The 67,459-nt window shown below is 37.1% G+C and overlaps 5 protein-coding genes across 5 annotated transcripts; 4 read left to right on the top strand and 1 right to left on the bottom strand.

Moving 5' to 3' along the window:
- Positions 1–10,455: 10,455 nt before the first annotated feature.
- On the bottom strand, positions 10,456–11,724 carry LOC120174789 (photosynthetic NDH subunit of subcomplex B 5, chloroplastic-like). The gene is made up of 5 exons (XM_039181535.1): positions 11,440–11,724; positions 11,252–11,315; positions 11,119–11,181; positions 10,980–11,038; positions 10,456–10,909 (listed from the first exon to the last, which is right to left on the bottom strand). Exons 1-5 carry the CDS (start codon positions 11,650–11,652, stop codon positions 10,679–10,681), a joined length of 630 nt encoding a protein of 209 aa, XP_039037466.1. The 5' UTR covers positions 11,653–11,724; the 3' UTR covers positions 10,456–10,678.
- Positions 11,725–15,442: 3,718 nt separating this feature from the next.
- LOC120174790 (magnesium transporter MRS2-I-like) lies at positions 15,443–18,570 on the top strand. Its single transcript, XM_039181536.1, is given in 12 exon segments — positions 15,443–15,632; positions 15,634–15,810; positions 15,894–15,923; positions 16,529–16,667; positions 16,748–16,869; positions 16,982–17,056; positions 17,492–17,716; positions 17,802–17,846; positions 17,994–18,038; positions 18,119–18,148; positions 18,219–18,338; positions 18,459–18,570. Coding segments are annotated over 12 exon segments (1,167 nt in total). The 5' UTR covers positions 15,443–15,560; the 3' UTR covers positions 18,546–18,570.
- A 9,618-nt stretch (positions 18,571–28,188) lies between these two features.
- LOC120174813 (uncharacterized protein C9orf85 homolog) lies at positions 28,189–28,687 on the top strand. Its single transcript, XM_039181555.1, has 3 exons — positions 28,189–28,335; positions 28,415–28,536; positions 28,606–28,687. Exons 1-3 carry the CDS (start codon positions 28,255–28,257, stop codon positions 28,685–28,687), a joined length of 285 nt encoding a protein of 94 aa, XP_039037486.1. The 5' UTR covers positions 28,189–28,254.
- Positions 28,688–28,932: 245 nt separating this feature from the next.
- Positions 28,933–29,553, top strand: LOC120174791 (electron transfer flavoprotein-ubiquinone oxidoreductase, mitochondrial-like). The gene is made up of 2 exons (XM_039181537.1): positions 28,933–29,107; positions 29,183–29,553. The coding sequence occupies exons 1-2, from the start codon at positions 29,048–29,050 to the stop codon at positions 29,345–29,347; spliced, it is 225 nt and encodes a 74-aa protein (XP_039037468.1). The 5' UTR covers positions 28,933–29,047; the 3' UTR covers positions 29,348–29,553.
- A 1,607-nt stretch (positions 29,554–31,160) lies between these two features.
- On the top strand, positions 31,161–31,742 carry LOC120174812 (cytochrome c oxidase subunit 1-like). The gene is made up of 2 exons (XM_039181554.1): positions 31,161–31,457; positions 31,599–31,742. The coding sequence occupies exons 1-2, from the start codon at positions 31,161–31,163 to the stop codon at positions 31,740–31,742; spliced, it is 441 nt and encodes a 146-aa protein (XP_039037485.1).
- Positions 31,743–67,459: the final 35,717 nt, after the last annotated feature.

Genomic DNA, 67,459 nt, shown 5'->3' with positions numbered 1-67,459 from the left:
AGTCTCCCTTGTTAGATTCGGCTTGAAATTAAGTTGGCAAGTGGAAATTTCATCTTGGTGGTGGTCAACTTATTAGAAATTTCATCTTGGTGGTGGCCAAACTTTGAACAAGTGAATTTCATATTTGGTGGCTAACTTGTACACATTGGAAATTCTTTGGTAGGTGGCCAACTTATTTTCATGTTTAATCCCTAAAATATTAGGTATTTATAAGTTTAGTCCTTTAAAACTCAACTATAAATAGGCCTAAGTATTCATTAGAAATCATCCCAAAAACAAGTTCTCTCTTCCTCTTGTATCTTTATTCTCCCACTTTGGGAATTCTAAAGAACCATTGTTGTAATATTTGTTGATAGTGAAGTTATCATCTGGTGTGGTATCGAGGAGTAGACGATATTCTCGTCGAACCTCGTAAATTTGGTGTGTTCTCTCCTTTATTGTTTTTATTCGTTTTTTTCCATTTTGTTTCAATAGTTTGATAGGTTATCCGTTGTGTAACATTGGTGGTTTGATCTTGACATTTTAGGTCAATTTGAAACTACGTTCGTGTGGGAAAAAACCCGATTTCTCCAACAATTGGTATCAGAGCTTCGGTGAGGTTATCCTGGTGGTTCCGTTGTTGAAAGATACAGTTGTGCTATTGAATATGTTCATTGGAATTAAAATGCCAAAATACGGATCAGTTGAGACATCAAGCTTTCATCCGGACATGTGAGGAGGATGATGTCAAATGCAAATTTCTCGGTTGAGTTGTTCGATGGATCCAGTCATTTTGGCATGTGGCAAGGCGAGGTGTTAGACGCTTTATTCCAACAAGGTCTAGACATCGCATTGAGGAAGAAAAGCCCGAATATATAGAGGAGAAAGAATGGGGAACAATCAATCGTTTGGCGCGCAGCACGATTCGATCTTGTCTTTCCAGGGATCAAAAGTATGGCTACAAGAACGAGACTTCTGCAAGTAAGATGTGGAAAGCATTGGAGGAAAAATTCCTAAAGAAAAGCTCTCAGAATCGTCTCTACATGAAGAAAAGATTGTTCAGATTTGATTATCAACCAGACACTAGTATGAATGAAACACATCACTGCGTTCAATGAGCTAGTGGCAGACTTATTGGGCATGTATGAAACCTTCAAAGATGAATATTTGGCCTGATGTTGTTGTCATCTCTTTCAGATGAATTTGAGCACATTGAGACAACACTACTCATGGGTAAGGATAATGTTACCCTTAAAGATGTAACTGTTGCTTTATAGTTATGAGCTCAGGTAGAAAAACCAATAAGGAGAGCAAGTACAAAGCAGTGGAGGCCATGGTGTCAAGAGGTCGCTCGAAAAGTCAAAAGCCAAAGTGGAGAGGGAGATCAAAGTCGAAGTCCAAACTGGGAAAAGATGAATGTGCTTTTTGTTATGAGAAAGACCATTGGAAGAAAAATTGTCCGAAGTTGAAGAAGAAAGAAAAAGCTACTCCAGATGCATGTGCTGCAGAGCATGATGCAAATGACTCTGACATATCATTGGTGCTTCATCAACAACATTCCATTCAGATGAATGGATATTAGATTCTGGTTGTACCTATCATATGTCCCTAATCGGGAGGGTTCTCCGATTTATTAGAACTAAATGCAGGAGTTATTTATATGGGCAATGACAATGCCTGTAAAACTGTTGGGATAGGTTCAATTCGATTGAAGAATCAAGATGGATCAACTAGAGTTCTGACGGATGTCCGATACGTGCCCAGTTTGAAGAAAAATCTCATCGTTGGGAGCCTGGAATCCAAAGGCTCGGTAGTCACTCTGAGAGATGGAGTTTAAAGTCACATATGGCGCACTTATGATGATGAAGGGCATTAGGAAAAATAATTTGTATTACTATCAAGGTAGTACAATTATTGGAGCAGTTGCAGCAGCTTCTGGATGTGATGATTGGACGCAACCTAGTTATGGCATATGCGGTTGGGACATGCTGGAGAGAAATCCTTGCAATTCTGGCAAAGAAAGGATTGTTGAAAGGTGCAAAGGTTTGCAAATTGAACTTTTGTGACCATTGTGTTCTGGGAAAGCAGAAGAGAGTGAAGTTAGCACCACTATACATAATACAAAAGGTATTGTGGATTATATTCACTCAGATGTATGGGGTCCTTCAAAGACATCGTCTTTGGGAGGAAACCATTATTTTGTAACTTTTGTAGATGACTTTTCCAGAAGAGTTTGGGTGTATCCGATGAAGTCTAAAGATGAAGTGCTTCGAATTTTCCTAAAATGGAAAAATATGATCGAGAACCAGACTGGTAGAAAGATCAAACGTCTTAGGACGGACAATAGAGAGGAATATAAAAATGGCTCATTCTTTGACGTTTACCATGAGTATGGTATTGTTCGACACTTCACTATTAGAAATACACCACAACAGAATGGGGTGGCAGAGCGTATGAATCGAACAATATTGGAGAAAGTTCGATGTATGTGTCTAATGTTGGGTTAGGCAAGGCATTTTGGGTTGAGGCTGTGACATATGCTGGTCATCTTATCAATCGTCTGCCATCATCAGCGATAAGAGAAAAAACACCATTGGAGGTATGGTGTGGAAAACCTACTATTGATTATGATTCCTTAAATGTATTTGGATCCACTGCTTATTATCATGTGAAGGAATCCAAGCTTGATCCGAGAGCAAAGAAGGCTTTCTTTATGGGAATCACCCATGGAGTGAAGGGATTCCGCCTTTGGTGTTTAGAAACCAAGAAGATAATTTGTAGCAGATATGTTACCTTTGATGAATCTTCCCTAATAAAGAAGGTAACAAATGAAGCTGTCCAGATAAGTAGTACCGCAGCAGGTGGAGCATACTCCAAAACAGGTGGAGTTTCTGCAGACGATGATCCCAGAAGCTGATGCAGTTGATTCTTCAACTCCAATAGATGAATCAAAAGATGAAGAGGTTCAACCCAAGAACCATTGGAGACACCATAACCATTTGCAGTTAAAAGACCAAGAAGAGAAATTCATAGACCTGCTCGATTTGTTGATATGGTGTCCTATGCTCTTCCAGTTGTTGATGATGATATCCCTGTCACTTACCAAGAAGCAATACAAAGCTTGGAAAGTGATAAGTGGAAAAGTGCCATGGATGAAGAAATGTAATCTCTCCAAAAGAACAACACTTGGCAACTGGCTCAATTACCGAAAGATAAAAGAGCAATTGGATGCAAGTGGGTATTTGCAAAGAAAGATGGATCTCATAGCAAGAAAGATGTTCACTACAAGGCACGGTTGGTAGCTAAAGGCTACGCTCAAAAGGAGGGGATCGACTACAATGAAGTATTTTCTCCTGTTGTGAAGCATTCCTCCATTAGAATATTGTTGGCCTTGGTAGCACAGTTGAATTTGGAGCTAGCTCAACTTGATGTAAAGACGACTTTCTTGCACGGTGATTTAGAAGAGGAGATCTATATGACTCAGCCAGAAGGATACAAAGATGGTGGTCATGAGAAATGGGTTTGTAAGCTGAACAAATCGATATATGGATTGAAGCAATCTCCGAGGGAGTGGTACAAGATTTGATAGCTTTATGAGGAGGCAAAAGTACACTAGAAGCAAATATAATCATTGTGTGTATTTGCAAAAGCTTAAATATGGATCTTTCATTTATCTTCTCTCGTACGTTGACGATATGTTGATTTGCTTCGAAGAGTCAAAAGGAGATAGACAAATTAAAGGCTCAATTGAATCAAGAGTTTGGGATGAAAGATCTAGGTGAGGCCAAGAAGATTCTTGGTATGAAGATAAGCATAGATAGACAGAGAGGGAAGGTTTGTTTAACACAAAAGCATTATCTGAGAAAGGTATTACAATGTTTTGGCATGAATGAAAATACCAAACATGTAAGTATCCCACTAGCTTCTCATTTGAAACTTAGTTCTCAATTATCTCCTAAAACTAACGAAGAACGAGAGTATATGGCAAAAGTTCCATATGCTAATGCAGTTGGGAGCTTGATGTATGCAATGGTGTGTACACGTCCTGACATTTCACAAGTAGTCAGAGTTGTGAGCATGTACATGCATGATCCTGGAGAAGGACATTGACAAGCTGTGAAATGGATTCTACGGTATCTCCAACAAACCGTGGATATTGGTTTAGTTTTTGAACATGATGAAGCACTTGGTCAGTGTGTGGTTGGATATGTTGATTCCGATTATGTCGGTGATTTGGATAAGCGTCGATCAACTACTGGGTATTTTTTTACTCTTGCTAAAGACTCAGTAAGTTGGAAGTCTACATTGCAATCTACGGTGGCCTTGTCTACTACAGAGGCATAATAAAATGACAGTTTCAGAGGCTGTAAAGGAAACAATTTGGCTTAACGGGTTGATGGAAGACTTGGGAGTTGTTCAAAGTCACATTAGTCTCTATTGTGACAGTCAGAGCGCTATTCACTTAGCGAAAAATCAAGTCTACCATTCAAGGACTAAGCATATCGACACGAGGTATCACTTTGTGCGGGAGATTTTTGAAGAAGGAAATATTATACTTCAGAAAATTGCGACGTCAGAAAATTCGGCAGATATGATGACCATGGTGGTAACAGCAATCAAGTTCAATCATTGTTTGAACTTGATTAACATCCTGAAAGTATGAACACCTTCGGGTGTGTGGCGCTTGTGAGCGCAATTAGAGGCACTACAAATTTGGAGAGTTGAAGAAGTTGAGTAGGCTTAGTAAAAGCCAATGTGGAGATTTGTTAGATTTGGCTTGAAATTAAGTTGGCAAGTTGAAAATTTCATCTTGGTTGGTGGCCAAACTTTGAACATGGGAATTTCATATTTGGTGGGCTAACTTGTACACATTGAAAAATTCTTTGGTAGGTGGCCAACTTATTTTTCATGTTTAATCCCTAAAATATTAGGTTATTTATAAGTTTAGTCCTTAAAACTCAACTATAAATAGGCCTAAGTATTTCATTAGAAAACATCCCAAAAAAAGTTTTCTCTTCCTCTTGTATTCTTTATTCTCCCGCTTTGGGAATTCTACAGAATTCCATTTGTTGTAATATTTGTTGATAGTGAAGTTATCATCCGGTGTGGTGCCCAAGGAGTAGACGATATTCTCGTCGAACCTCGTAAATTTGGTGTGTTATCTCATTTATTGTTTTTATTCGGTTTTTTCCATTGTGTTTTAATATTCAATAGTTTGACAGGTTTATCCGCTGTGCAACATTTGGTGGTTTTGATATTGACATTTTAGGTCAATTTTAAAACTACGTTTGTGTGGGAAATAACCCGATTTCCCCAACATCCCTGAACTCCCAATCACATGGTATAAATGAAGTTTAATCCAGGCAATTGGTGAACGTATTGACAATGTCCTCAAAATTGATTATCAGACTGATAATGGACGACGAGGTCGCTTCGCCCATATGGTCGTTACTTTGAACCTGTACAAGTCGATAATTTCAAAATTTGAAATTAATAGACGCACTTAGTTTGTTGAGTATGAATCACTCCCTGTTGTTTGTTTCACATGTGGTGTTTACGACCTTCACTCTGATGCTTGCCCCACAACTGTTCCATCGCCTGCCCCTTCTGAAAACCCGATGAACACAACTGACCTGCAACCTCCCCCTCTTCCTGTCCAGCACCGTATGGGCCATGGATTGTAGTCAAAAAAAGAAAAAAAAAAAGCAAAAAGATTCAAACACTAGCCAACAAAAGTGAAGCAACTGAGCTTCATCATCCTGATTCTCCCCACTTGAAGATGTTGAAGAAACCTTTCAAGCTACCACTGCTGATCACACCCCGAATCTTATCACCCTCCCCCTCAACCGACTAAACCTCCTGTTAACAAGCCACGACCCTCCAATGCCAATAAAGAAATATTGACCGCTCCTCTGCTGCTCCAAATCCAATGGGAAAGCCCCCATTACCCTCTGAAAATCGCCCGTCACTATCCTCGGGCCAAGAAATGTTTTTGTTCCCTCTTCCCGTCCTCCTTCCATGCCTCCAAATACTATTACGGCTATCACCAACTCTACCAGTTTGAAACCCTTCCAAGCACACTGCCCTTGTAATTTCCCCAGATGCCACCATGAGTGTTCCGGATCTTCCTCGAACCCTGCCACCTTCAAAACCACTTGATGCCGAATGTGTTACCCCTTACTCCGATATGCATGGCTCAGCTGAATCTCAATTGGCTCGTTGTACACAAAATCTTGATGCGTCTGTTGTTGCGGATGACCCTACAGCCACAGCCAAGTAATCTTAGCCTCACGACTTTTCTTTTGTTCCATTGTTTTTTATGGATCTCAAAGTTTTTGTTTGGAATGTTAAAGGTTGTGGTAGCAGGAATTTCCTCCGGGTCACACGACAATACTTATGGGATTCTAAGCCTGATATGTTTGTTGAAACTCGAATAAAAAAGATAAATGTTGACAAAATTATTGCTTCTCTGGGCTTCTCGAATTCCTTTAGAGTTGAAGCTCTAGGTTTCGCGGGAGGGATTTTGCATTGCTGGTATGATCAAATTCAAGTTGATATCTTGCTCCCCCATTTTCAATTTGTTCATTGCCACATTATTGATTTAAGAAGTCAGGCTCAGTCTCCATTCCTTGCTACTTTTGTCTACACCAGCCCATTGGCTCTTAAAAGACGGGTTTGTTGGTCTTATTTGGATTCTCTTGCTTCTGTGTGTTCTGATACATGGGTAATAATGGGAGACTTCAATGCCACCCTTTCTATAGAAGACCGTAATGGGTGTACCCCTTCATCCACTCCAGACGCTGCTTTTAATGATATGGTGCAAAATTGTAATTTGCAGGATCTTGGCTTCCACGGTCCGAACTTTACCTGGTTTCGGGGTAATTGTTCGGTCTGCCTAGATCGAGCATTGGGGAATAACCATTGGCTCGAGTCTTTCTTTGTCCTCTTTGGAGCATCTAACCTGCATGAAGTCCGATCATAGGCCTATCTTGTTAGCTCTCTCCTCCTCATGGCCCTCGTTATCAACCCCCTTTCGATATCTGTCAGGATGGAATCTCCATGAGGATTTTCAGTGACTTGTTAAGGAGAGTTGGAATCCATCGCTGCCTATTGCTGTTTTTTCTAACGCAGTGACTGTTTGGAATAAAGATATATATGGTTCCATCGGTAAGAATAATTTTTTTTTCTCCAAGCTCGTCTCCGTGGGGTTTAAAGGTGTTAGGGCGCTCGGCGTACTAGGCACCTTATTGATTTAGAGGCAAAACTCTTACAGGAGCTTGAATCAGTTCTTGCACAGGAGGAGAAACTGTGGATTCAGAAGTTGAGAACTGATTGGATCAAATTTGGGGACCGTAACACCAAATTCTACCATTCTAGAGCTTCCATTCATCGCCGGCAAAATCGATTTCAAAGTCTCAAAGTCGATAATGAGACATGGTGCTCAGATAACTCGACCCTTTGAATGGAGGTGGTAAATTTCTTTTCTACTCTTTTTTCGACACCTAACGTTGTGCAAGGTCGTTATCCAACATTGGGATATTTTCCTCATCTCGAAGAGCTTACTTCGCCCGCTCTAACAGCCTCTCCTAAAGTTGATGAAATCAAATCTGCACTTTTCAGCATGGCCCCTCTTAAGGCCCCGGGAATTGATGGTATTCACGCCCATTTTTAACCAGACACACTGGGACACGGTTAAGAGTTCTCTTTGCAAATTGATGGAATCAGTCTTTCTCTACAAATCTATTGATCCTGCTGTCTTGCGAACTTCCCTGGTTCTTATTTCGAAAACCAACACTACTGAGAACTTCACTCATTTTTGACATATCAGCTTGTGTTCTGTTTTATACAAACTGATCACAAAGATTATCGTTTGGTGCCTTGGTCATATTCTACCAGCCCTCATCAGTCCGCAACAGACGAGCTTTCTGAAGGGTCGTTGCACTACCAAAAACGTCATCATCAACCAAGGAGTGGTTCATTCTATGCATTTAAAAAAAGGTAAAACTGGTTGGACGATTATAAAAGTAGATTTACAGAAGGCTTTTGATCGTCTTTGATGGGATTTCATTGAAGATACTCTAACTGACGCTGGCATCCCTCAATATCTTATCCGAATTATTATGATTGGGGTCAAAACTTCGGAAATTCAAGTTCAATGGAATGGCTCTTTATGTAGCCCTTTCAAACCTGGGAAAGACATCCCTCAGGGGATCCGCTATCCCCTATTTATTCAATCTTACAATGGAACGTCTGAGTCATTGCATCTCTAATTCTATCTCTTCTAGCATTTAGATAGTTTTCCAATTATCAAGAAATGGCACTCCGATCTCTCACTTATTTTTCGTCGATGATCTCCTCTTATATGCCAAAGCGGATTTGTCTCATGCTGACTGAATTGCCTCGACTCTTGCTACATTCGATGAGCACTCTGGTCACTTGATCAACAAGAAAAAATACGACAATCTTTTTCTCTTCGAATTCCCCAGTTGATCTGCGACTTCGCATTTGCTCCAAACTCGGTTTCACTGAAGTTAGCAACATGGGTAAATATCTCGAGCTGTTGATTCGTCATTCGAGTGCCACTAAAGAACTTTACCAATTCATCCTATAAAGCATCCAAAGGAGACTTGATGGGTGGGCTACCCGTACTCTTTCTTTTACGGGACGTATCATGCTTGCAAAATTCATCCTTCTAAGTATCCCTACTTTTTTCATGCAAGCCTGCAAACTTCCGGTTTCGATTTGTGACAAAATTGAAGGTATGGTGAGGCGATTTATTTGGGGTTCCAATCATAATGGTTTCAACATCTCACTTGTCAAATGAGACACTCTTTGCAAACCTATTGCCCACAGTGGTCTCGGTATCCGCAAAATATGAATCCATAATTTTGCACTTTTGTTTAAAGTGTGTAACACCCTTCTTCAAACCCCGAATGCCCTATGGATCACTCTTTTCCAATAAAAATACAAAGTCGTGTCCCTTTGCCTGACTTCTCTTGCTCGGAATGGTTGTTCTTCGTTCTGGCGTTCTATCGCTGCACTATGGCCTCTCTTTCATAGTCACATTGTGTGGTCACTGGGTAACGGGGACTCTACCCGGTTCTGGCATGATCTCTGGATTCCCAATCTCGGTGTCTTATCAAGCTGTGCTTCTCCTTTAATTCCAATCGACGATGAGCTGAAAGTTGGCGATGTGGCTACCCAGGATGGCTATTGGAATTGGCCCCTGCCATGTTCTTTGTTGGATCCGATTGCATTCCCTCATATTCAAGGTATTCAACCTCCCCTTATTGACGCAGGACTTGACCGTGTTTACTGGTTGGATGCTCCTCGCCATTGCTTCTCAGTTAAGAGCGCCTACACCTCCATTGGCAAGCAAAATTGGAAGGATTGCTGCCTGTGTGCGTACGAGTCATTGCTGCATATCTTACGCGACAAGTTTGGCATCCTTTGGTAACTCGTTATGGTATGGATTCTTTCTTTTTCTTACCTCTCAAGTCCTGGCTTCTCTCAAATCTAAAGGCCTCTTCTGTTTGTGAGGAGATAAATGGGCTGTGGCATGTTTTATTTGCTTCAATAGTTTGGCAAATATGAAAAAACATGAACAATTGGATTTTTCAACAAACTTTAATTGATCCAAGGGCGATTCTTGACATAGCTACCTCATGGAGCCGAGCCTACATAAATGCCCAAAACTCGAGGATCAACAGGATTGCTCTCGTCCCCATATCGGTACAGTGGCCCCCCCCGAATGAGCGTAGTCTTTGTTTGAATGCTGATGGTGTCATCTCCCAGGTAACCAAAACGGGCTCTTGCGGAGGTCTTATTCGGACTTTTGCCGGTGGTTGCTTGGTTTCTTTTCGTAAATATGTTGGCCATGTTTCCGTTCTTGAAGCCGAGCTGTGGGCATTCTTGAGGGCTTCTGCTTAGCTTGGCAGCAAGGCGTCAAACTAGTGATTGTTCAAACGGATAGCAGTGAAGCTTATGCACTCTTGTCTCCTCCGTCAATTGAAAGTTCGTTGACTTTAGTTCGGCTAATAGCAACTCTTTGTCAAAGATCTTGGTCCCTCGATTTCATGAAGATCTACCGAGAGGCTAATTCAGTGGCCGATTTCATTGCTAAAATGGATACCCCTACGGATGGCTCGATTCTTATATTCTATTCTTTTCCTATTCCTTACTTGATGTATTTCATAGGGACATCTTCGGTCCTCCTTTCTTGAGGATTAATAAAGCTCTGTAATGGTGTTCTCGCCTCCTTTACCATTCAAAAATATATATAATTTTCTTAAGAAATTCATAAATAAATACATTAATGATTGTAAAAACTGTATTCTCGTATCAATAGAAGTTTACAAGTGTTAGAAAATATTCTAAAAATCATTAAAAGTGATTTTTTTTATTTATAATTATCATATTTTACAATAGGTTGTGCGAATTTAAAAAAATTCACGTCCACCATACTTACATGACTGTAATAGTATTTGTTATGTCCATAACCGCAATAAACACAATGCGATCGAAAATGTGATCGCAACCATAATTTGAATCCCTGACTCACCCTAAGGCAAACGTAGATCCGATACTGATCAACAAAAGTTTGAGTAACAGTCAATCTTCTCAAATGCAAGGGGAAAAAACTATACTTTCCATGCTCACATGGCTATATATGGCTAATAATTACAAATTAGAAGAGAAGTTAACGCTTTGTGATATCATCTTTCTTGATAGTGAAATCCCAGAGATCTCCATATTTCTCATTAAAATCCCAAATGCTCATGGTGTTGTAGTCATTGATTAACTTATCACGAGCTCCCCTTTCCATGTTATATATCTGAGGCTCAAAGTGGTGAGGCTTATCTGGTTTATCCATCTCTATTATACAGAATATAACCGTAAACACTCCAGCTCCAATGAACAAGTACTCCCCCTACACCATTATTAAATTCATCAAACACGAAAACATTTGGTAATAATCTTATCTACTAAATTAGTTTTACCGGAACATTGAAGAACATTCCAGCTGCAACTGCGGGGAGGAAGAGCCATGAAAGAAGGCCTGCAAGTAGTTGAAAACAATCAATTACAAAATTAATGTATGAAAAGACAAAAAGAGTAATAAAGAATGAAGAGATTTACCTTGGAAGCCTGTGGGTGGTTCAATAGCTTGAATATCATCAGCAATGGCTCCCCAAAATGTTACTGCAACTAAAAACCTTTAACACTACTGTTTAAACAGAAACAACATCAAATTAGGCTCTTTCTAAGTTACCTTTCTCCTCCTCTCCTTCAAAGTAAGTATGGTGCCCATCATACTCTCCATACTTAAAATCTTCCTATAAACCAACAAAACACACATGCATTCAAATCAACCGACACATTTACATAACAAACGCAAATACGGGTATATCCTTGAAGTTTTTTTATGAAGAAATTAAAGTAGAGATGAAATGAACTGACGGAGCTGACGCCATTGGTGGCCCATCTGTCAACAGGGTCTTCATTAAGATCAGGTTCAATCTCGGACAACCCTGCAGCACTCAATCTCGTGAAGCTGATTCGGTTTCTAAGCAGCTTGAAATCAACCTCTCTTTCTCTCTTTTCAAGCTTCTTAAAGCTGATTTTGGGCGCCCAATTTACTGAGACGACTGAGAGTGGTGCATGAATTGCCATTTCTTTTCTCTCTCTCTCTTTGTTTATCTTCTCTCGTTTTTAACGGATTGAGCTTTGGAAGCCTTCTCCATCGTTCGTTTAAGCTATGCTCGTTATCCATTTTCTAGGACGTTTAAACAAGGCCAATAATATTGAAATATAATATTTTAAAATTTAAAATGTTATTTTATAATGAAAAAGTTCCAATGAAATAAAGTAATGGCAATATTTTTTATATAAAAATCACTTATCCAGATGTACTTTGAATAAGATATTGGAATTACTAAAATTCCCAAAAATTTCAAAATTTCCTATTAATTTATCCAAACAATGATAAACAAAAATCTAAGTACATGATGTATATGGTACATTAAGATAACAATTAAGAGTCATTAAAATTAGGGAAATTAATAGTAATGTCATAATAGAGAAAAATAATAATAAATAAGTGTCATTTTTTTATCAGTCGTGACGATATCAAATTCAATCTTAATAAAAAGAATAAACAAAAAACAAAAAACAATCAAACAATAAAAAACATGTCAAAATACATAAAAAAACGTGTTATAAAGATAAAATAAAATATGTTATAAAGACAAATTTATTAAAAACTAAAAAAATCAAGGAAAATCAAAGATATGATATAAGAAAGTAAAGGAAAAATAAGTAAAATCGATGATGATAAACTGCACTCAGGATGATGACGTCGCCTAACAATTAAAGATGAAGAAAAATTAAGTGACTATTAAAGTTTTAGAGAGAATTTTTTTATATTAAATTATAGGATTTATGATAGAGGTGGCAAACGGGTTTGGGTCAGGTATGCATTCAGTTTAAGTTTGATTTAGGTTGGATCAAATATGATTCGATTTTAGTTTGAGTTTATGAAAATTTAGTTTGGGTCAAGTATCGGGTTCGGTCAAAATCGAATCGATTGGTTTTGGGGTAAGGTTAATATTAGATCGATTGACTTCAGGTCAATTTAATATTAGATTGGTTGACTTTGGTTCGAGACAACCATTAGATTTTGGGTCAGTTTGAGTTGGTTTTAATTCAAGTCAAATTTTAGATTTTCAGATCAATATTTGTCGTTCTTTGTCATCATAACTTTCGGTACTGCTCTTGATTACTTATAAATGAATAATTTTATGTGAATATATATTTGTTACATTCCAAATTCAGAGATAGAAGTTTTAGTTTAACTCAATCGAATTAATAAATCTTTAAAATCAATAGTTTTATGTGAACATACATTGTCACAGTCCAAATTTAGAGCTAGAAGTTATTGTATTAGATATAAAGATGATATTTTAACTAAGGAAAAATTATATTTAACCATTAAATTATTACTAGAAGTGGTCGTTAACTAGTAGTATAATATAAAATGAGAATACAACATACATCATTTTACTATTTATTAATACTAAAAATAGATAATAAAAATAAATAAATAATTTATTCACTTAGACTCAACTATCGGGTTAAAATCGAGTCAAAGTTCAATTCAAATCAGGTATGAGTAAATTAAATTCTAGTTGCTTTCAGCTCGAATTACTTTCAATTCGGGTTTTTTTCAGTTCAAGTTATTTTCGATTTTGGTTGCTTTCGGTTCGAGTTGATTTCATTACAGGTTGTCATTTCATTTTGGGTAACTACATGTTTGAAACAAACATCATTTTATGATTTTGGGTGCTTTCGGTTCGAGTTGGTTTCAAAATTAACCTACATGTTTAATATTCTAACTATTATTTTTGTTTTGTTTTGGTCACTCAACTATTTATTTTTAAATCATACAAAATGTTATGTTTTGACCATCCACCATAAAAAAATTAATAGACATGCCATTTAATTTAACATCTTTTAATGATAATGTGGCACTGCCTTATGGTGACACGTCATTATCATCGTTACTTTTTTAATAGTGAGTGGCCAAAATGAAGCCTAAACGTAACGTTAGGTATTATTTTGAAACAAAAATACTTAGGTGACCAAAACGAAACAAAAGTGACAGTTAGAATACTAAACATGTAATTTACCCTCCCTATCTATATTATATTGAGACATTATTTTAAATACTTATCATTCTGAATTAAAATAAATTTTCAAATTACTTTCAATAATAATTATTTACTAGTACAAATAAAATGAAATTACTATTGTACTTTTATAAATTCATTTTCTATTTTGTATTTAATGTTTTGCATTTTTTTTCCAACTGAATTTAAGGTGAATTACATTGTCCTGATTATAGGGTATAATTTTGTTGAGCCTCCTGACTATTAAAAGTTATAAAATTATCATCTATTATTCATATGTTCTAAACTCATCCTTGTTCGTTAAAAATGGGCGGTCGTCTAAGTTGAGCATCAACATGATGGCTGTGATAAGAAAATCAGTTGAGATTTTGCGATCATATTTCATCATATCTCAATCAACAAGTTAGCGTTCAGTTCAGACTGTCGTCAATTTTTTTAATAAAAAAGTATGAGTTAGTCAGATAACAAATTTGAAACTTTTAATAGTCGGGGACTCAAAAAATCAATGGCCTTTAGTTGGGGACCACTTTGTAACTTTTAATAATTGAAGAACTAAAAAAGTAACACCTTATAATCAGAGACCATTTATATACTTTACCCTTAAATAAATGACATCAAGTTTAATAATATATAAATGAAATAGTTTACCTTTAAATAAATGACATCAAGTTTAATAATATATAAATGAAAAACAAGTAAATAAATTAGTACAATTATAATTAGAAAAGGCTTATAATTAAGAGATTTAGTAAGCAACGCCTTTTATTTGTTTATTTAAGTATTTGTGCACGATAAAATTACTTTAGTTGTTAAATGAATAGTTGTTATTTTTGAAGATTTTGAGTTTAAGCATCAACAATTGCAGCAGCGGTGATTGAACATTCATTATTAAATAATTAAGAATATTTAAAACATATATTACTTTATAATCACTTTAACTTAATAAAAAAAATATTTGTACAAATGCGAAGATATAATAATACTCTTGAAATTATATATGTTATCTAAAAAGTATATTATTTTTGTCATTTTTAATTGAGTTGATATCAATTAACTGTGACACCAATTCAGACGATTACTTTATAGTAATTATAGAAATGTATATTTATAAATAGAAAGAAATATTTTATGTAAATAATTCCATTTATGAAGACTTGAAATAGTTCAATAAAATACTTGTTTATAAAAAAATGTTGATCATGTATTTGAATTTTAAATAATGAATTTTAATAATTTTATTTAAATATTTATAAAATCTGAAAATCTGAAAAAAAAACTTAGAAAACTTTAATATACTTGAAAATAGTGATAAATTTGTATAAACTAAATTAGTGTACCAGTTAAATGATGACACTAAAATCAATCAAAAGTTTAATTATTAATATGAATAATTGAAAATAATACATTTTTTAATTTTTTAAAAAATAAAATAATAAAAAAAATTGATTTGTTTTAAAAAAAATAATATTAAAATCTCAAACAAAGTCTTAATTATAATAAAATATATATATATATATAAACTAGTTTTTAGTAAAGTAGAGGGATGAGTTATGTAATTTGACGAGAAATGAAACCCACCTCATGCACATTATGGTACGCAATTAACTGTTAAAAATTTCTTTAAAAAGAATAAATTCCCAGTGACCCTAAACGCAGATTTTCATATTCGATTTCGATCCAAGCTCCAAAGCCACGCACACCTCCAAATAAAGAGAGAAGAAGAAGAAGAAGAAAAAACTCTCAACATCAAAAGAAGAAAAGAAACCCGTTTAAATTCACGTGAAAAATCGGTCAATATTGAAGTGCTTTGGAAAGAAGAAGCAAATAGCTATATTATTTTGTTGCTATTTTTTTGAAAAGCGGGGTTGGTTGGGTCGGAGGTAGTTGACTGTGATGGTAAGAAATGGTGCACGTGGTGCCAGCGGACCTACAGGCGGTGGTGGCGGTGAAGAAGAAGGCGCAGCCGTCTCGGAGTTGGGTCCTTCTCGATAGCACGGGGGAGACCACTGTGCTCGACGTCGACAAGTATGCCATCATGCATCGAGTTAACATCCATGCCCGAGATTTACGGATCCTCGATCCTCTCTTGTCTTACCCTTCCACCATTCTCGGCCGTGATGGAGCTATAGTCTTAAATTTGGAGGTTACATTTGTTTAACATTTTCTGTTCTTTGAACTCTTTCTTTTGCTTATTTGTTTTTTTTTTTTGTGTTTTCTGATTTGCAGCATATCAAAGCAATTATTACTTCTGAGGAGGTTAGTAGGTTTTTTGTTAATTTTGGAATTCTTGATGATATTTGGGAGATGATGCTTGAGCAAGTGTTGCCTGATTGATTGGTTTTTGAGTTATAGCTTTTTGACAGAATATTTTTTTGTTTGTTTCTGTAGATAACGTTAGACCTTGAATTTGTCTGTTTTAATTCTTGGATATTGGATTTGATTCATTTAATGTGTGGAGTGGGGTTTGTTTAGTTTGTTTATAGTGAAATAATTGCAGCTGAAGAGGTTTAGAAATGAACACGAGTGGTACAGCCTTTTATCTGTTAAAACTTGAAACCATTTTCTGGGCTTAGTTCATAATATTGAAGTTGAAGGATGGATTTCTGTGAACACATGAACCTGAAAGAATTTTAATTATGATTTTTGAAACTATAAATTAGTTCCAAGTATGAAGTACTCTGTGTTTTGAATTATATAATCTACTTGTCTAGTCAATTTGTGCTGCTTTGGGTCGTCATTGATTGAGATTACTGTACTTTGTATCTCATAAGCTCAATTATTCTGAGTAGTTACTAGTGTTTTTAATTAGGATTTTTATTGGCAGCTGTTGCAGATAGTAATTTGTGTTGTATTTGAAATAGGTTTTGCTTCGAGATCCATCAGATGAAAATGTTGTCCCTGTTGTTCAAGAACTTAGGAGGCGTTTGCCTCCGGCGAATGTCATACGCCAAGGTCAGGACTATACAAATGGACAAAATGATGTTGAGGGTGACGAAGATGGTACGTGTTGTTAGTTGTGTACATCATAGTGTTTTGATTTTACTCTTTGACATCTAAACAATCTGGTCCATGCCATGCAGAGTCTCCATTTGAATTCCGAGCATTGGAGGTTGCTTTAGAGTCTATTTGTAGTTTTCTAGCAGCACGGACACTAGAACTGGAGACTGCAGCTTATCCTGCTTTAGACGAGCTGACCTCACAGGTAATCGTCGTTTCACGTTTACCAAATTTTGAATAGCTCTGTTTTCAGTCTTGTCTTTCCTCTAAGGCATTGTTCATTTTGTATTGTAATTTCTGAAATTTTCCGTATGCAGATTAGTAGTCGTAATTTGGATAGAGTTCGTAAATTGAAGAGTGCAATGACCAGATTGACTGCTCGGGTACAAAAGGTACAACTTCATTCATGTTGATATGTGTATGTGAAACTTCTTTTTATTTTTATCATATGCAGTTCGGTCTCTTCGGTTCAACTACAGCTATATTAAGAAATGGACCATGTAATGTATCTCTTTCAGAGGGATTGATTAGTTCAGCTATGTTCAACATCAGTAGCTCCTTACCTAAGACCAGACTGATTTGTATTGCTTACCATATGGCTTGGTGAAAATGCTTGATTCTTTAGAAAGATTAGTACAAGGGCATAGAAACTCTTATATATAGAGCATGAAGCTCTTGAGGTAAAGACTCGATCATCCAAATAGTCCATTAGGTTTCATATTTTAGAGACTTTCCTATATAATAACAGAAGCTGAAAGTGTAAAAACGATGTTTTAATAGTCACATTAAGTGACGAGGAATGATGTTCTAATCATCGATTTGTGTAGGTGAGGGATGAACTAGAACAGCTACTGGATGATGACGATGATATGGCTGACCTTTATTTGTCGAGAAAATTAGCTGGAACTTCACCTGTAAGTGGATCAGGTGCTGCCAATTGGTACCCTGCATCTCCTACGATAGGATCGAAAATTTCCAGAGCAAGCCGAGCAAGTATAGCAACAGTTCGTGGAGATGAGAATGATGTTGAGGAGCTTGAAATGTTACTAGAGGTTATAAGTTAAAACGACGATTTACTTCTCGTGTTTAAAGATTTATCTATGAAAAAGGCTAAGTTGGCAACAATTTGTTTTGCAGGCCTACTTTATGCAAATTGATGGAACATTGAACAAATTAACAACGGTAATCTTCCTCCTATATCCTTTTTCTTCTTCTTATATTTGGCTTGTTAACCATTATTAAAAATTACATGGATTCTTTTCAGCCTTGTGTATTTTCCAAAGTCTATATTTCTAAATTCATTTTGATGCTTAACTTGAAATTATGCAGTTGCGGGAATACATCGATGATACCGAGGATTACATCAATATTCAGGTAAACACAAATTTAGTATTGAATCTGTTGTGCCGTGTGCTATGATTTTCTGGCTGAACCGAGTTCATATCTTTTCGCAGCTCGATAACCATCGAAACCAGCTAATCCAGGTCCGTAAATCTTCTTCCTTCTAGGTAACTTTGGCATTCTAACGATTGAAGTGATCATAAAATTTTGCAGTTAGAACTGTTTCTAAGTTCGGGAACCGTGTGTTTATCGATCTATTCTTTGGTGACTGCAATATTTGGGATGAACATTCCATATACATGGAATGATAACCACGGATACATGTTTAAATGGGTAAGCAGAGTGTTTCAACTGTTAAACGTATTATATACGGATGTTAGACCGACTCCACATCCGGTGATTGATTGGTTTTTTCATCTTCTTTTTCTTGTATTCTTGTGTTTGTGATGATAGGTGGTGATTGTCTCGGGGATATTTTCTGCAATTCTGTTTGTGCTAATAATGTCCTATGCCCGGGTCAAGAGTTTGGTTGGATCTTGAGACATCAAGGAAAGCTCATTGGTGATCTTCAGTGGAAAATCAAGACACTTCAATAAAAACAGAAATTTGTCTTTTCTTTTTATACACATAGCTTTTGATGCATGCAATTGAAGAAAATAAATAATAAAACATACATAGTTCTATGCGATGTTTTTCATTTCATGTTTCCTTTTCATGTTTTTTTAACACTATCAGTCGGGGGGGAATTTCTTTTCGATGTTTATTTTACTTTTACATATTTGGAATATTATTGAAATGTGAGCTTTTTATTTTTAGGGCCCAAATCTATATACAAATCACAAATTAAAAAAAATACTAATATATATTGTCTATGGTTATAAAATGTCATTTAAATTGGAATCAAATAATGTTATAATATTATAAATATTTATAATTAAATTTAAATAGAAACTCAAAATTTTGACTCGACTCGGCTCGAAAATAATTTCAAGTCAACTCCAAGTTATAAAATAGGACTTGTCAACTCGAATAACTCAAAAAAAATTTAATCGACTCAACTCGATCGAACGCTTACTCCTACTAATGGATTCATTCTTAGTTTAGGATGGACAAGTATCCACCTGAAATTTAATTTTTTTTCCGGTTATTTATTTATTTTATTATAAAATTCTATGTGTGTTCTGAAAGTTTTATATTATTAATGTATAAATGCCTAACCTTAAAAGAATTTCTAAATCCCCGTAATATCACATAAGTGTATTTTCATGAAAAAAGTATCATTTTAATAAATAATATTTAACGATTTTAAAAATGAATAAACTATATCAAATAACATTAAGTTTTAAGATTTATACCGATTTTATTACTCAACTTTAAAAACATTCACTTTTAACATTAAGAGTTGATTTTGGCTTAAATTATAGCATTGAACTGTTAGATCATTAATGACGTAGTAATATGATGTCTTCTTCCTTATAAACTAAAGTTTATGTTTTGATTTTGTCACTAAATTTTAAAATATTTCATTTTAGATACGAAACTTTAGTTTGTATATCATTTTGATACTTATAATTACTTAAATCACCACTATTTGTCAATCGCCACCCATCACTAGTTTTCATTCACCAAAATATTGGTATCAAAGCGTTTGTATTTCATTCATCTTTCTTTTCTTTAGATTAGTTTTCCACAAATCTCATTTAAAATTGACGAAAAATTATCTAAAGGTTTGATGTTCTAATACTTAAATTTCTTCTAATAGTTGTCCAATTAGACTAGTTTCTAGGTATGTTATATTTCTTCTCAAAAGAATGTTTTTCACTGTTCGAATTTTTGAATAAACACCTCAAACCCTCAAATATGAGAAAGATCATAAACCCTAAATTATTATTATTATTTATTTAATTTCGTGAATTTTAAAGATGTTTTGAGAAGATTTAAAAAAAATATATAGAGGGTGATAAGACGAGTTCATCGATATCTAGGGGTGTAAAAGACGTCAAAGAGTCACGATATTTAATGATAACTAAAAATATGTGCAAAATTTCTAACTTTAACGAAGAAAAAGATAAGATGGAATAAAAAAAAATTGGTGAAAGGTATTCAGGCCCGACCCAATACATGTGCCAGATGGGCCTTAGCCCAGGGCAACATGTTTGAGGGGGCATCAGTTTTCTAGTGCAGAAAATGTTGTCGGATGAAGCATGGACATCTATTCAAATAATGGAGTTTGCAAGAAGAATGGATATGTTCCCTAATGTGTTGATAGCATATAAAATTTTGTTGACGGTACCGGTTACGGTTGCTTCCATGGAAAGAAGTTTTTCAAAATTGAAGCTCTTGAAATCCTATCTTCGAAGCACGATGACTCAAGATAGATTGAATGGATTAGCAATTCTAAGCATCGAAAGTCAATTTTTACAAAGTCTTGATTATCGTAAAATAATAGAGGTTTTTGCTTCAAAAAAATGCACGAAGGCATCATTTTAGGAGATATTTGTAGCCTTGTAGATTTTGGTTTGTATTAGTATTGATATTGTTTGACTATAATTTCTATTACATTTTTGTTTTAAAAAATATTTATGTTTTATCTATTATACGGTACAAGTATAGGGGCATAAAATTAGAGAAAATAACCTCAATGACCAAAAATGCCTTATAATATACGATTTTAACCAACTTTTTTTGGATTTGCCAAAATGACCAACTAAATCGCAATGCGATCGATAATTCGCAACGCGATCTCCGGTATCGCAAATCAGTTTCCAGATTCGCAACGCGATTCTGACTATCGCATTGCGATTTTCCAAATTCGCGTTTCGATTTTCCTAATTCGCAATGCGAATACGTAAATCGCAACGCGAATCTGACTATCGCAATGCGATTTACATAGCGCCATTCGTATCCAACGCGTATTTTTTTTCAAATTCCAAACACGAATATATTAATATATCGGAACACTGAACCGTCCACAGTATATCCCGTAATCGCAACTCATAACCTAAAACCCTAAATCACAACTCAGTCTCATCTCCATCTCTCACTCTCTAAGGCGACATCCGTCCCCATCTCCGACGAAATCAGTCCCCATCTCCGACGATATCAGTCTCCATCTCCGGCGAAATCATTCACGGTCAGAAATGGAAAATCAACCAAATCAACCACCGAGGGTTAGTTTTTTTAATTATTTTTATTTTGAAATTTTTGCATTATTATTAGGTTTTTTATATTGAAATTGATGATAAGTTTACTGGTGTTTTCAATAATAGATTAACCATTTCACTTAGATTGCTTATTATATTCATTCGATTGCTGTCAATACTGCTAAACTGTTTAGTCTTTAACCCTGTGAAGTTAGTATTTGTTTTTGTTTTGTCTTTTGGTTGAAGTAATGCAATCCATTCAAGTTTCTTTCAATTTTAGTATTTGAAACTATCGCGATCATTTCGCGTTGCGATAGTCAAATTCGCGTTACGGTAGTCATTTTCGTGTTGCGATTTTCATTTTCGTGTTGTGATTTTAAGTTTCAGAAACTATTCTTCTTCTGCAAATTGAAACTTGAATGAATTGCATTACTTCAACCAAAAAACAAAGACAAATACTAAATTCACAGTGTTGCAAATTTAAGTTTGAAGAATAAACTACTACTCTTTATGTTTATTGTTCTTGTTATATCTTCACAGTGTAGTTTTTGGTATATCTAACTTGGTATGTTTATTGTTTTTGCAGAACTTTTATTCGGCTCAATTGACCTTAAGAAATAAAGTAAGCCTGGCCAAAACAATTGCGTCGAAGCTTTCACCTGCACAAAGAAAAATATTTGAGGATACTTGCTTCGGGCCATGGCTGAAAGTACAACATCTAGGTGGAGATGCTATGTTGACCCATCTGTTTCTTCAAACCATGACTAGCGATCTACCAGAGACTATACAACGTCGTGATGAAGAGATATGGTTTGATTTTCCACTGGCATATACGTGTTTTGGGCGGGAGGAGTTTTTCTTAATCACCGGTCTACGCTTCGGACACGATGATGTAGATCGGTACACTAGACATATTACCCGCCTATCATGGTTTTCCCGGGTTTTTCCTGAGCTGTCAACGGAGAAGTCGAATTTACACGTGGAAGACTTGACGAGATTATTGAATAAGAAAGATGGTTTTACTCTGATGGATGACGTCAATGTTGTCCGAGTATGCCTTCTAATACTTTTGCAAGCCGACTTTTTAGGCAGAGAGGCCCGACAACCTATTCCTAATGATCTAATTAAATTGGTAGAGGACCTAAATGCATGGAACCTGTTTCCGTGGGGTTCATATCTATGGAAAGCTACATGAAATAAGTTGTCGTCTGCCTTTGATGATCGGAAAAGTTTGCGTGGCGATGGTTCCAAATACACTTTGTCAGGCTTTATTTGGGCCTTTAAGGTAATAATTTTTATATAATGTTTCTAAAATTATAATTAATTCTTTAACAATTACTAATGTTTGTTATTATATTGTTTGTAGATTTGGATATTTGAGGCCTTTCCCGCCATGCAGACATATACATTAAAAACTTCTAATGATATTCTCAGGGCTATTTTCTGGAAGAGGAAACGGTCCTTGCAGCAATGAGAAGATTTACTACCATATACTACAATAAATAATGTAAGTTAACAAAAATACTACCATATGTTTATAAACAAGTTATTACTAGTATACGTTTAACTTTGTTTGAGCTTTTATATTGTTAGGAGGCAACACTCCATTACAGAGGCTGACACCCATAGAAGCTGAGCTTGCCACTGATTGGTGGTAAGCTAGTAAGCGTTTTTCTGATGGCACGGATAATGAGCAGCCACCACTTCGAGAGCCATCACCTCACCTAGAGCCATCACCTGATCGACCCGAATATACACCTCCACAACGAGAGTCATCACCTATTCTGTCACATCATCGAGCATCTTCTCCACCATCACCTCATGATAGGCGACCGGCAAAGATGCCACGACGTTTATCTCCCTGTTCTCCACCTCCACCTCCACGGGATGAGTTAGGGAAGTTACGTAATGAGGTCAATGCCTTGCGTGAGGAGGTCGGTACTTTACGCGATGATAATGGTACATGGCGTGTTGAGGTGTCTACTTTACGTGGTGAGGTAGCAGCTTTACGTGAGATTGTAGCATCGTTGCAGAATGAGGTTCATACTCTACGCAACGAGGTAAGTTTAATATTTTTCATATTTAACTTGATGATAAATTTACTCGTAATTTCACTTAGATTGCTTAGTAAATTCATTCGGTTGCTGCCAATGCTGTTTATTCTTTAACCCTGTGAAGTTAATATTTGTTTTTGGTTGTCTTTTGGTTGAAGTAATGCAATCCATTCAAGTTTCAATTTGCAGAAGAAGAATAGTTTACTATCGCAATGCGAAAATGACTATCGCAACTCGAAAATGACTATCGCAACGAGAGAATCGCAATGCGAAATGAAAATCGCAACAAAAAAATCGCAATGCGAAAATGACTATCGCAATGCGAAAATGACTATCGCAATGCGAAAATGACTATCGCAATGCGAATTTGACTATCTCAACGAGAGAATCGCAATGCGAAATGAAAATCGCATTGCGATTCTCTCGTTGCGATAGTCAAATTCGCATTGCGATAGTCATTTTCGCGTTGCGATAGTCATTTTTGCGTTGCGATTTTAAGTTTCAGATTCTATTCTTCTTATGCAAATTGAAACTTGAATGAATTGCATTACTTCAACCAAAAAACAAATTCTAACTTCACAGTGTTGAAAATTTAAGTTTCAAGAATAAACTACTACTCTTTATGTTGTCATTGAACCTGCACTAAACCTATATGTTGTCCTTTTAAATGTTTATATAAATGCTTACTTCTGGAATGTTATCTGATGCATTTTGTGAACAATGATATAATAATGACTTGGGTGAATACCGTGCAAGTTTGAAATATATTTGTCTTTGTTTTCACTGTTTAATATCATGTCTGTTTATTTACTGATTTATGTATTAATTTATTTTTAACGGCCCGCTAAGGTGGATGCTCTACGTCGGGTTTTTCTTGCAAGATGGAGTTCACGTATCAGACGGCGTGCACGTGCCGTTACATCTCCATTCACTCCAATAGTGCGAAGAATCCGTAAGAAAAAGCCCGACTCACCTGTCATCGTTCAAAAGGCCTCCCCTATCGTTCAAGAGGCCTCTATCATCCCTCAAGAGTCCCCTCCCACCATTCAAGAGGCCACTGTCATCGTTGAAGAGGTCCCTCCCAACATTCTAGAGCCCGATTCACACGGCGTAATATATCGAATTATTGAGAAGCCCCCTCACGTGCCGGACATGATGGATGACGGTTGGCTTTCGTATAAGTTACCGGCCAGTACCATTCCGGCAGATGAAGTGGAGAGGAAACAACTACCGGAAATAATTCTGGATAATACCCTTTGGGCTAAGACCGCAGTTGATTTTTATCTACATGAGCGGAGCCAAGGGTGTTACGCTGACATATACAAACTCAACGATGATATGCATTTGTTGATTGAACGGTCTTGGTGGGGTGTATTATTAGGGGTTGAAGACAACGGCTATTTCGATGGGGGGTAAGTCTTATATTTCTTCTTATATTTCAGTTTGATTAATTTTTTTTAAAATTTATGTAATTCACTAATATATGTCTTTTTTGTAAAATAGCATATTGATGCATGGGTGACACGTCTTCTAATTGTAAGGAAATTGAAGAAGAATATAAAAAAACGCGATATACAATTATGCCGACGTCTTTTCACGTAGTTCACTTGAAGAATCAACGACAGGAATCATATGTGTTGGCTAATGGACAAGCTAAACTTTATCCTGCATGGTGGGAGGTCGATAAGGTTAGTATTTATTTGTTTAAATATTTTAAAGGTGTTCATAAATAAGTGCTCAATTTGAATTATTACATTTCGATGCATGTGTTTATCCCTGTTTTAGAACGTACTCATTGGCTTCTCGTCGAGCTTCAGCTCCCATCCCTAAAGACAATAGTATATGACATCATGATAAATTACATATCATTGTCTGATTTGAGAGATATTATTAAGGGATGGAGCTCTCATTTGGCTAAATTCTTGGACTAATTCTGGAAACAGGAAGCCAAAGAAGTTCAATGTTACAGTTATCAGAGATGAGACCGCGCCACAACAAATGAAGGAATCCAGAGGGGATTGTGGTCCTCTCGTATGCATGTGCTTGGAGCGTTTGACGACAGGAAGTACACAGTTTCTACCTCCCACCGATAGAGATAGAGGTGCAGTAGGCTTGTGGTTTTGGCATTTTATGGCTAGAACGATATATTCGAGACGCTGCCTACCTACATCCGCGTTATGAAAGTGTCCATAAACAATTTGTAAGTCAAATGCAAGTGTTGTTAAACATATATACTCTTTTTGGTTTGAAAATGTTTGGTTAAGTAGCTAGAATTCAAATAATTTGCTGTTTGTAGGTTTTAGATGTGTAGAAAGTGTTGTTGATTCAATGTTTGGTTTTTGTAGGTTAATCCTGAAGTGAGCTGCGTGAAATGGATGTATGGGTGCAAAAGTTAATTCAATAATTGATGAGGAAATAATTCTTATTATTATTTTTTGATTGTTTAATTGATTTGTAAAAGATGATTTGTAAATGTTGATTTGTTTAATTGATGTGTACATAATTATTATTTATGCTTGTTTAATTGATTGAAATGTAATAATTGATTTGTTGATTTCAATATGCATTATGTTGAATGAAAAACAGACTATCGCAACGCAAAAATGACTATCGCAACGAGAGAATCGCAATGCGAAATGAAAATCGCAACGAGAGAATCGCAATGCGAAAATGAAAATCGCAACGCGAAACTAAATTCGCGTTGCGATTTTCATTTTCGCATTGCGATTCTCTCGTTGCGATAGTGATTTCATTGTTGCGATAGTCATATTCGCGTTGCGATTTCCGCGTTACGATAGTCAAATGAATGTCTAATAAGTGATAACAACTGAACATATCATAGCAATGTTCAAACTCAAGTTACTAATACATGCCTAACTGAAAATGTTAAAAGTTCACACATAATATACACATAATACAACGTTTGCATTTAAAAATCACCTAAGTTAACAGTCCCAAAAGGTGAAGCCGGTTGTGATTGGGATTTTGATGAGGATCCATATTTTGGTAGAGGAAAAGATGATTGTGATGGTTGTGATTCAGTATTGTGATAGTCAGAATCGCGTTGCGATAGTCAGAATCTCGTTGCGATAGTCAGAATCTCGTTGCGATAGTCAGATTCGCGTTGTGATTTACGTATTCGCATTGCGATTTACGTATTCGTATTGCGATTTACGTATTCGCATTGTGATTTACGTATTCGTATTGCGATTTACGTATTCGCATTGCGATTTACGTATTCGCATTGCGAATTAAGAAAATCGCAACGAGAATTTGGAAAATCGCAATGCGATAGTCAGAATCGCGTTGCGAATCTGGAAACTGATTTGCGATACCGGAGATCGCGTTGTGAATTATCGATCGCATTGCGATTTAGTTGGTCATTTTGGCAAATCCAAAAAAAGTTGGTTAAAATCGTATATTATAAGGCATTTTTGGTCACTGAGGTTATTTTCTCCATAAAATTATTATCTTACCTAGAGCATTAAAACTCATTGGACCGACCCTGAAGGTATTGATTCATATACGAACACATGCACTAGGAAAGTATTATCACATGCCTCATTAAAATCCCTCTAAACCTAGTCGGAAGGGGAACAAAGAGTATCAATTAATTGATCAACTAGAAAACATAGTGCAAACCGTAAATAAAACAAAACAGTAAAACCAACATTAAGAACTAATGTTGTCAGCAAGCAGAATCGGCTCCACCCAGGCAGGAGTTGAAGCAAGAAATATCGTGTCAATCGAATTGAATCTAGCACTCTTGAATTAAACATAAACTACTTTATTACCTGCACGACGAACATGCTGAATCTTGACAATCCAACTATGATGTCGTAGATTGGACAAGTGGTTACTCAAGGGATGAGGTCCATTGTAGTCATTTCGAAGAAATCGAAGAGCTTCCAAACAATCAAGTTCAAGAACAATGTTTCTATATCCCATAGTCCACGCCAATAAGAGACCAATATAAGCACCTCAAAGATTTGCATCAACCACCGAACAAACACCAATAAACTTGTAGAAACCAAATTTCCAATACCCAGTACTATCTCGAGCGACACCGCCACAAGAAGAGTAACCATCAAAACTACGACGAGCTCCATCCGTATTGACTTTAATCCAAGGAGCCGACTGAGGAGACTAATGCGAGTGACCACGGTTAATACTAGGCGAGACCACCCGACACATACGATTCTCTTCCATTGTCCGGATAGTCATAAGTTGTCGACTACGATTTATAATACTTATACCATTGTCCATTGGTGAATTAAATACCTTGGAGTTACTGGATAACCATAAGTTTCAAATAATCGCACCAAACATAAGCTCCCAATTCTCACCATCAATAATAAATTGGCTTGGGTCAATAAGATTGACGACTACCCCTTCATTCAAGTTAAGAGACATGAATTCCATCAGTTTATCCGGCTTGATTAAATCATTCCATATAAGAAAAACAAGAGGACAAAAGTGAAGGACATGGTTAAAATCATCCACTACAGCACACCACTTCAGCAAAATTGTTCTACAACGGCGTTTTAGCGGTTTTTTGGGAGTAAGCCACTAATTTTAAACATATAGCGGCGTTTACATACCAAATGCCGCAACAGAGTAGTACTCTAGTGGATACAAACGCCGCTATAGACTAGTTCTTTAGTGGCATTTGTGTTTCCAAATGCCGCTAAAAGACTCTTACTTTAGTATCGTTTAATATATAAACGCCGCTATAAATTTATACTTTAGTGACGTTTTTATAAAAAAATCGTAAAAACTCGTACTTTAGTGACGTTTATATACAAACGCCACTATGGACTCAATGGCGTTTGTGTTTACAAACACAGCAAATTTACAATTTTTAATCCCGCGCCCATCAACCCTTTTTCATTTTTCCCCTTCACCCATTTTTCAACCCCGCCGTTTACGCAAACCCATCTGCTTCACTACCAAACCCCAAACGTTAATTAGCAAAAATGGTCTAGGTTTAATTAACAAATTCCAAACGTTAGTCAGAGAAGAGTGATTGAGTATGCAGCCTGTAAGCAAAAGATGAGCAGTCATCGAGGGCCACCGAAGCACCAAAATCGCTACGCCTGGAAACAAAACGCCGGTGTTAAAATCAACGAGAAGGTAATCAATTACTGATATTTTTCTTTTTCATTTTATTCATATATATTTTTATTTAAATTTAAAATTTTATTTTCAATAGGAAGTTGGAGGGAAGCTAAGGCCGTTCTCTGAAATAACTGGAGTTTGCCCTCGATGCAAAGAACAAATCGATTGGAAGCGTCGTTATGGCAAATATAAACCCTTAAAGGAGCCTGCAAAATGGTAAGTTTTTTTTAAAGAAAAAATAATGGTTTATGTGGATTTATTTATATTATTTTTTTATTTTGGCAGTCAGCTTTGCTCCAAACGTAATGTGTGTCAAGCCTATCATAATCTTTGTTCTGGTTCGTTTTCTCTGCTATTAGTTCTTTGATTGTTTTGATTCAACAGTTTCTCGTCAAATTGAGCGAAATGTATGTCAAATGTAGTTATTTTGTGAAAATTAATCAACTGGGTTTGGATATTTTCTTTTCCTTTTAATAAGCAAAGTAAGCAGAATGCAACTTTGAAAACCGTTTGCTGAAAAAATGTTAGGTTGCTGATCAAATTAAGCTTTGACGCTCATCTTATCTTATGAGAACCTGCAATTCCTTCATTGAAATTTTATTATTTTAAAATATAATAACGTGACACTTTCTTTTTCTATACTTCTTCCCATTTAATGGCCTCAACTTTACCTTAAAGCTTAATGTCTTGTATGTTCTGATGTAGCTTAAGTCAATTGGTGCGTTGGATGGGGGTAAAAGCTGAGGAATTGGGAGTGGAAATTTATCCAGGTTTTGCTGCCAGTGAGGTACTTATAATTTATGTCTTGTTGCTGTTTGATGTTTTGATGGATGTTTAAACGACTAGGTGTTCCATTCTTTAGATATTGTACGATGAAGACAATAAAGTTGTTGGGATTGGAACTAATGATATGGGAGTTGCCAAAGATGGTTCCAAAAAAGAGAATTTCCAGCGTGGTGTGGCATTGAAAGGCATCTCTCTCTCCCCCCCCCCCTCTCTGTGCTCTGTGAATTTAAGTTGTCTATAGTGCACTAAGCTGTGATGTTAACATGCAGGTCGGATTACACTTTAGCTGAAGGATGTCGGGGATCATTATCACAGGTTTTCAGAGAAAATATTTCTGCTAAAGTTGCTGTTCTAGGGGTTCAATTTAGTTAGTTTTACTAGTAAAGAATGCCAGTGATGGTCATTGTCTTAATTTTCTTGAACAGAAAATAATGAAAGAGTACAAGAGAGAAGGTACAAGCTCAACAGCAAACTTATGCTCTGGGAATTAAAGAGGTAAATTTTTTACATCTGAAGAATATATTTTGCTGGGTTGATGTTTGGTTTTTATACTTTTTCCCTTTTGAGATATAATCCAGTGTTAATATATGCTGCATAGTGGAGATAATGTTTGTTGATATTGTTATTCAATCAGGTTTGGGAAATCGATGAGAACAAGCATAAGCCTGGTACAATTCTCCACACATTACGCTGGCCTTTGGATTCCAAGACTTATGGAGGTTCATTTCTGTACCACATGAAGGATCGACAGGTAATAAAGTTTGTGTAGATGCTCTCTATTTTAGGCTGATTTTAAAATAGAATATTTGTGCTTCTTTGTCCATGGAGATTTCCATCTGCCACCTTAAGATTGCCAAAATAGGATGTATGTTTGTATATAAACAGCTTGCTAAAACTGGACTGTTATTGCATGGAGATTCAAGCTTTTATTCTGGAAGATGTAAATGTTGGTGTCATTTTATTATCCCAGTATTGGATGTGTTAGTCGCACTCTGAAATGAATGCTTTTAACAATGTCACTAGTTTTTAGTGCTGCTGTCAACTGGAAATTAAATATGTTTGACAAAATGGGGACCATAATCCCCGTCCAACTTCATAGCAGTCTCAGACTCAGTCACTAATTAAGGCATCAGTCTTTAGTCCTTTGCGATCTTATTGAAAGCTTAGTATTAGGTATAGACTTCCCCTGAAATTTGGACAAAAACTGGTATGAATTTTTTTTCTAAGTTCTATTTTATGTTGGCAGATTTTGTTCCATATTCCTTGCCTGATTTGATGTGACCTGAAAAAACATTTCCTTTTACTCTTTCATTATTTTCAACACCAGTATCATTTTGTTTATCTTCATTTATTTTTGGTTTATACATTTCTGTCACTATAGCTGTTATTCATGTCTTAAAGCATTATCATTGAATTGTTCATCATAATGATACTGTCCATCTTATTTATTCTTGTTTTTTTTTCCTGTTGAGTATACAAATTTCAATTGGTCTTGTGCTTGCCTTGAATTATCATAACCCTTTCTTGAATCCTTATGAGGAATTCCAGATAAGCTGAATTTTAAGTTTTTTACAATGTTCTATCAATTTCTTTCCAGTTTTGGTCTTTTTGTTAGTGTGCGCTTGGAACATGGATATATTTTGCCATTTTCTTGAATAATAATTAAGAAAAAAGTATTTAATGCATGTTTAAGTTTGTTAGTTATTTCCTACATTTTCTATTCTAATTTTAACATGATTCTGCATGTGCATATACATTTTTTACTATCTACAGTAATGTATAACATCTTCATGTTGTTATGGCTTGCTGAGCCCATTTGAGCACCTCATTTTGTTTCGTTTCATTTCAGTTCTTTTTCTTTCTTTTCTTTCATCTTATCAATGTTGAAATGGAAGACATTTCAAGCATCAGAGAAATTGATCACATGCTGTTGTTTGGTATCATAATAGGAACCAACTTAAGGACTCAGTGGTAACAGAGAGAACCATTTTAGGGAGAGAATAGAACATTGACATGATTTCCCTCACGCTTTTTTAATGATCTTTTTTATGGTTATGCCGGCGATGATAGGTGGATCTGGTAATTGGTTTGTTCCGATTCTGATAGGTGCACCTGACATGGCATTTCCGCGATTAAATAATATTTCATTCTGGTTGTTGCCACCAAGTCTCTTGCTCCTATTAAGCTCAGCCTTAGTAGAAGTGGGTAGCGGCACTGGGTGGACGGTCTATCCGCCCTTAAGCGGTATTACCAGCCATTCTGGAGGAGCAGTTGATTCAGCAATTTCTAGTCTTCATCTATCTGGTGTTTCGTCGTCCCAGACCATTAGCTCACTTTCCTATTATAGTTTAGTTGGTATTCTAATTTGTTGGTTGCTTTAGATATTCTGGAAAATTGATGTTTTGACTTTTCAGTTTTAAGTTTTAACTCTCTCAAACACGAACTAAAAGAATTTGGAATCCCATTCACTCTTTGGTTGTTTCTTCTTGTAGAAACTCAAGCATCATCCCTCCATAAAACCGCTACTAGAAGGTGGGACTGTGATTCAGTATGGGGCTCGAACATTGAATGAAGGTGGTGAAATAACTGGAGTTGAGCAATCTTCCTTTAGTCATAATTGTTCAAAAGTAAGCTAGTAGAGTTGAAAGTTGTTTTCTGAACTTCATAAGTGGTCAACACTGTGAGCTACTATGAACATGGTTTTTGTAGTAGATTTAATGTGTCCAAATATAATCATAGGACAACAACTTCATAAGTGGATACAATACATTCATTTTTAATGTTTATAAATTTTAATTTATTTTGTTGTTAAGTATTTTTCTGCATAACTTGTTTCTTTATTAAAATGTATGGTTGTTAATTAGATAAAGCTAGATGATATTAAATTTAGGTGATGTAGAGCAGAAATGAAATATGCAAAATCATCTTAGCTGAAAGGCAATTAGCGGCGTTTGTATCAAAAAACGCCGCTATAGATATGACCTTTTGTGGCGTTTGTTCAAAAAACGTAGCTATAGATCTGAACTTTTAAGGCGTTTGTTCCAAAAAAATGTCGCTATAGATATCAACCTTTTGCGGCATTTGTTCCAAAAATGCCGCTATAGATATCAACTTTTTGCGGCGTTTCCCCTAAAAACGCCGCTATAAATATAACCTTTTGTGGCGTTTGTTCCAAAAATGTCGTTAACTTTAGCGGCGCTGGTTTGGTCGGCGCTTCTTGCGGTGTTTTTCCTAGCGATGCAAGTGCTTTTAGCAGCGCTTAAAAACCCAGACTTGACGATGAACTCCAAATTACAATTACCCCACTATCCAATAGTATCAGGACTAGGCGAGCGAGACGGGCCTTTCGTAGTAGCAATCCAAAGCAATATTTTCTGCGGCAAGAGGTGTTCGAAAGAACTCTAATAATAGTTCCCAGCAAAATTTGCCATATCAGTTATATGAATTTTTACGATATGAGAAACAAGAGATGGGTTAACATAGTTGACTAAAGGACCAATATCAGCAATCCATGGATCATGCCAAAAATCCACATCTTTCCCTGAGCCAATCGACTAAACAATATTATTGCGAACATCATCCCACACAAAGCTTAGGCCTTTCCAAAGACGAGAGCAATTAGAGCTTCTTAGGCATATAGTAACACCCTCAGTACATTTATATTTTGCCCGAATGTATCTGACCCAAAGATCATTTTTACGGGTTAAAAGATTAAACATAATTTTCATAGGGAAGGCTTCATTTCGCGTGGCAATATTACGAAAACCCAAGCCCCTTTCCGATACAAGGCGACAAAGATCATTCCACCTAATTAAATGGATTCCGCATTTCATAAAAGTACCACCTCAAACAAAATGACGAATAAGTCGTTCCAACTCCATACATATATGCTTTGGGATAACTGCAAACTGCATAGTGTATAAGGAAATCGCAAAAAGCATAACTTTAGCCAACGCCTGGCAAGGGAAAGACAACGTGCTTTCAAACCATTGAGTTTACGTTGAACCATCTGAACCAAATAACTATAAGAAGCAGAAGTAACCCGATTATATAAAAGAGGAACTCTCAATTACTTACCAAGATCATCTACTTCAGTAAACTCAAAACCAACGCTAATAGTGTGGAGCAAGATGGGAGAAATGTTCTTAGAAAAGAAAGTCGTAGTCTTGGCAATACTTACTCTGAGCCGAGAATAGTGTAAAATTCATCCAAAACTGACTGAATGACAATCAACTGTCGAGGGAAGCTTCTGCAAACAGAATCATATCATCTGCAAAGAACAAATGAGAAATTTACGGACTTCTTAAAGAGGTTTTGAAATCACGCCACCTCTCACTGCATATTTTAGACTGAATAGATTGAGCAAAGCGCTCTATGCACAAAACAAAAATATAAGGCGATAAAGGATCCGCTTGATGAATACCCCAAGATGGGCTAAAAGAGTCCATCATGAAACCATTCCAAAGAACCTGAGAAGAAACAGTGGAGATACATTGCATGATTAAGAGTCACAAAGAGTCGGGAATGCCAATGTCAAAGTATCATCAATGAAATCTCACTCTAATGTTGGGAAATAAACGAGTAATTTCCCTATAACCAAATTAGTGAGAATGCGAAATAAAAGCGGAAAAATAATACCCGAAATTGATAACGGAGTTCAGTTAATTTTGCCTACGTCTCCGGACTGCTGCAGATCTTTTACGAAAAAGAGAAAATTTACAGGTGTTTACAAAACACTCATAACTCACAAGAAAGCTCTCTAAACTCTTTAGTAATGGAAGAAAGAAATGATTTTGGATCATATTGAATGTAAATGGGTTAAGATATTTATAGTTGAAGCTTAAGGACTAATCTTGTAAATACCCTAAAGTGTGCATAGACTAAAATGTAATTAACCCTATTACATTTTTAATAAAAAATTAGGGCACTGAATTCGGTGCCCCCTTTTTGAAAACCATTGCCGCCCCCTGTTGAAATCAATTTAGTCGGCTTCTTTTTGACTTGGTGGCTGCTTGCTTTGAATTTCAACAATCTCTCACTTGAAGACTGATTTTAATATGTCTTCACACCTCGATCAATATAGCAGTATTTCTGGTCTTGTTACTCTAGCATACCAACTGAAGCTGAACACAACTTCAGTTTGTCCGTATTCACCGTCTTTGTTAACATGTCTACCGAATTTTGAGCTTCACTAATATTTTCAAGTTTCAAAATCCCATCTTCCAGAAGAGACCGAATAAAATGATATCTCAATTGTATGTGCTTCGTTATGGAATGAAAAGACAGATTATTCGCTAGATTGATAGCACTTTGACTATCATAATACAAGACATTGTTTTCTTGTTTATTGTCTAACTCTTCCAAGAAACTTTAGAGCCAAACCATCTCCTTGTTGTCTTTCGTAACATCGATATATTATGCTTCAGTTATGGAGAGAGCAACTATCTTCTGTAGTTGAGAAACCCAACTCACTGCAGTTCTTCCTAGAGTATAGACATACCCTGTAGTGCTTCTTCTGATGTTGGCATTTTCGGCTAAGCCAACATCTACATAGTCTGTCAGTATCATATCTCCACCTTTGAAACAAAGTTCTTTGTTTGTGGTACCCCGCAGATATATGAGGATCCATTTGACTGCTTCACAGTGTACATTGCCCGGATTATTCATGTACCTGCTAACAGCTCCCATTGCTTAGCAATATCTGGTCTGGTACAAACTATGACATACATCAGACTTCCAATTGTTGAGGCATACGGTACCTTCACCATGTGTGCATGTTCTTCCTCCGTCTTTGGTGACTATTCTTTGGAGAGTCTAAAATGAACACCTAAAGATGTACTTACTGGTTTAGCATATTGCATGTTGAACCTAAATAGTACTTTGTTGATTTACTCAGCCTATGATAACATCAAAGTCCTCGACTTTGTGTCTCTCTTAATCCTCATCCCAAGAATCTGCTTTGCAGCACCCAGATATTTCATTGCAAACTGCTTCGACAATTTTTGCTTCAAGTTTATAATATCTTGCATGTCTGAGCCTGCAACGAGCATGTCATCAACGCACAACAATAAAATAATTAAGCTGTTGTCGAACTTCTTGATGTAGCAACAATGATCTGCTTGACATCTGGTAAAACCACTGCTACTCATGAAGCTATCGAACTTCTTGTACCAGTGTCTAGGAGCTTGTTTTAAACCATACAAGCTCTTCTTCAACTTGCATACCAGATTTTTCTTGTCTGCCTCTATGAAGCCTTCTGGCTGCCTCATATAGATTTCTTCCTCCAAATCACCATGAAGGAAAGCTGTCTTCATATCTAACTGCTCAAGATGTAGATTCTTTGCACCTAGAATTTTCAACACCAGTCTGATTGTAGACAGTGTCACGACTGAAGAGAAAATTTCATTGTAGTCAATACCTTCTTTTTGTTAAAAACTTTTGACAACCAATCTTGCTTTGTAGCGTTTGCTTCCATCGTGCTCTTCTTTGATCATGTAAATCCACTTGTTATGGAGCGCTTTTTTGCCTGGTGGTAATTCAGCTAATTGACATGTCTGATTTGACATAAGAGAATCCATCTCATCTTTCATGGAAGACTCCCACTTGACTGAATCCTCAACTTGTATTGCTTCATCATAGCACTCTGGTTCACCATTGTCAGTCAGCAACAAGTAGTGCAAAGAAGGCGAATAACGTTGGGTTGGTTTAGGAATTCTGGAGGAGCGTCTCAGTTCTGGTGTGCCTGGTTCTTCTTGAACTGTTTCAGGACTGGTCTGAACATCATTTCCAGAAATCTCCTCAAACTTAACAAATTCTTTTGTTTCAGCTTCGATATTGGAGCTACTTGATTCTATGGTTGACCTGTCTTTGTACATCACATTCTCATTGAAAATGATATCTCTGCTTCTGATGATCTTTCAATTTTCGTAGTCCCAAAACCGGTAACCGAACTCATCACCACCATAACCAACAAAAATGCATTTGTTGGACTTAGCATCAAGTTTACTTCTTTCAACAGAATTTATGTGTACATAAGAAATACAACCAAACACTCTTAAGTGTGAAAGGTTTATTTCTTTTCTACTCCAAACTTCTTCTGGTATTCTTCTATCTAAGGGAACTGAGGGCCCACGGTTGATCACGTAAGCTGTAGTGTTGATAGCTTCAGCCCATAGCAATTTGGGCAATCTGGCATGTATCCTCATGCTTCTGGCACGTTCATTCAGAGTTCTGTTCATGCGCTCTGTTACACCATTCTGCTGAGGTGTCATGGGAACTATTGTCTCCATCTTGATCTCATTGTTTGCGTAGAAATCTCTGAATCTACTATTTCTGTACTCTCATCCATTGTCAGACCTCAACCGCTTAACTTTCAAACCAGTCTCATTTTTCACCATGACCTTCCATTTTCTGAAGGTATCAAAGACTTATGATTTCTTCTTCAGAAAATAAACCCACATATTCCTTGTAGAATCATCGATGAAGGTGACATAATACATTGAGCCTGAAAGAGATGGAACTAGAGATGGTCCCCATATATCAGTATAAACCAACTCTAACTTTTCTGCCTTGAGTGTCTTGCCAATCTTTGGAAAATTGACTTTCTTTTGTTTTCCAAAGATGCAATCCTCACATAGTCCGACATCTACATTCTTTAGATTCGACAGCTTCCCTTTTGACAAAAGTGTCTTCATCACTTTCTCGCTCATATGGCCAAGCCTTTGGTGCCATATGTTTGATTTTCCATCAGCGTCAGCTACTGCAATGATATTCTCTAAATTAGAGGTTACATAGAGAGTACCAGTATTCTTACCACGAGCAATGATGAGTGTTCCTTTGGTAATCTTCCATTCACAACTTGAAAAAATTGTACAATATCCTTCTCCATCAAACTGTCCTACAGAAATCAAATTTCTTTTGAGGCCATGAATATACTTCTTTCAGCTTCCAAGTGGTCTGGTTTGACATCTTTAATCGGATGTCTCCTTTTCCGATGATCTTCAAGGTTTCATCATCAGCTAGACGAACCTTCCCAAAATCACCACTGACATAGTTCTCCATGATTTCTTGGCATGGCGTGGAGTGGAAAGATTCCCCTGAATCCAAGATCCATGATTCAATCGGAATGTTGACACTTAAAATCATGACATCACCTGTCTCCTCTGTCATGTTGGCAGATTCCTGAGCGTCGATATCTTTCTTCGGTGCTCGACAATCTCTTTTAAAGTGACTCTTCTTGCCACAATTATAACAGATAAAATCTTTCTTTCCCGTTCTTGATTTTCCCCTTCTGGATTTCGATCTGCCACGATTTGAATTTCTTTATGAAGTTCTCCCTCTAGACTCCGTGTGCAAGGTTGAGGAGCTTGATGCTTCACCTGATTCTCCCCGTCGAATTTCTTCACTCAATACCAGATCCCAAACATCGTCGAATTTTAATTTGCTATTTTTCGACGAACTGTTGACTGCTGTAACAATAGCATTCCAACTGTCTGGTAGAGATGATAAGAGAATTAAAGCTCGAACTTCATCATCGAATTCAATTTCCACGGAACTCAGCTGTGTTGTGATTGTGTTAAGTTCATTTAGGTGTTGAGCCACTGATGCCCCTTCCGCCATCCGCAAATTGAATAATCGCCTCATCAAATGAACTTTGTTTGAGGCTGATGGCTTCTCATACATACTGGAGAGAGCCGCTATAAGACTCGCCGTGGTCTTTTCCTTTGATATGTTGAAAGCAACATTGCGGGATAACGTCAGTCGGATAACTCTGAGGGCTTGTCTGTCAAGAAGAATCCAGTCTTCATCCTTCATGTCCTCGGTTTCTTTCCTGAGAGAGATTGAGATAGATTTTTCTGGTATAGAAAATCTTCAATCTGCATCTTCCAAAAGCCAAAGTCTGCACCATCGAACTTCTCAATTTTCACCTTCCCTTCGTCTGCAGCCATCACTCCCACTCGAATCTGGCTTCGTTTAGATCGTTTCTAACAATTTCTGTGAACCACCGTGTATTGGAACACCTTCGTCGACAAATTCGTATCGCCAACAAAATTTTTACTATTCACAAAATTTACTATTCATGTAAATAGTAATGAATAATAACCCGCAGAAAAAACCAAAAAAAGTAACCACCAAAAGCTCTGATACCAGTTGTTGGGAAATAAATGAGTAATTTCCCTATAACCAGATTAGTGAGAATCCGAAATAAAAGCGGAAAAATAATACTCGAAATTAATAACGGAGTTCAACCAATTTTGCCTACGTTTCTGGACTGCTGCAGATCTTTTACTAAAGAGAGAAAATTTACAGGTGTTTACAAAACACTCACAACTCACAAGAAAACTCTCTAAACTCTTTAGTAGTGGAAGAAAGAAATGATTTTGGATCATATTGAAACTAAATGGTTTATAATATTTATAGTTGAAGTTTAAAGACTAATCTTGTAAATGCCCTAAAGTGTGTAGGGACTAAAATATAATTAACCCTATTACATTTTTAATAAAAAATTGGGGCACCGAATTATTGAAAACCATTGCCGCCCCCCGTTGAAATCAATTTAATCGCCCCCTTTTTGACTTGGTGGCTGATTGCTTTGAATTTAAACATCTAACATATCATAGGCCTTTTTCAAATAGATCTTAATGGTCATCCATCCTTTACGACCATATTTTTCCCGTATTTGAGTGGATGATTTCTTAAGTGATAATAATATTATCAGTGATTGATCGGTCGGGGACAAAACTAGTTTGGTTATCCCATACCCAAGATGAAAGGAGGGATTTTAGCTGGTTAACCAAAATTTTAGAGATGATCTTATACAATACCGTGCAAAGACTGATAAGACAACATTGACCAATGGATTCTGGTAAAGTAACTTTTAGCAGTTAAACCAAGAGAGTGATTTATATGGGCAGGATTCACACCAAAAGTGAACTTGCTTAACGAAATTACAGACAAACTCACCAACAATACTCCAATTATTCTGAAAAAACCCCATCCACATTTGGAGCTTTAGACGCTCCCATATCAAAGATAGCCCTTCTAATATCATCATTAGTAACAGACAGAAGCAGTCCATCTTTGGCATTGGAAGATAAAATAGGAAACTTCCCCCGAGAAGAATACCTAGTTCGAATGTCTGTAGAACCAGAGAACAGACGATGATAGAACTTCGACGCCAAAAGTCCAATCATTATCGGTACACCAGGAACTGTCGTCCCTTTTGAGAATAGAGATTCTATTAGTTCTTCGTCTCGCCATAACAGAAGTATGAAAGAATTTGGAGTTACGGTCACCATGTAAAATCCACTAGGAACAAGCTTTTTGACGCCAAAGACTTTCTTCCTAAGCCATAACACTATCAAGTTTCATCTTTAAGTCATTGGATAAAAAAAATAAGAGACTCTGAATGACGACTAAAAAGAGCTCTCTCAATTCTCCTTAAACGAGAACGAATACGTCTCTTCCTACTACCAATATGACCGAAGATTTCAGTGTTCCAAGCATCAATATTCCTCTGAAAATTAGCAGCTTTGGACTCAAGAGAGCCATCACCCATCCATCCAAACCGAGATGGACGGACACTTGGGGAGTTGGAGTTCTCACAAAGAGAAACCATAAGGGGACGGTGATCAGATCCAAGTCTATCAAGATGAGTAACATGAGCATTAGTAAACATTGAATTCCATTTCTCATTAATAATGCAACGGTCGAGCCTTTGATGCAAGCAGTGGCGGATTCAGGAATTAAAAAATGGGGGTTTAAAATAAATATTATAATATTCATTGGTTTAGGTTCAAACAAAAAATCGGAGTTGAGTAGCAGTTGGGTTCAGGCAAGTGTGGATTTAAACTAAAACACAAAACAGAAGTTTTATTAATAGGTGAAATGAATGGTTAAAAATGATATATATTATTTTAATCAATAATTATTTAATTTAAAAATATGAAATAGAAAGATGACACTTGATATTAACTTCCTACTCACGTAATTTGAGCACAAATTTCAAAAAAATAGTGGGCAGAAAAGTCAAAAAAAGGTGTGCAATATTTTTAAGTATTGATATAATATATTAAGTGTTGGCATTTTCTTAAACAAAATGGGTATGCAACTGCTATCTCCTGGGCCACATAGGTCCGCCACTGGATGCAAGTTACCACGAGACCAAGTGAAAGGAGGGCCACGACAACCTAGATCCGATAAACCCATATTACTAATAAAATCCGTAAAAAGTCGACTGCCATTGGTATTCAGAGAGGCGGCACCAACCATTAATAAATTGGTTAGAAGCTTGTCGAATGTCTACCATAACCATATCGTTTCAAAGAATCCACAAACCCCCACTAAAGCCATGAGTTTCAACACGGAATGAGTGAGGAAAACCAAGTTTGGAAATAACTCTATCTGTAATTGGCCCACTCACACGAGGCTCAAACAAAACCACCAAGTTCAAACGATGTTCCCGAACAAACGAATTGAAATACCTCCTAAAAATCAGGCTAGTCTTGGTAATTCCACATCATAAACTTAATCATAAAATAAAACAAAATAGGAATAGTGAAACCTTATTGGACATTGACAGGATAGTTAGGCTCCTGCCCAATACCATAGTCATCCGTGTGAGACTCTTGCATGTACATCACGTCAGTATCATCAGAATTCCCCATGCAAGCAACCTGGTCAGAGTCCATCGACTGTATGCTTTGCATAAAGCTACCACTCGCTCCACCTTTATCAATATGGTTTGAAATGTGTCTCACTAATTCGTTATAATTCATAGGGGCTAAAGGCTTAGGGACCTTCAGACCATGACGAGAAATATCAACGAGCAATATGACTAGGAGTTGCCACCTTTGCATATGTTTTTTTCAATGATAGACACAGCTTTATGCGATCCCACAGTAACCGATGGTTGATGATGAATAACCTGAACTTCTTGACCTTCAACTAGAGGAATAACAATCACTTCCTGATTAACATTCTTAGTAGCTTTGTTTTTCTTATCCGAATTTGATGCCATATAAGTCGCATTCCGATGAATTTCTGGAGCCTTACTTTTCTTAGAACTATTACCATTGCCATTCCAAATAGGCGGTGTTGGGGATACATCGATCGCTTTCTTTGAATACTCATCCTTGTCAACAATACCCTCTAGAGAGGCAAACCGAGATCCCCCAGCTGTGGAAGTGGTAGCAGGTTTCGTTGAAGAATTGTTAGTTCCGATATGAAGACGTCTGGTATCCACCACTATCCAAGGGCCAAATAAATTAGATTATGAAATATCCTTATTACCCAGACTAAGAGCTGCAGTATGAGTACTATCCTCTTTATTAGAATCATTGGTCGAATCCTTATTAGAGGGATAAGCTTCCTTAGTATGATCGTAAACTCCACAATTAAAACAAACTTGTAAACCTTCGTATTGGAGCTTTTAGATGGACCTATCAATACGAATGCAAGAGAGAATAGGTTTATTAAGATCAACAAGAACCGCCAATCTTGCAAATCGCCCTCTCCCCTACCATTTGTGTTATAATCAATCTTTACAACCCTACTAATAAAGGAATCAATATAGCAAAACAAAGCCTTATTGTAGTACCTATATGGTAAGCCAAGGATTCGTATCCAAACATTGACAAGCGAATGATGCTTTTCTGATGTCTTAAAAAAACGAAGCCAAGGTTGCTCCGTCAAATAGCTACCAATATCATCCACAGACCCTCAGTGAGCACTTTCGTGAAATCCTTTTCATATGTAAATCAGACCATAAAGTAATTGTTATCAAAATCAATAAGTTGAATTTTTTTCAACTGATTTCCATAGAGCAAGAGTACGCGACTCCATCGTTTTATAGCCAATAGGGCGCTAGAGTAACCGGACAATGATTGTGTAGACACACTTTTTTTACCATACAAATATACATTTATATAAATTATTATTATTATTTTACTAATATTTTTATTAACAGTTTTGCACAACAACCCACTCAAACACTAACCAATCACCTACCTTCCACTATCCCCATATTCAACCCACTAAACACAATGATTTTCAGAACCAGACCGGTTAACGAACCGGTTATGCTATCGGTTCACTGGTTCAACCGATCGAACCGATCCGACGGGTCGAAAGAACCGGACGACGTCATAATTATTTAAAAATTAAATAAAAATAGCAAAAATATTTAATAAAAAATAATTTTTTATATCACAAATCATATTCAAAGTAAGTCATAACATATATAAGTTAAAAAATCATAAAATCAAATGAAACAAAAATGATTCAAATTAATTACAACATAATATTTAAGGTAAAATATATTAAATAATAAATATAATTATATAACTATAATTAAAAAATAAATTTGGGGTTAAAAAAATCATAACAAATGATATTGTTTGGTTTAATTTTCTTTTAAAAAAATAATTTCACATGGCTAAGAAACATAGAAGAGCATCCCAAAAGTCTAAAGAGTAAAAATATGAGAACAAAACAATCCCACATGGCTAAGAAACATAGAAGAGCATCCCAACTAACTTCTATAAATAATAGAGGTAATTTGGCATTCAAAATCATGGAGCCTTTTGGTGAGCATTGAGTAAACTATTCTTTCACTTCAATCAAGCTCGAATTTTAGGTTTCAATTGAGCTTCTAATTTTTTTTGAGTTTAAGCCTTTTTCGAGTTTAAGTTTCAATATTATATTTCGAGTTCGAGTTGAACTTGATAATTTTTAGCTCGTGAGTTTAAGTCGAGTTGAGCTTACTTTTAAAGTTTTCAAGTTTGAGTCGAGCTCAGCAATACTCGAGTTCGACTTGGCTCGTTTAACAAACGACGTCGTTTGGTTTAATTTTTAAAAAAAATTGGCGATTTTTTTCCGGTTTTTTCTGATTTTCAGCCGGTATGGTTTGAACGGTTCAGCGGTCCCGGCCGGTTCACTAGTAGCAGTTCAATCGATGTAGATTGAACCGAACTAGACAACGATTTTCAATTAAACTGATTGAACCAACCGATCCGATCCGATTTTCAAAACACTACTAAACACCTAACTACCAACCCACCCACCACCTATCACGTTTCTCTCTAAATGAAAATGGAGTGCTGTCTATTTATTGAAATCAGTTTTTGACTTTTAAACGGGGGGAAGAAATGGAGGGGTTTTTACATAACTGACACCGTTTGATTTTAATTTTACTTTTATGACATCGTTTGACCAATATTTCCAGAACTAGCACCCTTTGTGCTGAGTTGGCAAAGGCGCGTCCCCGGGGGAGCGCTTTACCCGTGTTTTTCGCTGAGTTGGATGCCACGTGTGAAAGGCGCGTCCCCGGGGACGCGCCTTTGCCAACTCAACAGACACGTATTTTGTTTTATAATAAATAGTTTATTTATTATTATTATAAATTAATAATATATTATGTAAAATGTTTCGATTATAATGTAAGAATTATCAAGTTTCGAGTATTTTTGATTTTGATTATCGATCTATTAATTTTATCAGTTAATTATTTAAATGTTATCAATCTAGTCATCTCATATCAATATTTAACGAAAATATTGATGCATAAGTTAATAAATTAGTATAATTACATATTTAATCTTCAAGACTTACATATTTTATAAAATTAGTCTTATTGAAAATTTAATTTAATAAATTTAATCTTCCAATCAGAACATGAAATGTGTCATCGTATATAAATGCAAATTATTTAGGTGTACATACATTGACAAATTATATAAATGCAATAACATTAAATTATTAGAAATAAAAACATTCATTTAAATACAATATTAATTACATAAGAGTTAACGGTTATATGATGATAACAGAGCTGGACATTTTTTTCTATTGTGCCCGATGTTTCTACAATGCCCACATCGTTTTTGTTCTGTTGACTTCTCCCGAATATCCATATCACAATGTATTCTAGTAGATTTTGGACGACCTGAGTCCCTCAATAGCAATGGATCTGGTACAATTGTAAGCCAAGTTTGAATCTCATTTGGGTCTCTTTCGTTTCCTATGGGCGGAAACTCAAATTCATATACCTTGAATACTTGTGAAAGTTGGTATACGGGATCAACATAATTTTTGTAGTCCAAATGCGAATGTGAGCAAGCAGCAATGACATGAGAGCATGGATATTTGAGTGCTTGAAAGAAACCACAATCGCACCACCTCTCTTGCAGATTAACTCTGAAAGAGTTAGCTTCAATCCCTTGCAGCGGACGTGGCATTTCGGTTACACGAAACAATTCACGGGTGCGAGAAAAATTTGTAACTAACATCCCATTTGATGCAGCCACTTTTTTCTGTAAATCGGCTACTAGTCTTGGGTGGTAAATATGTCCGTTTTGCATCCAAGTAAGAGCTTGTCCACCGAGTTTTGCAAAGAGTTGACCCAAACGAAAATAAGTCGTTTTGACCAACGCCGTGACTGGTAAATGACGCGCCCCCTTTAAGGTTGAATTTATTGCTTCAGCCAAGTTTGTTGTCATATGACCATAGCGATACCCCCCGTCATATGCATTTGTCCACATTTCTTTGCTGATGTCCATAATGTACTCGCACCCCTTCTTATTTTTGCCAAACAGCTCTTGTAGCATCGACTCAAACCTTTGAGGTAAGAGTTCGTAACCTAAGCCATTAGGAATATGTAATAGTTAATATGAAGTATAAATAAGTAATAAGAAATTGATAGAAAAATTGGGAAAAAGTAACATACCCATCCGCACGACTAACTGACGTTCATCGTTCTTCTTGTATTTTCCGTAATAGTTTGCAGCAATATGACGGACACAATAACGATGTTGAACATGTGGAGGTCTATACATTGTACCCAAAGAGTCCATTGCTGCTTTTATCCCGGCTCCTCGGTCTGAAATAATGCATAGTCGTTCCCTGGTGACAACATGTAAACGTAAATTTTTAAGGAAAAAAGCCCAAGACTCAGTGTCTTCTCCTTGAACGAGGGCAAACGCAACAGGAAGAATATTGCGGTTTCCATCTTGGACCACAACCAATAATAAAACTTGCTTGTATTTCCCATACAAGAAAGTACCATCAAATTGGACAATTGGTTTACAGTACTTGACTGCATTAATACACTGAGGGTAAGTCCAAAAGACTCGGTAAAATTGGCAGCGATCGCGAACCATTCGATCATTCACGTAATGATGTTGAGTTTCGAACTCAACAATTGTCCCGGGATTAAGTCTTTGCACAACATGAAACCAACTGGGCAGCTCGTTGTAAGAGGAATCCCATTCGCCATGAAGTTTGCAAATGGCATTCTGTTTTGCCAACCACGCTTTTTTATATGAGACAGTGTACCCATATTGTGACTGTATAGCAGAAATCAACACTGCAATAGCTATATGAGAGCTTTGCTTTACAATGGGCATGATTGCTTGACAAATAATGTTGGAGTCCAAGTTGGGATGATCCTGGTTTATACGTGTTGCACAACATGTATGAGGACCGTTGTATCTGGTTAGTTCCCATAAGTTGTTCTTTTCTCTTCCTCTTTGATACACGGACCATCCATTGACATCCGTTGTGATGTTGGACGCAGTAGCAGACATATTTCTCCGTGTTAGATCGATCAACTCGGGACTGAACTGAGTTACGAATATTGTAACTCTTTATTGCCATCATTGCTTCCTCCTTCGATGCGAACTCCATTCCAATATGTAAATTACCGTCATTGACTGATGATTGAAGTCCATAGTTGCCAACATCAAGAAGATCTGGAAATTCAGGCTCATACATTGCATCATAATCAGCCTCATACATATGTGCATGAAGTTCGGCTGGTGTTGTATTTATCGAAACGTCATCCTCGTCATCATCAGAATGTACGTTAAACTGTGGTGAGTCAGGTTCAACGAATAATCCCGTTTCAGCACCATCTGCACCTGGCTCCCGAAGAGGTTCTTCTGGTGGAGATGAGGGTTCCTCCGATAATCCAATGTTGAGGTCAAATAAGTTCCCGCTTGCGTGTCCTCCCCTTGAACTTGAGGCCATTGTATCATGTGGGATGTGAATAGACTGTCGTCTCGTTGGCATTTCCATATGTAAGTCGAAAACATTGGCAGATGAATGTCTGCCCCTTGAAGTAGAAGAGATGTTGCCATATGGATTATTGGTGAAGCCACGTGGGTTGAGATCATAAGCAGTTGCAGATGAATGCCTTCCTATTGAACTTGATGGCATGGTATATGGCGTTGGATCCGCCATTAATGATGTGAAATCATTACAGATCAGTTGTGTTGGGCTATCAACTTGATCAGTTTGATATGCAATGCCAAAGTGAGAGGAATATGAGAGACCACGAGTTGCACGAACCTCAATAAAAGTGGCATACATTTCAATAAGAGATTGTGAACTCCCCATATGAGCATCAACCATCATAGAAACATCATCATCGTTTGAAAGCTGAAATGATGTATACGTGAGCGGAAAAAGTTCAGTAGGAAATCTGTACTGAAGTGAAGATAGTCTTCTCTGGCCTGCTACACGAATCTTTAACGAAATTTTTGTGATTAACTCCTCAATTGTGATGTTTCTCTTCAAGGTTAAGGGGATATAATGATCTGACTCAAAAACAACCCCCTCTTCAGCTTCCTTAATTTCTCCATCATACAAAACAACAGCAGAAAGACGACTCATTTTCAGGGAATTTGAGAATTTAGAGTTTGGGAATTTGAGAATTTGAAAGATTGTGAACTGAAGTTTGTTTTGAAGGTTTATAATACGTTGCATATAATAGTGTCTATAATCGGTTCACTATTCATATGAAGGCGCGTTCCCGGGGGCGCGCCTTCCATTATTTCGTCAGAGAATATGTTATCATTGCCCTATTATGTCATTCATGTCCCTCGAGGACACTAGATATATCATTACCTATTATTTCACTATTCACATGAAGGCGCGTTCCCGGGGGCGCGCCTTCCATTATTTCGTCAGAGAATATGTTATCATTGCCCTATTATGTCATTCATGTCCCTCAGGGACACTAGATATATCAGTACCTATTATTTCACTATTCACATGAAGGCGCGTTCCCGGGGGCGCGCCTTCCATTATTTCGTCAGAGAATATGTTATCATTGCCCTATTATGTCATTCATGTCCCTCGGGGACACTAGATATATCAGTACCTATTATTTCACTATTCATATGAAGGCGCGTTCCCGGGGCGCGCCTTCCATTATTTCGTCAGAGAATATGTTATCATTGCCCTATTATGTCATTCATGTCCCTCGGGGACACTAGATATATCAGTACCTATAATCGGTTCACTATTCATATGAAGGCGCGTTCCCGGGGGCGCGCCTTCCATTATTTCGTCAGAGAATATGTTATCATTGCCCTATTATGTCACTCATGTCCCTCGGGGACACTAGATATATCAGTTTGAATAACTTAAATTTAACTTCTTTTGAAAGTTCAACAAGTTAAGAATAACTTAAATTAAAACGTTATGTGAAGTTTGAATAAATTAGATAAAATGTTATGGATAAATTGAATAAATGTGAAGTGATAAGTTGATTGTGACATTGAAATTGTATGGAATGAGCATTGAAATGTGACATTGAATAAATTGCCAATTCACCCCCCTCTTGGCTGATTCCGTCGATCGATGAACTCAACAAAAGTTGATTTTAATGTATAGTTTTAATATATATGTTAATGATAAAATCATATGTATGGATAAATTTAATTTCAATTTAAGTATTGTGAACTATAATTGGAATATAACTTTTAATTTCGAATACAATTGGAATATTAAGTTGAAATTTAATGTTAAATTTCGAATACTATAATTTATATTTTAAATTTAAATTTGAATAATATTATTTTTATTTTTATTTTAAATTTCGAATAATATAATTTGTATTTTAAAAACATTTATCAAACTTTTAATGTTAAATGTGAATAAAAAATAACATTAAAAAATATGTATGTAACAACCATGAAACATTTAAATAACATAACCAAATTACATAAAATTCTGAAATTTAATTATTTAAATAACATTAAATATAACTGGATCACCGATGTCGTCTTATCGAATGAGTTCCACATGGCGGTGGTTGCCTATTTCGTGGAGGATTTCTTCGTGGAACTTGTTCTTCAGTCTCCTCATCTTCACTATCATCATCAGCAGCATTTTCTTCATTTGGTGTAGATGACGCTGAAGGGGCTGAAGGGCCTGTATAAAATAACGACCCTGGAGGAGTGCTAGTAACAATCCCACCGCTCCCCGGGAACTGTGGAAACTGTGGAAACATTGGCATCGATGTATGTGATCCAGATGAAGATTGAGGTGTCTGCGGAGAAGCACCACCAGCCAAATAAGATGCATATGAACCATATGCTGGATCATTAAACATAGTCGTATATGCACCTCCATATGGTATAAAACCCTGCGGGCTAGGCATGTAACCTGGCGGGCTAGGCATGTAACCTGGCAGGCTAGGAATGTAACCCTGCGGGCTCGGAATGTAACCCTGCGGAGATGGCATATAAACTGGTGGGCTTGGCATATGAAGTGGAGGGCTGGGCATGTACCCCTGCGGCATCGACGAATAAGGATGTTGTGGTGGGACTGATGCAGAACCGGTAGCGCCTTCTCTCCGTCCACGCGTCGGGGGACGATGATATTGAGACGATTGACGTCTTTCTCGGCGCCTAGGAATGTTAACCCCTCGTGCTTCCGCCGAAAGTAGAAACGGCTTCCCATTTTCATTAAACCAGTCCATATAGTTATCCGTAACCATATGACCAGTTTCAGCGTAATATTGTCGAGGGGCCAACAGTGTATATCAGTTCTCCCAAAGCGCAATCCAATCTCTGTGTCTCACCACCCAGTTAACATCTTTCTTTCCCCGTCTATCTATGTTATGCACGTCGTCTAAATTTCTAGGAGCTCCAGGAATATATTGCGTACAACCATACTGGCGGAGCACGCGATCAACTGGATGCCACTCAATAATAGCATAACATATAAGAGGTATAACCGATATCCATACCTCTAATGACCCACTAAGGTGGGGTGGGATGCAAGCTTTCACTTCATCGCTCGCATAAGGTATCCACTGAAACTGAAATATAAATATACAATTCAAATAAATAAAATATTCTAATTATATCTAACATTTTAAATTAAAATATTAATAATTAAACAAATTTAAAAACATACCTCAGACCCAGCTTTCGTATCAATAAGTAAACGAATTTCCTCTAACCCAGTAGGTATACTTTTATGGTCCTTTCTTTTCATCGACCACCTATGAAATATAATATAAACTAAATATCACCCTATTTAATTGAAAATATTTAAATCAAAATTTAGTTCGAAAATTACCTCAACAATAAGGGGAATACGTATGGTTCATTCACGATCGGGCATAAGAAAGGCATGCGGAACCACGCCCATGATTGTAGAAGCAGAAGACATCCACCGATAGCAGTTTTCTTATAATTCGTCGCCCGACACATTTCTCTAAAGAGAAATGCCAAAACTGCAGCACCCCAACTATATCTTCCAGCTTCATCAAAATCGATCAGATGCCGCAACCACATACAATGCACCTGGTTGCGTGATTTGTCGGGCATCAATATTCCTCCAATTATTCGTAGAATATATGCCCGAGCACATGCCTTTGCTTGATCCTCTGAAGCATTTTCATTTAAAACCTCAAAATTAGCTTTCAACCAAGATAAAGCTATTCTACCTCCATTAAACTCTGGCGGAGCAGCTCCAAGATAATCAATGCACATTGATTGCCAATCACCATCCGCCATACCACACATCATATTTCCGTCGACGGGAAGCCCCAGATGCATAGAGACATCCTCCAATGTAATTGTTGCCTCTCCACATGGAAGGTGAAAAGTGTGTGTCTCGGGCCTCCACCTCTCAATCAGTGCAGAAATTAGGACAGGTTCGAGTTTGCAACCGCCTATAATTGTTGCAATATACCCGAACCCGACAGAAGCCAAATATGGCAAAATACGTTCCGGTGTCGGTATACGTGGATTTTTAATAAAAGTTTCTAAAATACGATCAGCATCCTAAATAATATATATTATAAAAAATAAAAATTAATATAAATTCATAATAACTTTAAAATAAAAATAAATTTAAATATTAACATTAATTATAAAAAATATTACCATATCGCTAAAATGTCTGGAGATATGATCAATATCCAATCGCAACATCATTTTGTTTTCTATTATAACTGTAGACAAAACAATATAATTAGCAAAAAAAATTAATAATTCTAAATAAATAATAATTATATAAATATTATTTTAATAAAAAATAATATTTACATAAATATATTAATATAAAAATAATAACTATTTAAAAAAATACTAACATAAAAATAAATTTCTTACCACTAATAACAAATTTAAAACTCAAATAGTTGGAGAATTTGAGTTATATAAGAGAGGAGAAGATGATTTTGGTGTGAAGAATGAGTGAGGGTTGAGGGGGTTTATATAGGGGAGGAGGAGGGGTAGTTAGGAAAAACGGATGGGGGCATTTATGACATTTAATGGAAGGCGCGTCCCCGGGGATGCGCTTTCCACACGTGTATGCTGATATGGCAAAGGCTCGTCCCCGGGGACGCGCCTTTCACACGTGGCATCCAACTCAGCGAAAACACGGGTAAAGCGCGTCCCCGGGGACGCGCCTTTGCCAACTCAGCAGAAAGGGTGTTAGTTTTGAAAATATTGGTCAAACGGTGTTAGAAAGGTAAAATTAAAAACAAACGGTGCCAGTTATGTAATTTAGCCAGAAATGGAGAATGGGGGCCACCATTTTTGGCTTTATTAATGGATGCATATATCTGTTTCTTTTTCCATTTTTTTGAGGTAACGAAAACAGTGCTTGTAAGGCACAATGATCCTTTCTGGATTCAATTTTCCCACCGGGCCTTTGGCCATTTTTATTCGATGTTTCTCTCATCTTCAAAGTCTTCTTCTTCCCTCGTTTTAAGCTTGGAAATTCCTAAGCTCCATTCCTTTCACTCTGAAATCCACGCCTCTCTTTCACACTCTCCTCTTGCAGCAGCTACAAGGTCTGAGCTTTGAGTGTCAGTGTTGTCAATCAAGCTATGACTTTGGTCTTGCACGATGGAAACACAAACAAAAATGCCTTTAAGGCACTCATTGCTTCAGAATACAGTGGTGTGGAGGTCAAATTGGTTCAAAACTTTGAGATGGGTGTATCGATAAAACTCCTGAGGTCCTCAAGATGAACCCCATTGGAAAGGTTCCTGTGTTGGAAATACCCGACCCGTATTCGAGAGCAATGCTATTGCTTGTTATGTTACTCGCTCAAAGGCTAACAACCCTCCACATGATTCTACATTGATTGATTATGCTCATATTAACAGTGGATTGATTTTGCATCCATGGAAGTTAACGCTCATATTGGAAAATGGCTCTATCCAAGATTGGGTTTTTCTATTTAACATCCTCCAAGCCCCCAACAAGAAGAAAAACAACCATCGTCGGTGAGAAGATTTGGATACGGAAATCAACATTCCGACTCACTTCCGATGCCCAATTTCTCTTGATTTGATGAAAGATCCCGTGATGATGTGTACTAGGATCACCTATGATCGAGAGTACATAGAGAGATGGATTGAAGCCGACAACGAAACTTGCCCATTCACCAAACAAATCTTGAACATCTTTGATCAGATCCCCAATCATATACTGCGAAGGATGATCCAAGATTGGTGCGTTCAGAACCGTTCTCTCGGCGTTGAACGGATCCCTACCCCACGAATTCCAGTCTCTTCATTTGAAGTCTCCGAGATTGGTTCAAGGATTGCCAGTGCTACTCAACGTGGAGATGCAAACAAGTGTAGATGCTTAATTTGTCTGGGGCCTATATCATTTTCAATTGAAAGCAGTTCTGGGGAGTTAAAAATCAGAAATAAACGTGAGAAGCAGTTAACAAAAAGAAAGAACCATTATTGGTAGTTGAGGAGTACGATACTGGGGCAAGTAAAAAACTGTAAAGAGTCAGTTTTTTGGGGGAAAGATTAGATTATCAACCATCAGAAATTACAAAAGAAAAGGGGTTCTACTGCTTGATTCTAAACTAAAAAAAACAGTATAAAAGCAGTGTAAAATCCATTTTTCGAAAACGGAAGGAAGCGATGTAACAAGCAACACATCATTTACTTTTCAACAATATCACCCACGTAATTCAAGAGCAATACTGGCACAAAGTAGAATATTACCTACGCAATTCAAGAGCAATACTAGCACAAGCAGTGAGTTTCGAAAGCAACACTAGCAGTCCATAAACAGGTTATTATTATTATTTATGTTTCTAAATAATAAATATAATATGTTCTAAAGCAAATAGGAGTAAAGATATAAGCTAGTTTCATTTTATTTATGTCTGTTTTGGGTCTCGATCGAAATTGGCACTAGTCGTAACTTACTTAGTCGTCAGTTTACAGCATAGCAGATTCTTTTGAATGAGGGAAGTTTATTTCTGTATATGGTGGATGGTCTCTTCGTCGATGTAGGGTAGCTCCGTCGGAGTAAATGTTGGGGTTCAACCTCCTCGTCAACCTTAGAATTTAGGGATCGTTTGCATGTGGTGTAAGTAAAAAAAAAACAGTAGGAAAAGTGAGATATTTTACCTCATCGTTGATTTCTTGTCGTAGGTCGCCAGCGTAGTGCGAGTCAAAGCGTCTAGAGGCGAGCGATGGTGGTTTGGTTTCGAGAGACATACGAACTTTTTTTTTTGGTATTCTAGAGGTTGATTTAGCGAACTTTTAGTTTCGGATTTATGATCTTGAAGGAAAACCGGGGCGTGTATGTTGGTTTAGGATTAGTTTCAGTTTTTCTGGTCACCGTTGAGCGGTGGTCGTGAGGTTGGTGAAGAAGAACGATCGGAGAAGAAATGGATAGTGAAGAAGAAACGTGAGGAGCGACAGAGTTCAGTTTAGTTTAGTTTAGCTTAGGTTTAAGTTTTACTTAGGTTTTATATTAACATTTTAGGATTAATTAGTGTTTAGCCATTGTAACTTTAGAGTAAAATTAGTATTTAGTCCACATAGGTTTAGCTTTTATTTACACTTTAGTCACCTTTAGGACTGCTTTCAAATTCTATCATTTTATAATTGTCCTGATTTCGTTGTTTTCCCAATTTTAATTTTAGTTGTAATTTTTTAGATTATTTATGTTAAATTCTCTATATTTATACGCGTTTTTATTTAAGTCCCTAATTTATTTTTGATTTGTATGTTGAATTTTACATTTATTTAATTTTGTCATTTTTAATGTGTATATGTACACTTATTTAATTTATAGTTTAGCATGTTATGATATTTAGGTCACATGTGTACATAATATGTTAATATGAATAATTTATGATTGTTAATTAAAACATATGTATATAATTTTTTGCCTGGCACGTTGTATGTTATTTTTTAATTTTGTATAATTAATTTTTGGTGACATACTTTTTTTCACAATTTGCATGATAGCCTCATTTGCATAACTCGACATACCACATAATTGGATTAAGGGTAATATACTTTTAATTTAAAATTGTTTTAAGTGGGCAGTCATAACTGATTTGAGGTCCACTTTTAATGATTTTAAAATAAAAGTGTATCCCATTAGTAACGCCTAAAAATTGATCCATCACTCTAAAATTTGGGAACGAAAGAAAAGGAAATATTCGTTTATTTAAATTTATCGAGAAAAGGTTGTTATAACTTTTAAGATCTGGTCTCGATATTTGTAAATAATCGAACATTCTTTATCTTTCTAAAACGATTTGGTAATTTTAATTTAATTATTTTGAGTGCTTTTGAATGTTTTTAAATTTATATCTTTGTTTTATGGGATCAAAAATCAAATTAAATTTGAATTTGTAAAGTTCATTGCAAAGACGTTAATTAATCGGCTAGGTACCGATTTAGGGTGTTGTGGGGGTGCTAATCCTTCCCCGCACGTAACCGACTCCCAAACTTGGATTTTGGTAACGCAGACCTTAATTTGTTGTTTTAATTAAAATTAATTTTTATTTAAAATTACAAACATTTTTGGGTTCCCAATCACAGCCTAATCAAAGATTGGTGTCGACTCTTTGAATTGTATTTTTTCGATCATAAAGGAAATCCGAATTTTTTCGAAACGAAAGGTTTTTAAATCGCATTTGTTTTTAAATTAAAAATCAATTGAAAGAGATAAATTAAAAATTAATGTAGTTTTTAAAATCTCACCTTTTTTCACCTTTTAGAAAAAAATCGTTTCGACAGCTTGTCGACTCCACTGGGGACTTTTTTTAGAGAGTCAAGCCGATAGTCGATTAATTAATTGTCTCTGCAATTGAAAATTACAAATTTGTTTTAATTTATTTTTGATCCCTTGTTTGGTTTTTAATAAGTTTTGTTTGTATTTTGATTTTTTTTAATTTAATTCGATTAACAATTAAATAGTTGTACTAATTTGTTTGCTAATGATTTCAGATTAATTGTGTGAATTTAGGAAATTTTGAGTGTTTTTATTGTGTTTTTTCGCTTTTCATCACACACTACACAGTTGCATTTTCATGACATGAGCTAAAACCCCGCTCCGTCCTAATTAAGTAGGAGTGATAAACTATGCCCTCGTGTGGTTTTCACCTCCGCATGGGATAGTGGATCGCTCCTGGAGCTCACGCCTTATAGTCCTCGTGATGGTAATCACCTCCGCATGGACATAAGGAGGTGTGTTCCCTCGAAATTGAACTCGATCCCCTAAAGCCTGTGATGAGCCAGGATTGAGGGTTCGGTAGCCCAATGGGGCACCGGCAAGGACAATTCGAGAACCTATTTATTTAGAACCGAACCCAGCATATAGTGAACATAGAGCCCGAACTTAGGTTGAGCCAAACCCGAACCTTAAGAATCCCGTGAGGAGGGTACACAAGGAAAATCTTTTTTGAGTTATTTATTTTCGTTTTTTGAATAAGCATGCGAACTAGATATCATGCGGTTAGGTTTATTTTTTGAATAAGCATGCGAATTAGATATCATGCGGTTAGGATTTATTTTTGTGAATAACAAAGCATGAGGGTAGATATCATGTTGGGTAGGATCTGATAAAGCATGATTGGGTAGACAGCATGTGGGTAGGATTCTTGAACAAATTATTTTCCTGACTTAATTGCTTTATGTTTGCTAACCGATCTCTTGTTGTCTTTGCCTTGTTTCTTTTCTATTTTGCATTGCACTATCCATTACATGGTGTTGATTTGGGATCGATGTCCATATAGAAGGCCAGTAATATGGAACGAACGGTTCAGAAAGAGGTTGAGGACAATACCGATGTTCTGAGGTGGTCGGAACAGTCCCAACTGACCAATGGGGACAGCGTGATGCCTGGATACGTGTCGGAGTTATTTGGTTACACTCACATCAACGTACGTCAGAATGATCTGAGTGAGCTAAGAGACGTATGTGGAAGATGGGAAGCAGCCGATAAGGAGATGTTTTATCAGTTGTACGACGATATTCCTTATCTGCTGGATGTTCCTATTGACCGAAATCTGTTTAGAGCATTGGCACAGTTCTGGAATCCGGCTTATAGCTGTTTCACATTTGGTAGAGTGGATCTAACACCAACGATAGAGGAGTATCAAGCTTTGGTCCATTGTCCGAGGTCCCAGATAGATAGAATATATACGAAGCTGCCAGTCACTCCTTCGTTTAAGAAGAAATTATTATTGATGACCGGAATGAGTGAAGATTGGGTAATCAGAAACATTAAGAAGAAGGGAGACAGTGAGTGTATCTCTTGGGCTGCTTTGAAAGAAGTAATTGATCATCACCCTGATAAGAGAAAGAAGCTTGACTTGTTTACTTTAGGGATTTATGGGCTTGTTATTTTTCCAAAGGTGTTAGGATATGTAGACGTATCAGTCGTTGACCTGTTTGAAAGATTAGACAAGCGCGTGGATCCAGTTCCAGCTATTCTAACTGAGACGTTCCGGTCTTTGAGTTCTTGTAGGCGCGAGGGAGAATGACACTTTATAGGATGTGCGCCTTTGCTGCTAGTGTGGATTCTGAGTCATTTCAAACATGTTGAAAGAGCACCAGGACGAGTGTTTCTAGAGGGGTTTTCGCCTTTGAAAGATTTTCTTTCTAAAGAATGGCCTGGGGGCTTCACCGAAGAAAAATGGATGGTCATCTTCAAGGATATCAGAGATGGAGATATTTTGTGGCGAGCTTTGTGGAATACCTCTTCGGATATACTTTACCGATGTGGAGAGCGAGATTGGGTTCCTTTGCCAGGTATATGGGGTTCTGTTGGGTATGCACCGCTACTAGTTTCCAGACAGTATGGATCGAGGCAGTTCATTCCAGCCACGTGGGACTTGGTAGGATCGGATTTTTCATTCAAATGAGATCAGTATAAGGGTAAAGTTAAAGGGGTTGCTGAGGCCTGGAAGCAAACTCGTCGCGTGAATTTGTTCACCTATGATCTTGAGTTATCTCAAGAGTACGAGCAGTGGAGAAGCGGTCGAGTAAACGACAATATCCCGATAGTGAATCCTGAAAAATATTCAGCCGGTGGAGGAACAATTGAGAGTGGTGCCATCTCCATTAGAGTTAGCCAAGCGCGATTTCGAAGCAGAACGGAGATAATGGAGAACGACTTTGCAGAAACTGGAAGATGAAGTGTATCAAAAGGGATTGGAGATCGACATTCAGAAGAGTAGAGCAGATCGAATTGAAAAAGTGGAAAAGCAACTTCGGCTAGACTTTGATGATCTTCGGTCAACTTATCAGCGAATGGTAAAAGCTCAGGCATGTTCTAGCTCGAGTAAGTCTGTCGAATTGAGGCAAGAGGTGGCGAGCCTCAAAAGAGTAGCCGGAGAGAGTCAAGAAGAGCTCAAGCAAAGCAGGCACCAAGTGAAGATTTTATCGAAAGAAAAGGATTCTTTAGAGCAGCGGTTACAAAAGAGTCAAGCTCAGAATGAGAAGTTGAAGGAGAAAATTTCAAGTTTAGAGACTGCATTACGACGATACCGAAGCAGGGAAGGTAGCTCAAGCCGTGGGGAAGTTGAAAGTCTAAAAAAACAAGTGAGTGAGCTTGAAGCCATGGTTCGAGATTTTCAGAGGCAAGCAAGTGAGCTATCGATAGTTCCTTATGAGGGGGATATACAATGGCGTTTTTGATGGGAGCGAGCTCAGGCGAGAGTTAAGCAAAGAGAAGACCTTATTGCTTGTTACCTAGGACACGCGCGGAGAATAGCTCAATATTTGGTCATTTTATCCGAGGAAGCTGCTGATGTGACTAAAGAACTGGATCCTGAGGTTGAAGAAAACCAGAAGATTGTGGAGTTACTTGCACATGTACAGGAAATAGAAGAGATGGTGCAGATCTATTTGTGATGTGTTTCAACTTTGTAATTGAACGTCGTTCTAATATAAAGAGTTGTTCTAAGGAGTCGTTCCAAGATCAACACCCTGCATTTTGCATATGCATTTTAGTACATTTAAATTTTTGCATCACATTTTATTCATTCATAATCATATAAATCATATTCTTTAATAAACAATAACGATAACAAAATGACTCTGTGACAGAATAATACTGGAAAATCCCAAGCATATCTACAGAACCAGGAAGAAAGTTATGGAAGACAAACTTGCCCAAATTGAGAAGGCTCAGTTGGAGTTATAAGATAATATCAAGAAAATGCAAGAAGATATGATGAATGCCCAAAAGGAGATGTTTGCTAAGTTTGCGAGTATGTTGGAAGGAAGAAATCCAGAACATGGGAAAAGCCCTATGCCATAAGGTGTAAATGAGGACCCACTTCATCATCCAGGGTTAACCCCAGAATAATCTCAAAACGTTCAAGTGACCCCTGTTCATGTTGGAAAGGTGCACATTAATCCAGTCGGTGCTTCTGTTAACGTACAACCTGGATCTAGTTCATATCAGGAAGAACATCAATATCATCAAGTTTCGGACCTTGATGAAGAAGCCAAGAAGGACCAAAACAATCCGTTGGAAGAGAAATGGAAACAGCTAGAAAGAGAAGTCAGAGCCATGAAGGAAGATACTAGTGTCTATGGATTCGACGCAAAGGAATTAAGTCTAGTTCCGGATTTGGTTTTACCTCCAAAGTTTAAAGTTCCTGACTTTGAGAAGTTTGATGGTACTAGGTGTCCCTCTGCGCATATCACGATGTTTTGTAGGAAGATGACCGGATATATAGGGGACGATCAATTGTTGATACACTGCTTTCAGGAAAGCTTAAATGGCTCGGCAATCCGGTGGTATAACCAGCTGAGTAGAGCTAATATTAAATCGTGGAAAGACTTGGCTAAGTCCTTTCTTGAGCAATACAAACATGTAAAAGATGTTAGACCTAACAGGATGATGTTGCAAGGAATGGAAAAGAAGTCTAACGAGAGTTTTAGACAATATGTTCAAAGATGGAGAGATGTAGCGGTGCAAGTCCACCCGCCATTGGAAGAGGAGGAAACAAATATGCTTTTTGTCAACACGTTAAAGGCTCCTTTTTTCTCGCATCTTATCGGTAATCCTTATCGAAGTTTTGCTGATGTAGTTACGGCGGGAGAAATGATTGAAATGGCTGTTAAGAGTGGGAAGCTCGAGGGAGGAGAGTCTAGTAAGAGGCCACCAACGAGGAAAAAGGAAAACGAAGTCAGTAATGTGAGGCAGTACGATTCTAATAACATCACTGTTTCCCATCCTCAAGGAGTAGGGTCATCAACACAAAATGACAATAGACAAGGAGCAAGGGACCAGAGGAGAGAGAGGCCTCAATTTGATCCAATTCCGATGACTTATAAGGAATTGTTTCAGATTTTATATGATCGACACGTGGTTTCGTCGTATCACGTGACACCAATGCAACCTTCTTTTCTCAAATGGTATGATGCTAGTGCTCAGTGTGAGTACCATGCAGGGAACACTGGCCATTCCATTGAGAATTATACTGCTTTTAAGAAGGTTGTCCAAGCTTTGAGAACGAGGAATGTCATCAACTTTGGTGACAGTGAGCAGCCAAATATAGCTCAGAATCCGTTGCCAAGCCATGCAGGGGCAGGAGTTAACGCGATTACTGAAGAGAAAGGAAAGAGAATTGTAAGAAATGTTAGTGAGGTGGTATCACCCATGAGTTGGGTGTGGTGCCAGATGGTCAAGGTAGGATTGTTGAAGCCCAGTTTGATGGGTGAACAGTTTAACAGTGGAGAGGTATGTCAGTATCATAATAGTGAAGGACATAATATTCAGCAATGTCCTGACTTCCTATCTTTGGTACAAGACATGATGAACAGTAAAGAAATTGAGTTCTTTAGAGAGATTGCTGAAGAAGAGGAAGCGAAAGTTTACGCTTCAGAAGGATCGTCTAAAGGGGTATACAATGCCAGTTGTCCCCTAATTATTACTCTCAAGAATTGAGTTGCTGAGAAGGTAGCCCCGAAAGTGGTTATTACACCTCCATCTCCATTCCTATATCGGGATAATAAACAAGTGCCTTGGAGATATGATTGTCAGATGGGAGATGTAACAAAAGAGAATGAGGAAGTAGATGAGGTGGGACGTTTTACTAGAAGCGGTAGGTGTTATTCTCTTAATCCACCTAAAGAGTCTGAGAAGAAGGTTGCAGTTGATAAGGGGAAAAAGGTTGATGTGCAGATAGAAGAAGATAAGCATGTTATCAATGAACCAGTAACCGAGAGTGAAGCGGTAGAATTTTTGAAATTTCTGAAACATAGTGAGTACAGTGTTGTTGAACAGTTACACAAGTTGCATGCCCGTATTTCTGTTTTATCATTACTTTTGAGTTCAGAGGCCCATAGGAATGCTCTGTTAAAGGTTTTGAACCAGACTTTTGTTCCGAAAGAGTTGCCCATTGAAAATTGGATCGGTTAGTTTCCAATGTACAAGCTGATAATTTTTTATCTTTTTTTGAGGATGAAATCCCTTCTGGGATGGTTGGTAGTCAGAAGGCTTTGCACATCACAGTTAAATGTAAAGGGCATGTCTTGTCCCAGGTTTTGGTTGATAATGGTTCGGATTTGAATGTGATGCCCTTAGTGACTTTGAGGAAGCTTCCATTAGATAGTACGCTTATGAGAACCTGCCAAAGTGTGGTTCGAGCTTTCGATGGGACTAAAAGAGAAGTGTTGGGCAAGATTGATGTTCCTCTGAATATTGGTCCAGCAACTTATGAAGTGGAATTTCTCGTAATGGACATTATGCCTACGTACAATTGTTTGTTGGGAAGGCCTTGGATTCATCAGGCCGGTGCAGTTCCATCCACATTGCACCAGAGACTGAAATTTGTGATTGATGGAAGCTTGGTATGTATTCATGCTGAAGAGGACATTATTGCTTCTGTTTATACTACTGCTCCGTATATTGAAGTTGATGAGCAAGCCGTCGAGTGTTCTTTCAGATCGTTGGAGTTTGTCAATGCTACGTTCGTGGCCGAAGACAGGAAGATACCAAAGCCTTAATTGTCAGATTGTACTAAGATGGGGCTCAAATTGACTCTTGAAAGAGGAGCGAAAGTTGGAAAGGGGTTAGGTCGACAGTTGTAAGGACCGGTGAATCCAATATGCTCTATTACTAAAAGAGATCGATTTGGTTTGGGGTATCAGCCACCTCCGAGGGATAAGCTGAGGGGAATTAAAAAGGGTCAGGAAATGAGAAAGGCCAGATTGGCTGGTGAAGACCTTAGCTGGGAACCCATGACCTTCCCGCCGTTGAGCAGTATTTTCATATCTGGGGGACATATGTTTCAAGGGAATTCAAGGAACACTGAGGTGATGGTTGAGGATGCCTTGGGAGATTTAGGCATTAATGTTATAACTGATGGTTAGTTTGCGGAAATGAGAGTTATGGGTATTTATCCTGCACCGCCGGGCTTCGTGTTGAACAATTGGACCGCGAAAAAACTGCCTGTAGTTTACAAATCTTTTTACAGAGTAATGCACTGGAACTTTCTCCCTGTTGTTCATACCCTGGGGCAATAGGTGATTTTATGTAAAGGGTTAAGCTGTTTGTTTTTTCTTGCTTTCAATAAAAGATGCACTCTGTTAGTTCTAAATGGCAAACATTCTCCCATGCATTTCATTCATTTATTCTTTGTTGTATATATGTATGTATGTATTTATTTATTTCTATTTATTTATATGGGAAAAGATCCTCCCATATGTATATATGTATATATATCTTCTCTTTCATTATTTTTTCAGGAGCTCAGATATCAATAATATGAATGCTAATGACTCTGACCCAGAGATTGATTTCGAGAAGCCTATATGTCAAGGGGAAATCGAGGATTGTGATGATGATGAGGGATGGGAACTACCTTCTGAATTGCTGAAAATGGTGGAGAATGAAGATAAGCAGATTCTGCCTCATAAAGAGCCTACTGAGATTTTGAATTTGGGGACAAATGACGATAAGAGAGAAGTAAAGATTGGTACTACTCTGTCAGTTGGAGGTCGACAAGATCTGATAGAATTGCTTCAAGAATACAAAGATGTGTTTGCTTGGTCATACGAAGATATGCCGGGTTTAGATACAGAACTGGTTGTTCACAAACTGCCAATAAAGCCTGAATGTAAACCGGTACAACAAAAACTGAGAAGAATGAGACCTGAGATGCTGCTCAAGATTAAAGAGGAAGTGAAGAAACAATTTGATACCGGGTTTCTTATAGTGGCCAAATATCATGAATATGTGGCGAATATTGTCCCAGTACCGAAGAAGGATGGGAAAGTTCGAATGTGTGTCGACTACAGGGATCTCAACCGAGCTAGTCCAAAAGATAATTTTCCTTTGCCACATATAGACACGCTAGTGGATAATACTGCTGGAAATTCTTTGTTCTCTTTTATGGATGGTTTCTCTGGCTATAATCAAATTAAGATGAACCCTGAAGATATAGAAAAAATGACGTTTGTTACCATGTGGGGAACGTTTTGTTATAAAGTAATGCCGTTTGGATTGAAGAACGCAGGGGCAATATATCAAAGGGCCATGGTGACGTTATTTCATGACATGATGCATAAAGAGATATAAGTTTATGTCGATGATATGATTGTCAAAGCTAAGACAGAGGAAGAACATATTGTGAATTTGAGAAAACTCTTTAAAAGACTAAGAAGATGCCAGCTAAAACTCAACCCAAATAAATGTACTTTTGGGGTGACATCTGGGAAGTTGTTGGGATTCATAGTAAGCCAAAAAGGAATTGAAATAGACCCAGATAAAGTAAAGGCTATTCAAGACTTGCCATCCCCACGAACACAAAAAGAAGTCAGAGGATTTTTGGGGATATTGAATTATATAGCTCGGTTTATTTCACATCTGACGGAAAAGTGTGATCCCATATTCCGTCTTCTTCGTAAGAATAACTCAGGGGAATAGAGTGAGGATTGTCAAACAGCTTTTGAAGCAGAGAAAAGATATTTGTCGAGCACTCCAATCTTGGCGCCACCTATCTCAGGCAAACCATTGATTCTGTATTTGTTGGTTTATGAAAATTCAATGGGGTGTGTGCTGGGGCAACGTGACCAAACTGAGAAGAAAGAAAGGGATATCTATTATCTCAGCAAGAAGTTCACTAAATGTGAGACAGATACTCACCCGTTGAAAGTTGTGTTGCGCTTAGTATGAGCTACCCGAAGGCTTAGGCAATATATGTTGTATCATACTACTTGGCTTATATTGAAGCTTGATCCCTTGAAATATTTAATGGGTGTGCCTGCATTATCTGGAAGATTAGCTCGTTGGCAGATCTTATTATCCGAGTTTGACATCCAGTATGTAAACCAGACAGCAATTAAGGAAGCTATAGCGAAATTTATTGCAAGCAGGCTTCAGAAGAATATGAGTCATTGAGCTTTGATTTCCCAGATGAGGATTTAATGGCTATTTCGGTAGAAGAAGCAGTGTCATCCACTAGTAAATATTGGAAGTTGAACTTCGATGGTGCTTCAAATGCCACGGGACATGGAATCGGGGAAATTTTGGTCTCACCAGAGGAGAGCATTATCCTTTTACCAGTCGGCTTAATTTTGATTGTACAAACAATATGGCCGAGTATGAAGCTTGTGTTCTGGGTCTTAGAGCTTTGTTGAACGCAAAGTAAAAATGCTTAAAGTATATGGAGATTCAGCTTTGGTAATATACCAGCTCAGGGGAGAATGGGAGACAAAAGATCCTAAGCTTGTAGAATACCGTAAATTGGTTATGGAACTTGTTGAAGAATTTGAAGAAGTAACTTTCAATTACCTCCCCAGAGAAAAGAATCAAATGGCAGATGCCTTAGCCACACTGGCAGCAGCGTTTAAGATGAACGAGCATTCAAATATGATGCCCATTGAAATGAAGGCTTATGAGTATCCAGCCCATTGTTTTAATATTGAAGAGGAAGAAGATGGAAACCCCTGGTATTATGATATCTTGCAATATATAAGGTATCAGAGTTATCCAGAACAGGCCACTGAGAATGATAAGAGAACCATTAGAAGAATGGCATCAGGGTATGTGCTTGATGGTGAGACTCTATACAAGAAAAGTCTGGATCAGGTCTTGTTAAGATGTGTGGACGCGAAAGAAGCCAAATTGATTCTTGAAGAAGTGCATGAGGGAATATGTGGTACCCATACTAATGGGCATGCTATGGCTAGGCAGATTATGAGATTTGGGTATTATTGGTCAACTATGGAAACAACTGTATCAATTATGCCCGAAAATGTCACAAGTGTCAGATTTATGGAGATAGGATACATACTCCTCCTCATCCGTTGCACGTAATGACAGCTCCGTGGCCATTCTCAATGTGGGGCATGGATGTTATTGGACAAATTTCGCCCAAAGCTTTAAATGGTCATCGCTTCATTCTGGTAGCCATAGATTATTTCACCAAGTGGGTAGAAGCGGCTTCTTACGCAAATGTTACCCAGTCTACAATATGCAAATTCTTAAAGAAGGAGATCATTTGTAGATATGGTTTACCAGAGAGGATTATCTCCGATAATGCGTTGAATTTAAATAATAAGACGATAGACTCGGTCTGTAAACAGTTCAAAATAAAGCATCATAATTCCACCACTTATCACCCAAAGATGAATGGGGCAGTAGAGGCGGCTAATAAAAACATTAAAAGGCTCATAGAGAAAATGACTGAGACCTATAAGGATTGGCATGAGAAGTTGCCCTTTGCTCTGTTTACTTATCGAACTTCAGTACGGACTTCAACTGGGGCAACTCTGTTTTCTTTGGTTTATGGGATGGAAGCTGTCTTACCTATTGAGGTGGAAATTCCCTCACTTCGGATTTTGTCAGAGATAAAGCTCAATGAGGCAGAATGGGTACAGGCTAGATATGACCAATTGAATCTGATTGAAGAAAAGAGATTGAAAGCTATTTGTCATGGTCAGATGTACAAAAAACATATGATACGGGCACATGGTAAGAAAGTCACCTTCGAGAATTCCACGAGGGAGATTTGGTGCTTAAAAGGATTTTGCCTATTCAGAAGGATTTCAGAGGAAAATGGATGCCCAATTGGGAAGGACCTTATGTTGTCAAGAAAGCCTTTTCTGGGGGAGCTCTAGTCTTAACTGAAATGGACGGATCAGAATTACCATATCCAGTGAATTCCGACGCTGTTAAGAGATATTTCGCTTGAAGAAGAATAAAGAGAAAAAGAAAAAAATGAAAAAAATAATAATAATAAAAATGAGAAGAAGAAAAAGAAAAAGAAAAAAAGAAAAATGATGGAAAAAATGAAAGAGAAAAACAAAAAGAGAAAAATGAAAAAAAAAGAGATAAAAGGAGGGTTCAAGATGAAAACCCGAAAAGGGCGTCTTGGAACCAAATGAGGTCTCAAGTTAAAAACTCGCAAAGGGCGACTTGAGTTGAGTTTGAAATTCAGAATTCGTGCATGGTGGAGATTCTGAATCAATTTTGGAAGTGGAAAGAGCTCCTGATATGGATAGTAACAATGACAGTTGGTGATCAGGGATGAGACTAAAGATTAATGAGTCTCGATTGAAATAATCAAGAGAAATTGAATGCACATGAGATTCAATACTGGTTTAGGGCATCCAATGATAGAGATTTGGGAGTTTAGAAGTAGCTTCATACTCTTAAGCATCACAATTTTGGAGATCTTTTTGACAGAAGCTACACTCGAGACATTCTAACGGCGTGCCAGTTCAAAAGCATTTGCATTATTGATATTTGAAGACGCATACTCTTTTGTTCTTTTACTGTTTCTAGTTAAAAGTTTGCCATGTAGTTACCTGAAAATTCTCGGCATTTATATAAATAAAGAGATGTCTTTCCTTGTTCGTTTCCCTTTTGTAAGCATCTTATTTTGAAAAGTTAAACATATAGCTTAACTTGAAGTGCATGAGATCATTTTGTATTATTGTGCAAAAGGTTTTGGAAAATGCAGGTATTCTGAAGTTGACAATGGTTTAAACATGTAAGCTTGTGTGGCTACGGGAAGCTAAAACTTTGGAGTTCGTAGAAAATTTCAGCCATTAAAATATGACCCTAAGAGATTGTTGTTTGTCGAGAAGTTGGTCATGGATACTGGTGGGTTTCAAGAAAGAAATGAGTCAAGGTCATGTTAAACCGAGAGATATGGAATTGAGATTATCAACTGGGGTGAACTGGTCAAACGTTCTGTGCCCAAGATGAAGTCGAGTTCCATCACGATCAAAAGGAGATAGAGTTCATTCGAAGAAGAAAATGCATCAAATTGCATATTTGCATACATTTAGGCATGAATAGGATCATGGCACTCATAATTGCATGATGACTTAAGCATTTGCAGGTTTCCCAATGATAGTTGAAGATTGAAGATATTGAAGCATCGAGATGAAGATAACTGGGCTTGAGATTTTGACAAGAATGATGTTCATACAAAAATTGAGTCAAAGCATATTCAAATATCCAATGGCTTTCAGACAAGTTTTCATGATAGAGATGAATTTTTAGAAATTTTCTCAAATTCTAAATTTTTGAATATAATATTTACAAGCATATGTTCATGATTGATAATGTTTGATTTTCAGGTTTGACCTTTAAAATAAGTAAATTTTAAGCCTTCACGAAAGAGCAGTGAAGCAATTAAATCTATAAGCCTTCACGAAAGAGCAGTGAAGCAATTAAATCTATAAGCCTTCACGAAAGAGTAGTGAAGCAAACTCGTTTGTTGAAGATTGAGTCCTATACTCTCTGAATGAATAGGGAGCGGACAAGTTCGTTGAAGATTGTTCGAGTTCTATACTCTCTGAAGGAATAGAGAGCGGACCCGTTTCATGAAGATTGTTCGAGTTCTATACTCTCTGAAGGAATAGAGAGCGGACACGTTTGTTGAAGATTGTTCGAGTTCTATACTTTCTGAAGGAATAGAGAGCGAACCCGTTTTATGAAGATTGCTCGAGTTCTATACTCTCTGAAGGAATAGGGAGCGAACATGTTTGTTAAAGATTGAGTCCTATACTCTCTGAAAGAATAGAGAGCTGACCTGTTTATTGAAGATTTTTCGAGTTCTATACTCTCTGAAGGAATAGAGAGCGGGCCCGTTTTATTGAAGATTGTTCAAGTCTTATACTCTCTGAATGAATAGAGAGCAGACACATTTTATGAAGATTGTTCGAGTCTTATACTTCCTGAAGGAATAGGGAGCAGGCTCGTCATTTGAAGATTTTTCAAGTCTTATTTATCCTGACGTAACAGTGAGTGATTTATTTTTTTTGAAGTTCTCATGACCAGACAAATTCGATCATCTTTTGATCTTTACCCTATTCTCGTTACACGACAATGAGCAAAGAGGGGCAGTTGTAGATGCTTAATTTGTCTGGGGCCTATATCATTTTCAAATGAAAGCAGTTCTGGGGAGTTAAAAACCAGAAATAAACGTGAGAAGGTAGTTAACAAAAAGAGAGAGTCATTATTGGTAGTTGAGGAGCACGATATTGGGGCAAGTAAAAAACTGTAAAGAGTCAGTTTTTTGGGGGAATGATTAGATTATCAACCATCAGAAATTACAAAAGAAAAGGGGTTCTACTGCTTGATTCTAAACTAAAAAAAAACAGTGTAAAAGCAGTGTAAAAATCCATTTTTCGAAAACAGAAGGAAGCAATGTAACAAGCAACACATCATTTACTTTTCAACAATATCACCTACGCAATTCAAGAGCAATACTGGCACAAAGCAGAATATTACCTACGCAATTCAAGAGCAATACTAGCACAAGCAGTGAGTTTCGAAAGCAACACTAGCAGTCCATAAACAGG

Source organism: Hibiscus syriacus, unplaced genomic scaffold (genome assembly GCF_006381635.1).
Source record: "Hibiscus syriacus cultivar Baekdansim isolate YM2019G1 unplaced genomic scaffold, ASM638163v2 tig00112124_pilon, whole genome shotgun sequence".
In the NCBI taxonomy this organism is placed as follows: domain Eukaryota; kingdom Viridiplantae; phylum Streptophyta; class Magnoliopsida; order Malvales; family Malvaceae; genus Hibiscus; species Hibiscus syriacus.
Note: the sequence above shows the minus strand (reverse complement) of the source record. Positions and strands in the feature narration are given on the sequence as shown.

Excerpts from the sequence above, each read along its gene's own strand:
- LOC120174791 (XM_039181537.1), top strand. The coding sequence starts at position 29,048 with ATGGGGGTAAAAGCTGAGGAATTGGGAGTGGAAATTTATCCAGGTTTT. Across the intron at positions 29,108-29,182 it reads CAGGTTTTGCTGCCAGTGAG|ATATTGTACGATGAAGACAA; the intron begins GTACTTATAATT and ends TCCATTCTTTAG.
- LOC120174813 (XM_039181555.1), top strand. The coding sequence starts at position 28,255 with ATGAGCAGTCATCGAGGGCCACCGAAGCACCAAAATCGCTACGCCTGG. Across the intron at positions 28,336-28,414 it reads GTGTTAAAATCAACGAGAAG|GAAGTTGGAGGGAAGCTAAG; the intron begins GTAATCAATTAC and ends TATTTTCAATAG. Across the intron at positions 28,537-28,605 it reads TTAAAGGAGCCTGCAAAATG|TCAGCTTTGCTCCAAACGTA; the intron begins GTAAGTTTTTTT and ends TTATTTTGGCAG.
- LOC120174812 (XM_039181554.1), top strand. The coding sequence starts at position 31,161 with ATGCCGGCGATGATAGGTGGATCTGGTAATTGGTTTGTTCCGATTCTG. Across the intron at positions 31,458-31,598 it reads CACTTTCCTATTATAGTTTA|AAACTCAAGCATCATCCCTC; the intron begins GTTGGTATTCTA and ends TTCTTCTTGTAG.
- LOC120174789 (XM_039181535.1), bottom strand. The coding sequence starts at position 11,652 with ATGGCAATTCATGCACCACTCTCAGTCGTCTCAGTAAATTGGGCGCCC. Across the intron at positions 11,316-11,439 it reads CCACCAATGGCGTCAGCTCC|GAAGATTTTAAGTATGGAGA; the intron begins GTCAGTTCATTT and ends GTTGGTTTATAG. Across the intron at positions 11,182-11,251 it reads TGAAGGAGAGGAGGAGAAAG|TAACATTTTGGGGAGCCATT; the intron begins GTAACTTAGAAA and ends TTTTAGTTGCAG.